The sequence below is a fragment of the Xenopus laevis genome, chromosome 3S (assembly GCF_017654675.1).
Source record: "Xenopus laevis strain J_2021 chromosome 3S, Xenopus_laevis_v10.1, whole genome shotgun sequence".
NCBI lineage: Eukaryota > Metazoa > Chordata > Amphibia > Anura > Pipidae > Xenopus > Xenopus laevis.
In genome coordinates this window covers 29,602,881-29,674,969 of record NC_054376.1, presented here as the reverse complement: position 1 = coordinate 29,674,969, position 72,089 = coordinate 29,602,881, and positions in this window count along the sequence as shown.

Sequence of the window (72,089 nt, the reverse complement as noted above, 5' to 3'; positions counted from 1 at the left end):
ATAGCTGCCTGTCTTGACGTTGGCCTGTTTGACTACTTTTCTGGACCATTTCTTGGTGCTCCTGCCTATTTACACACCACCTCCCCTCTTCACACTCCAAGGGTTGGCATTGTGAAATCTGAAGGTGCTGCCCTGTCATCTAATTGGATTTCCAACCTGAAGGTACATGTTAGAGCGGTGACCAAATTTCAAGTGCATAAACTGAAAAAGCCCAGAAGGGGCTACTCTAAATGCCAAATAGAGTAAAATCGAATTACTTATTTGCATGCTTGAAAATATAGATGAGACACTACTGTCACCATGGATACGTGGCTTTATAAGGGGATAAATGGGATCAACCACATGCTGGGTTGGGGAATTCTAAAAGTCTTCTGATGAGTGCTTCAACCTGCACTTCTCTGCATTCTCATTTTGTAAATAGCAGGAGGGACAAAGAGATATGCTGCATGGAGTGTGTTGATTTTTTTTTTACCACAACCATTTTTGTGGCCACACCCCCCTAATTACCATGCACAAATTACCATTTTACAAACATTTGGCATTTTATGAAAGTTTGAACACATTTCTATATTTTTTTTTGTGTTATTACAGTTTTGCTAATGAAGGTGAATTTCCCTTTAAGCTGCACGTCCCAGTTTCCCCAAGAGACCTGCTTATCTTAAATAGATACCATTGCATCTTTGCTTATCTTAAATAGTTACAATTGTTTGTTTGCTTTACTTAAATTGTTACAAAAGTATCTAAGTGTTCCTGCCACATATTCTGCCAAACCCCATTTGAGTTTTAGAAACTTTGTATCTTTTTCTGGCAGTTTAGTGCAGGAGATCAAAGAGAAAGTCGGGGAATTTCATTAACAATCTGGGACTGCAGGTTGAGCTGTCGAAATCGGGACTGTCCCACGAAAAACGGGACAGTTGGGAGGTATGCATTTCTGTTTTAAAGTGCTCAGCTGCAGGTGCTGCATTCCACCTGTGTTTGGTGCTTACATGCGCCTATGTCAGTATGGACCTATTTAAAAGAGTTGACTACATTCCTCCTGCTTTAAAACAGAACGCAGGGAAGCACAGGTTTGCTTGCTCATCAGTACAAGCCCTTAGTATAAAAAGACTTGTGCCATAAAGCATGAATTATGTACCCTTACACCTGTGGGGCACACACTGTGCAAGGCACAAAGCACAAGCTGGACTTGTTATGGTTAGTTGAAGTATCGGATGAAATAAGGAGATGAATATCTATTCACTGTCTTCTTGGTGCTTTTTAGGATTTAAGACAAATCATATTATTCCAAAGAGGGGTGTAGCAATGCACGTATATATGTAAGTAAACCAGGACAACTGCAACTGAGTTTATTTGTGCTGGTCAGCAAGCGTAGTTGAGGAAGGACGAAGTCAGCTTAAAGAAGGATAGCAGAAGGGTTGTTCCATGTTCTGTATATAGCAATACAATACAATAAGAGTTATTCTTTATCCTTGGCTTTTGTACTGCCACATATGCAAGGAGCAAACCATAACAACAAAGAGGTGCTGAATGGTGCCAGGGATCTTTACTTGATGTACTGTATGTAGTACAATGAACACCTTAGCATAAGCACATGGTTTCTTTTGTTGCATTTATACTGTTCTGCCCAAAGGTTATCAATAAAACCGGAAATTCTGCCTTAAAATATTATACAAGTCCTCTATTTGCTGCCTTGCCCTCTGCTGCCATCCTTACACCTCATAAATTATCGCTTTGTGCAGTTTATTTATCTGTTGAAAAGAGAAAAGCACCAAAGCTGGAGCAATAATAGCTTTGTTATTTAATATCTCTACCACCACAATGTTACTGCAGGGAGGCAAGACTCCTGCTCCTGCCGTGAACACTATCGCTCGGCAATGCTGCATCTGCTTCCAGACCAATAAAAACACAGATAATTAGGTGTCATATCCAGATATAAACAGCTGAGCGGCACAGTGTGGGGAAGGTGTCCTGCCGCTCATAATTCAGCAGAGAATTCTGACACACGTTTCCTTTCTTAGACTGGTCCAACTGTTTCTGTCTATGTCTAATGTTATTTTGTGGAGCAGAGAAGCGCGGCCTATGCTCTGTAGCGTCTTTATAGACTTAACAGGCATATTGCTCAAGTGAAGGTCACACAAAGTGATTTATTAATTTACTTAGTGATTGGATTCTGCCATTCGTTGAATTGTTTTGGGACTTGAGACTCAGTAGAGAAAAACATATCCATTAATGACATATAAAGCTGTTAAGATTTTATTCCATTTTGTTACTGGGCATTATTTGCCCTTAACTTTGAGACCTGTCAGATAGGAACAAACTCTGTTGCAAAGGAATGGAATTGCTTGCATGTTATTCTCTAAGGGGAACATCTGAGACTTACAGTATCTACTTAGGGATGGGGTGCACCCAATGATATGGCTGCTAGAGCTACGATACACATTGGGGCTCAGTTAGTAACATCAAAAAAATATATTGCAGTGCAGTTACCCAATGTAACAAATTCACAATTAGCTTTAATCTTTTTTTTATGCTGGGAAAGTAATAAAGGTAAATAGCTGGTCACTAAGAGTTACTGAATTGGGGGCCCAACATAAGTAAGTGTTTTTTTTTTCAACTTAAAGGGGTTGTTCACCTTTATCTTGTTTGTTTGTTGTAGAGACTGATAATCTGAGACAATTTGTAACTGGTTTTCTTTTTTTATTATTTATAGTTTTTGAAATACGGTGATAACATTGTAGGCACAGCAAATTCACAAAAATAGCATAACTACATCAAAGTTAGCCACACCTTCTTTTAGCAGAATTTCTTTCAAACTGTTAGGCTGGATAGGACTCCATATAATTTGCCTGTGAATTTGTAGGCCTAATAATTCAACATTTTCATGACATTTGCAAATTACACCCTAAGAGAAACTCTCAGCAGAAAAATAGTTTCTGATAAAAAAGACTATCCCCTGCCTTTTCTTCTGGGCAAGTACAGAATTATCATCTATCTAGCTGTCTATCATCTATCTATCTATCTATCTATCTATCTATCTATCTATCTATCTATTATCTATCTATCTATCTATCATCTATCTATCATCTATCTATCTATCTATCTATCTATCATCTATCATTGATTTATCTACTGTATCTAACTATCTATCTATCTGTCATCTATCTATCTATCATCTATCTATCTATCTATCTATCTATCTATCTATCTATCTATCATCTATCATTGATTTATCTACTGTATCTATCTATCTATCTATCTATCTATCTATCTATCTATCTATCTATCTATCTATCTATCTATCTATCTATCTGTCATCTATCTATCTGTCATCTATCTATCTATCATCTATCTTTCATCTATTTGTCTGCTGTATCTATCTATCTGTCATCTATCTATCTATCTATCTATCTGTCTGTCTATCTATTATGTATCTATCTATCATCTATCAATTATTCTATCGATCTGTCTGTCTGTCTGTCTATATATCATCTCTATACGTCCCCTATCTATCTATCTATCTATCTATCTATCATCTATCTATCTATCTATCTATCTATCTATCTATCTATCAATCAATCATAATAATGCTTGGTAGATTGATAGATGATAGATGATGATGATAGACAGACAGACAGACAGACAGACAGATAGATAAATCTTCCATTGCTAAGCCACAATAGCTGCACATAGTAAACTCTTTCCCTTTGGTCATATTTCCATATGGTGCCACCTCCCGCTCTGTCACCTGTTTTGAGTGTGTCTTATGATCAATGCATTGTTCCTACAGAATCCATATATTGTATAGATAAATATTGTGCATGCAATAGGAAGCAAGCAACATTTAAATGTCCAATATTTTGTTTAAAGCCTATGGTGGACCATTATACTTAACTTAACGTTTTAATTGGATTCATATTATTTTTCAACTTCTTAGATCATCTTGCTCATCTCTAACTAGGCAGGGGCTATATTAATAACCTACTTTCTTTCTTCTATACACCTTTATTATCTGGGCATTGCTTGCTTTAAGTGAAGTTACAACATGCAGAATACCTAAACCATCTTTCTTCAAGAACCTACTTAGATCTTGCCCCTCCGGATATTTCCTTTTAATATCAAGCACAAACTTGCAGGAAGTTACTTCTTTGAGGGTGTGAGAGTGATAGAACGGGAACACTGCAATTATGTTATAGAATCTGTACATTAGTGCCACAGTGGATGATACACCACAGATACACATGCAAGAATGAAATCTCATTAAAAGTGCTACATATAGACATTTTACCTGAACTGACAGGAATATAATGTTGCATTCACAAGCTAAGTGCCATTCCTTTGCTTCTTACATAAATTAACATTCCTATTTACACTAGCCTTGAGCAGACTAGAATGGAACTTGGCAATTTCACAGAAGATCACACAGAGGTCTAGGAAATGGCCTGACAGCTGGAACAGGGAAAACAGCCTAGTTGGCATTTTTACAGACAATGCAATGTGCAAATGTACCTAGGTAGTCTTTGAAAGGCACATTGGAGGCCAAGAGACCTGACAGTATCAGCCTGGTATACCAGGGGTCCACCTGCAGTTTTAGGGCTCTTACCCATGGGCATTTTCACCCTGCTCTTAGATTTAATGCGTTCAGCCACAGGGGAGCACACACACTCATATAACAGCATTTACTGAATGCAGTGGACAAAAATGTCCATGAGTAAGAGCCCTTACACTGTAGTCGCAGGAGCTGCAAACTCAATCATTTGCATGATAAAATCCCATTCATTAACGGTACTTACGTCAACATGTGCTCCTTGGACTTCTTTATAGTTGTGTTTGGAGCTTTCAAGAATTAAATGCAGCTGTACCATTTGACGCAAGCCACGGTGGGAATCCTGAAACTGGAAACCTTGAAACCACAGACATCTCTAGGGTTCCCAAAGGAAACGGCATCAATTACTTCAGCGCAGATGTGCCAAAAGAATTGGGAGTGCTCCTCACGTTTACACCGACTGTTGGAAAAGATGCCAACTGGACCCCTTGTGACTTTCCCAGTTTTATTATAAACTGTACATTATGCACTGGGATAATCCATAACCTTCTCAATTTGTGGTAAACTGGTGGGTGAGTTGTTATTTACTCTTGTGGGTTTGGACAACCAATATTAAATTTATTCAAAGGAAAAACTGTTTGCATTGTCATCGCTGGGGGTGATATTGGGGTGCTGGGGTGATATTGCTGCCTTGCAGTGCCCTTAATATTCTCTGAGAGTGGGAGAATGTGATTGGGACTTAGATTAGAAGTTCACTGGGGACATGAGTTTTCTATTCAAACTTTTATTAGTCAGTTCATCAGATTCCCCTTGCCCCAAGCGCCTAATTCAAGAATAACCAAACCAGTGTCAACTAAGTTCCACCCCTTTTTGCAGGTGAGTAGTAGGCAGGTATGCACAGACCACCAAAATGACAGTGATGGGCAAATTTGTCTGGTTTCGATTCACCTGAACCGACATTACTGGGCTGTGTCAACCTTTCTCAAGCCCCCCCCCTGCTAAAACCATCCTATAGAGAATATTACAAGTCACAGGTTTTATTAAAAATGCTACTGAACCTTACATTTAATTGAAATGTAGCAGATATAAACAACTATACAACCCAACATGGAATGCTTGCCATCATAAATCACCATACGGGAGCAAGCAACCAGGATACAATGGCACACTTGTGCTTGTGCCTACAACTGGGGCATAGGCCCCACCCATTTCTCCCCTAGTCCTGTTCAACAAACCTAATGTCCCCAATAGAAATCACACCCAGTCGATGATCTAGAAACAAAGAAGATGGGTGGGATGTTGGTTGTCTCCTTCTCACCACCGGCTGTTACTTTCTTTCCCCACTATCTTTATACCCTGCCAGGGTCAGACTGGACCAGCGGGACACTAGGAAAAAACAGGTAGGCCTTCATGGGCTCCGCTGACCCAGGACCACTCCCCCACCTGGGCCATTGCATCATAGTAGAGGGCGAGTTCATTCGTTAGCAAGTGGGTTGTGTGGGATGTGCAAACGTCAGTAGGACGGCCCTTGAACTCGCAGCCCTTGTGCTCCACTAGTCCCCCAGTCCTATGCTGTACGCTACTGTCCCCTCCTTCTAGCTATAGTTTCCCCTCATCTTGGGATGCAAAGAAACCACTTTTTTGGATTCGGCCGAACCCCCGAATCCTTTGTGAAAGATTCGGCCGAATACCGAACCGAATCTGGTTCGGTGGGAAGGGGAAAGCATTTTTTACTTCCTTGTTTTGTGACAAAAAGTCACGCAATTTCCCTCCCGTCCCTAATTTGCATATGCAAATTAGGATTCGGATTCGGTTGGGCAGGGCAGAAGGATTCGGCCGAATCTGAATCCTGTTGAAAAAGGCCGTATCCTGGTGAATCCCGAACCGAATCCTGGATTCGGTGCATCCCTACCTTCATCTATGAACCCTTTGCTGACCAAACCTTTCCTCTTTCCCAGCCTACCCTTACTGATCAAGGCTCATCCCTTTATTAACATAGTCAGTGGCCCAGTATATTAAATTCCTCTCTTTAATTTTGTCATTTTAATAGCTCCTTGCTAAAGATTTTCTTCTAGAATAGGGTCCAAAAATTATATTGTGTTTTTGACAAAGAGTACATGGGCCTCCCCACCTAATTATTGGAATTGACAATTTAAGCCGAAGCCATCATTGCTGAAACAGGTGCCACTAAAAAAAATTTTCCTGGGTCCCCTGGGCTGCGCCCACCACAAGCCCCGCCCCACAGGTCCACCCACCACCACACACTAACACACTAAAAAAAACCCATTGGTGGCTATGGTTCCCAAATGTTAATAAAAAAATATTGGTGGTCAGGGCCCCCCATTGAAAAAAACATTTGTGGTCAGGGCCCTCCCATTAAAAAATATCGGAGGCTAGTACCCCACATGGAGAAAAAAAATTGGTGGCCAGGGCCCTCCCCCCCCACGTTATAAGAAAATTGGTGTCCAGGGCCCCCCTTAAACGTCCATGTAAAAAAACTTGCCCCCCCCAGAAGTTTAAAAAAACTTGGTGCCCAGGGCCCCACCACACAACAGGGACCACAAACGGTTACCTTTAGGGGGGCCCTGCCATGTTACACTTCATTAGTGTGGCCCACCTGCTGTCAGTGAGATGCCAACTACAGAAGGGAGGAGGGGAGCACAGGTGGCTGCATCTTCTTCCAATGACAGCATTTTCTTCCCCAATACGGGGAAGTAATGGACAGAAGATTCCTCCCCTTGTGCTCCCGCCCTGCCTTCCCGAAGTCAGCAGCTCTCAGAAAGCAGGGGGGGCCCGGCTAATCAAGAAAGTGTAACCCTCGGGCCCCCTACAACTCTCCCCCCTGTCCTCCCCTGTCAGGTGTCCAAATGCTCTGGCTCTGCACTGTAAAAAGATTCCTGAGTCTGTAGGGACTTGTGACAGTGTCCCAAGATTTGTTAGGTTATTCTTCATTGTAATATTGCTTTGTTAGGGGTCACATGCCATGTATCCAGGGCACAGTCACAACTGTTGCTATACCTATAGGTCTTCCCCTGAATGAAAACTCGTGAGTATTCATTTTAAAAGGGGTGACTATAAATAGCAGCTAAAAATAAAAGTACAAGGGGATCTTATATGTGTCTCTGATAATAGAAATCCCTGCAACTCTCTGGAGAACCTTTCCTTAGTTTAGCACCAGCGCTCAATGTAGTTTTATGTAAATTTTCACAATAATGAATCATATATCAGCACCACACTATATAGGGCTGTGCCGGGAGATAACGTGAATTTTAGAAGTGTACTGATACTTTCATTAAGATGAGACCAGAATAAATCTCTGGATTTACTCAATGCAAGGAATCTGTATAGAGTTAAAGAGGATGGATAGAAACGTGCACAAAGACTTGTCGAAAGAGCCTTCATCCTCTGTATATATAGACCAGATGTATAAGGACAATGGGAAATATTAATTTGCAGATGGTTGGATGGCTTTCTAGCGAGCGAGGGAATACAGGTTTATGGGAGATAGCTCATAGTACAAGTTTATTCCAGGGACTGGTATGATTGCCATTTTGGAGTCAGGAATTTTTTCCCCTTCTGAGGCAAATTGGAGAGGCTTAAGGTGGGTTTTTTTGCCTTCCTCTGGATCAACTAGCAGTTAGTCAGATTAAAAAAATCGATCGATAGGAGAACACATGAATTGTAATGGAAGCTTTTTAACTTTTCCCACGTATTTCACCAACATTTAATATTATATTTTTGCAGAGTTGTGAGGAATCATAATCAAATCGTTAGGTCTCCTTCTTTCCTTCTCGGTTTATGGCAGAGATTCCATCTCTTTTTATATGAGAGCGTTAAGCCCACCATGGTCATTGGACGTGAAAATCCATTATTTACATCCCTCCAGGATTATAAAGATGTTAATAGGATTAATTAACAGAGTGACTTTGAGAAAACAAAAGCTTACAGGAACACTTTAAAAAAGGGATGATGATATCTCTTTAACTGAATAAAGACCTAATATTTATACAGGTATGGGACCTGTTATCCAGAATGCTTGGGACCTGGGGTTTTCCGGATACCAGATATTTCCTTAATTTGAATCTTAATACCTTAAGTCTACTAGAAAATCCTGTAAGCATTAAATAAACCCAATAGGCTTGTTCTGCTCCCACTAAAGATTAATTATATCTTAGTTTGGATCAAGTACAAGGTACTGGTTTATTATTACAGAGAAAAGGGAAATCATTTTTAAAGATTTGGATTATTTGGATAAAATGGAGTCTCTGTGGGAGACAGTCTTTCTGTAATGCAGAGTTTTCTGGATAACGGGTTTCTGCATAATGGATCCCATACCTGTACCATTAAAAAAAATCATGCTTGAACTATTTTTGCCCTCTAGTGCAGAAACTGTGCCATACATTGCTTCTCTCCCATTCTGTTTTTTATGTTGTTGGACAGCAGAGGAGATAATAAGAGCGGGAGACACCAGGAGGACACCCGTGCATTGTCATACACAGCTCTATCTTTCCATTGCTATATTCTGCCTTCATGCTGTTCGATATGTATCTGACCATTCAAAAGAGCACCCAGATCATTGCTTTGTGCACCAGTGCATTTCTGTAGATAAACACTCGCTGAATAGTCTCAGCCGTACTCTGTGTGCCCCTCCAGCTTCAAACAACATTAACCATTTCACGTCCCACTGTCTTGCTACAACAATGTTTTACAAAGAATGCATTTGTTCTCCGGCAAAGAAAAAAAAATGCACAAAGCGGAGGGATTAAAAGAAAAATTGATCCACGATGCATGTGGGTGCATCTGTCTGCTAAATAAAAAAAGATGAGGAGGGGGTGGAAACTAGGATGCTGAGTGAAGAGACAATGAAAGAAGTAGGACACGCACTGAGCTAAGGAGAAAATCTCAATTAATTTGGATAATGCTCCTGTATTAGCAGTTAGTACAGGGAGAACGGGGCTTGAAATGAATGTTTTAAAGGGAGATCCGTTTGAAGCTTAAAAGGATTTGATCTGACTCTGAAAAGGACTGAGAGCGGGATTTGGGAGCCACTTATGTAACGTTCCTAAATTCCATTAACCCATCACACAATGGGAATGACTTGGGTGCCTTTAACCATTTCAGAACTAAATTGGCATGCAATAGTGACACGTCGGTGAGTTTTACTACCAGCAGAAAATGAATTAGAAATCTAAAGTGCTGTGGAAATTATCATCAGATAATCTGTCCAAGGATGTGCAATCAGACTGGCACACCACATGGGGCACTAGGGTTTATTCACCATGTAGGGCAGTGGTTTTCTTTTTTGTTTAAAAGGGTGGTTCACCTTTAAATTAACTTTTATTATGTTATAGAATGGCTAATTCTAAGCAACTTTTCAACTGGTCTTCATTATTTTCATTATTTATAGCTGACATAAGTTATATTCTCTCTGTATTTTCTCTTTGGTTTCAACATTGGGTATTTGTCTACAACATGTAGGCGGCCTATTGAATAGTATACATTTATTGATTGGATACCTGGGGATGGTTTTACAGTACTAAATAGGAAATCAATAGCTAGCCATTATCCAACACCAATGTCTCTGTGATGGCTAAATCAATTTATTTGCAAATGTATTCACACATTTTAGCTATAACACTGATTGATGGGACAGACTTAGTAGACCCAAGGTCTTTATATGGAGTACTGACCTGTCTGGTAGTGAAAAGGGTCAAGCCATTTACTGAAGGCCTCTCATTAGCCAGTGACAGTCTGAATGCACCATGGCTTTGAAGTCCCAATAAGAACATTTATGAAAAAGGTTACATTGATTCTTAATATGAATGCCTAGAAATTTCCTCAAGTGACTTTACACTGAACAAGGGTTATCTTAATAAATTCTCCACATCAAAATTAGGTTATTGATTGCTCTACTGGGAGTCTGTTTGTCACTTATCATTCCATCTATAAAGCAGCTCTTCTTTAACCTGCTTCATAAGCCTGTAGACCCCTATCATCAATTAATAAACCCTTAATAATCATGTTGTAATAATGAGTGAGAGCTTTCAGTAGAGATTGACTGTTTTAGACCATATATTATTGTTTCACATCTTGAATCTATCTCCTCCAAATACTGTATGTCTGTGTGACACACATTCCTTTTTACACATTAGTTCCCTGAGTAAATTAGTGTGACTGGAACATTTGGGTTGCAAACCTTTGTTTTTGGGGTACTTGCTGAAACAGTAGCTTTTAGCTTCAGGGTCACTTTCGAAACATTGTAGGCCAAACAGCACTTTTCCAGAGCTGGAGACGGCTCCAAGTCTGGTTTATATGATAACTCTTTCTGATAGTGCCCCCTTGAGATTTTCAGATCCCATATTTTCTTTTTAGAAGCCCTGAAATTTCTGATGCAGGAACTAGTAATGAAACTATGCACCAAGAAGAGGGTTGCTTAATTAAACATTTTGCATAATTGTTTCGTTCATTTCAGTTGAATAATCTTTAGGTTTATTTCAATTTCCTGAATCCATAATTAGCAATTCAATCACCTATTCATAATTGTCTCTCCTTTAAGATCAATTTTTGTGTGATTTGATGAATCAAATTATCATGAGGTTAGTGGGCACTGAACGATTGTGCATCTAACGATTTGTCATCCCACATTGGTCAGAAAATCAATCGGTCAGGTTAGAAAATTTTCATCAGTGAAATGTATCCATTGTCCACTTGTTTGCAGGGCCAAGCAGGCAGCTACCGACAGTTTTTCTGGCTTCAACTAGACAATATCACTTGAAATGGTCTTTTTAAGCTGATGGTCAAATCGTACATTTAAACAATAGTTTCAGGATAATCTTGGTCTTATTATTATTATTAACATGTATTTATATAGCGCCAACATATTGCGTAGCATTGTATGATAACAAAAAGATATTTTACAAATTTTAAAATCTTAACATCGATGGCCACCTTTAGGGGTAAATTTATCAAAGAGTGAAGTTCCGCCACTAGAGTGAAATTCCGCAGCTCTCAATTCATTTCTATGGGATTTTGAAAGGCGTATTTATCAATGGGTGAAAGGGAAAGTTCACCTTTTGATAAATACGCCTATAAAAATCCCGTAGAAATGAATGGAGAGTGGCGGGATTTCAGTCTAGTGGCTCAACTTCACTCTTTGATAAATATACCCCATTGGGTATGATCAAAATCATGGAAAGGTCCTTTATCAAGAAAATCCCAGGCCCCAAGCATTCTGGATAACCTGTTTATTTACTATTATAACAAAAGAATGCTTATAAAATTTTCTCTATAAAGAAGAAAAATCTGTAGTAGATATATATTTTTAAAGGGATAATGTCATGGGAATAAAAAAATTTACAAAATGAATCAGTTAATAGTGCTGCTCCAGCAGAATTCTGCACTGTAATCCATTTCTCAAAAGAGCAAACAGATTTTATTATATTCAATTTTGAAATCTGACATGGGGCTAGACATTTTGTCAATTTCCCAGCTGCCACATGTCATGTGACTTGTGCTCTGATAAACTTCAATCACTCTTTACTGCTGTACTGCAAGTTGGAGTGATTATCACCCCCTCCCTTTTTCCCCCCAGCAGCCTCACAAAAGAACAATGGGAAGGTAACCAGATAGCAGCTCCCTAACACAAGATAACAGCTGCCTGGTAGATCTAAGAACAACACTCAATAGTAAAAACCCATGTCTCACTGAGACACATTCAGTTACATTGAGAAGGAAAAACAGCAGCCTGCCAGAAAGCATTTCTCTTCTGAAGTGCAGGCACAAGTCACATGACATGGGGCAGCTGGGAAATTGACAAAATGTCTAGCCCCATGTCAGATTTCAAAATTGAATATAAAAAAATCTGTTTGCTCTTTTGAGAAATGTATTTCAGTGCAGAATTCTGCTGGAGCAGCACTATTAACTGATTCATTTTGAAAAAATTTTTTTTCCCATGACAGTATCCCTTTAAGTATTAAATGGACAAGTGTTATAAAGACAATTAGCATATCTTTATATATATATCTATCTTTGGGTCACTGACCCTAGCAGCCAGTGATGGATGAATAGGTCATGGGCTTGAAAAGAAAGATAAGATATAAAATAATACCACTAATAAAATATATATAATCAGATGTTATTGGCTTCTGTTGTTTATGAAAAAGTTAAGGCAAAACTGGAAGACAAACAACTTAAAAAAATAAAAATAAAGTTGTTTTTGGTAAATTTAGCAAATTTGTGGAAATGTGGAAAAAGGGAGTCAGATCTTCGTCAGCCACCATTTATTTCTGCATATTGCGTGTGTATCTGTTATACTGTGATACTGTATACTATATAAATACTGTGTGCTATAATACATTTACTGTACATGTTTCAAGTGATGTGTCGGAATTCAGCGCATATGTGATTTTTGACAAGCTTCCAAGAAATAAGGCAAGCAAAGGAAAAAGGCATATTTTTCTGCACAGAATGCTAAGTGACGATCGGTGCCTATAAAGGCGTGCTCCGATTTATTCAATGATTCCGTAGTGCAGTATTTTCAGTGCATCTATTAATGCCATTTTGGAAATTTCATTCCAAGGAAGAAACCATATGGAGGCTGACGATGGCTATAAATTGTCTTGTGCTTTACAATCACAGCTCTGCGGGTATTGTTAATCCCCTTAGCAGCAGAGAGAGAGAGGCCTGCAACGCAATGAAGAATTTATTTATATGCAAGTTTTACTTGTTTTTTTATTTTAATGTTAAAAAAATAACTGGGACCGCGAGGAACGGAGACAATGGGCACCTTTATTTGATCATTGTCTTTTCTTTGCCGTTGCTCAGTTGCATACACATGATATTAAGAAGACATTCTTTGGAGAAAGAAAATGTTATCATGGTTTGAAACAGATCAAAATTATACACATTGAATTTGTAAGTATTCTATACCTAGTGTTAAAATAGTGGAGCAAACTTCACTTTTCAAGCTACAGATGGAGCAGGTTTCATTGTAGAGTTTATCACCAACGAATATGCATTTGTGCACTCATAATTTGGTATTATTAATTTGAACATGTGGATGTTGTATACCAGAGCCTGAGCATGCCTTAAGTGACTGTTGCAAATGGCATGATAGCACATCAATAATGTAGGTAGGTAGTAGATTGGTTGCAAGTGGTTTGAAAGCAGACATCTTAACATGGGTAGGACTGGGGTTGGTGAAGCCACTCTGATACTCTCTTCATTTACCATCTCTTCTTTCTTGTCTCCTATCCAGTCTCTCTACTTTCTTACTTCTAATCCCTTCCCTTTGTTATCTTCTTTCATTTCAACTCCTTTCTATTTAGTCTCCTATGTTCTTTTTTCCATCTGGTTGTAACAATGGGCTCCTGTATGTTGTATCACGTATTAAGGCCAACTCTTGCAGGGCTACAAAACCCCCACCATGGGGTCCAAAGCCAAACTCGGGTGGCGCATAGACAAGGTTTGGGGGTACCCGTGCCGGTACCTACTGCAGTAGAGGTGGACGAGCTGCCGGGTGGCACACATCAGAGTAGGGCAAAATGCATTATAGACCATGGTTTTGTCCAAACGTATCATGAGAATTAACATGGCCACTTTGCCAAGTATTGTGTCAACTTGGGGGAGTGCACAGAATTGGGGCAAAATTCCAGGTGGCACCTCCCCTTGCCATTTGTCCCAATCCACATAACTGCGAATCAAAAAACCGTGTGCACAGCCCTGAAGCTATTGCATAGAGTGCCTCGACCAACTCCCTAACAACATTCGGAGTCTCTTACATGTGTCCTTAACCAGTGTGTCAAAACTAAACATAGGTGTGGGTCAAACAAGAATACATTGAACATATGAGCAGCATAAGATGCGTGGGAGGTACAATTCAGTAGCTGTAGGTACATGAGTCCAGATTAGCTCTTTAGAGTCGATATCTTTGGAGTCCAGCAGTTACAGGGTTGAGCTATATTAATGTCTATGAAGTCGTCACAAAGCATGCGGTGTAGCCCACCGGTAAATGTCAGATTATTCTAAATAAAACAACCCAATGACAATGACTCACTGAGGCCCCTGGGTGCCAAAGTATCCAACTTGAAGATCCAGCGCAATTCTCTCCCTGCAAGAGTTGCACTTAATACGTGATACAACATACAGAAGCCTATTGTTACAACCAGATGGGTTGCTTTTATTCTCACAGGTGTTTTTAACTACTATGATGTCATCTATGTGGATGGGCTCTCTAAGCACTTAGCCTCTCTTTGTCTATATATTTTGATCTTCTGCAATGCACTGTTTCCTTGATAAAGGTTCCTGTGTGGGTCTGAAACGTCTACTAATAAACCTTTTTTGTTTTTTTGACAATTTTTGTCTGTTGTTTAAATCCTGTGAGTGCCATCAATCTACACATTGTGTATATATATATATATATATATATATATATATATATATATATATATATATATATATATATATATATATATATATATATATATATATATATATATATATATATATATATGATGTACCAAAAGTTTACTCTTGTACTGTATGTCATCAAAGTAAAACAGAGAAACATACAGATCTAGTCATCGCTGTTAAAAATAGAGCAGTATTTTATTTAGATCAGCCTAATTTGTGCTTTCAGCAACAGTATCACATTGACATTTTAATAACAACACAGAGTACAATTACATAAAGACAAATATATTTATATCACGGCTCTACAGTCATATGTGAAATTGCTTATCACTCATCAACCATGGCTCTGTCAAGAGGGGGGAGAAGCTTGGTAAGAGATTTCACTTGCACATTGCTGGTTGGATTACTATATATCACTCTTTTGGCTAAATGAGTGTGATGTAATGGAGAAATCATACCTAATGCCATTTATTATGGTGTTTGGATACAAACACACTTTCACATGGATGTCAATGTGTTCACCCTGCCTCTGTCGATGAATGGGGTACAACTACACTTAATAAAGCTGGGGAACCCTGGAACTTCCGCTACCCTGGACTTGGCAGTGACACCAGGGTTCCCACAGTGGGTTGAGTTAATAGGCACTCCAGACTTACGCACCATGAATCAGATGAAAACACCATTTTGAACACATGTTCTGATACAACTCCTACTCTGAAATGACTAGATACAACATGCAACAGATATGCGTCACGATGCAACAATTTTGATTCATCAGGCAGTATTGAATGCAACTTAGTGTATGGCCACCATTACAGGGGAATTGTGGGGTAGAATGCTGCATTAGGCCAAAAAACATTGTGACTTGCATCCAAAATGTGATTCTGCACACCGGCTAATAGCACACATGGGGGGCTACGTAATAAAAGGCACTAGGTTTGAACATGACAATGTAGTTCCTTCAAGCAGAGTTATATTACAGTGTAACATTGAGGATGAGGATGAGAATGTAGCTTAACTTTATAAACAACATTCAATGATTGCACGTCTTACACTATAGCAAGGTAAATATTTTGGTTTTTACAATTAAACGAAAAAAAAGGGAAAATAATAGGTAGTTCTAAATAGTGAGTTTGCATGCAGTTGCTGTAAGATACGGAATAAATACATTTTCCCAATATCAACTGTATTTGTTATTGTGATTTTTTGAGAGCAAGCGGCAGCTTAATCCAGAGGTAAGGTGGTCATGCATCATAACATTTCACACTGAGAAGGTGATAGAGAAGAGTAGGATTAGACTTGGGTTTAAGTAGCCAAGTCTGTCCAGGGTGACCAAACTTTTAAAAATTTGTTTGAACAACGTCTTCTGGTGTATACTAGTTTGTATAGGGCTTGATCCACTAGTTTCTTCCAATGGGATCTATCTGGGGGATTTGGAGCTTTCCATTAGAAAGTGATACATTTCTTAGTGTATGCCAGCAGTAGTTCATGGAGAAGAGTAGGATTAGACTTGGGTTTAGGTAGCCAAGTCTGTCCAGGGTGACCAAACTTTTTAAAAATGTGTCTGAACAACCTCTTCTGGTGATCTATTTGGGGGATTTGGAGCTTTCCATTTGAAAGTGATACATTTCTTAGCATATGCTAGCAGTATGGATATTTATGCTCTCCACTCTAGTTGGGGTCAGATCATGTACCTGTTTAAGCAAGGCCCATGCTGGCTTCTATTAGCCTCAATGGGAACCACCTTACACTTCACTTCTGGTACAAGAATTTCTCAGCCTTATACTTCAACAGGCCAGGAAGCAATTCCCATTTAAATGAATGGTAGAGAAAACCCTCCATGTTCCATTAGTCTTACAGAACAAGTAGATAAAAATGGTAGGCATAAGCAGACAATCATGTCTGTTATTGCAGGCCTCTATGCCTTCTATCTTTGGGATTTATATAACAGAACAGTAGCTTTAACAATGCCGTGATTTGCAGAGTAAGCCAGCTATAAACTTATATATTTTAACCTGACAGCTTATTATGCACCTTCTTCTGTCAATGGGTTTGACGAAAGGAGTCATTCTTTTTGCAGCAATTCCTTTACGTGGCTTTTTTTTTTTTACCTTGTCGAGAACAGTTTTTGTTCTTCTCACAATAAGTCTTGGCATCTTGATTGCACACGGAGCTGTTTTGTTTTTGAGAAAATCAGCCATCTAAAAGAAACAGACAGTAAATCTATGTCAGATATTGGCAATGCTGAGACGCACGGCAGAAAGCCACAGATTAGGTCAGTCATCTTTCTCACCTTAAGCCAAAGTGGGATTTTCTGCTTCTCTAAAAAAAAAAACAGTGACGTGAGGAAGTGATATGACATCCATTGCTGGGCAGATAATCGCTGCTGCCATTTTACCTTCAAATATTTGGAGATGAAAAGAAAAAACACCTGCTGTTATTTAGAACTGGAAACAATTGTTTGTGGATTAAGACCCAAAAGTTAAACAAGAGAGAAATGTGAAGTACACCTTAATATTTACTTATTGTATGATGTAGACAGTCTGCAACTAGGCTTCATGTTTCTAGGTGTTCCTTTTTTTCTACAGATGCAAAACGGACTCAGGAAAAAACTATATTTCCCAGTATTAAGCAGGGCTGAGGAAACTGCTGGTGCTTTAATACTATCAGTCATTAAAAGAAGTGAAAAGTTCTGAGAAAGGATCATCATAAACAGAGAGAAGTGGGACAAAGAGGGGTTCCTCTTATTTGCTGCCACCAGAAGAGACCAGCAGAGATTCTCATCTAGGAGAGATAAAGGCAAACTGAGCCTGATTTATAGTAAGTCCATGGTATCAGTGCTAGCCTTAAAGACACCCTCAAATATTTTCTCCCACCAAAGGTGTGGGCTAATAAAGCCCACATTTCGGGTTGGGGGGTAACAGTTTTTATTTTAAAATTGCCTCCTGACAGTGCTATGACACCCACACCAGGGTGGAGCTCCCAGTTCGATCGGCCATGTTGGGGCACACGCATGCACATATTGAGCGAATGTGATGTGAGAACAGGGAGCTCCCTCCTGGTGCAAGTGTTCTAGCACTGGCGAGGTCAATTTAAAAAAAGAACAAAAAACTTCTGTTACTTGCAAAAACTGCAATAATAAAATATTTTGAGGAGAGCACTCAGAAGCAGGTCTGCTGTGATCAAGCTTTATTCCAAGACTACAAAAACTGCTTAGCTGTTGGCAGAAGGGTCCCAGCTGGTGAAGAAACAGAACAGGACCAGAGATGTCCACCCCCTTGTTCTGCCCACACCATTTTTCGACTTGCTCTCCTGCCTTAATCATGAAAATATATATAAATACGAATGACTTCCAGACAGGTCTGTGCTCCATTTCAGTTAAGATCAACAGCACAGAGTGATCCAGCTCTTTCTGAGCCTAGACTTAGAGAGTGGTCAGTATTCTTTGGAGCTGTGTAGCCACTAGTCTAATGGAGATACCCCTGCTGTGTCTAAACTATACATCATTTGAAAATCTGTTCTTTATCTAGAGGGTTGGAAATAACCTTGCCAAATTGTCGGCCTTATACTGCTGACTGTGCTACTTAAACAGACATCACAAATTGCAACTCATTTAGAGCAACCAAATAAGGACTTTCTCCAGCAACAGATTTGCAGGAGAGCAAAATGGCAGGAAAGAGGAGGACAATAGCAAGCCCTAAGGTTTTTGCAGGCATAAAACATTCAGAAGTCCATATACATTCAAAAAAAGTTGAGCTTGGTCAACCTTGGTGCCAAAGGAGGGAGCAGAATGTTGGTTCTGAGGCCATGTTCATGTGAACAATTACACATGAACATGGCCTCAAGATCTTAGGGGTGCAAGATGAGTTTGATTTGTTTTCATAAGGAGTAGATGATTTTCTATGTTTTCTTTTCTAATTTGTTTGGGTTTTTTTGCCTCTTCTGGATCTGATCCATGGGTTCTGGGATTATAAAATCTTGTTTTGTTTGTTTCAACTTTATAATCTGGCAAATATAAACTTGTGGCATGGGTTTACAGAGGACAATTTAAACAAAATGAAAAGAAGTCAAACAAATAGATAGTAGAAGCAATTCCCTTTATACAGTAATTCCATGTAATTATTCCAATTATCACATGATTTTGAAGAGAATCGGCTCTTTAAAGGAACAATGAGGCAGCTGAATAAAGGCACCAGCATCCTGCTGGCTGGATGTGGCCTTTCAATAGATTTTTTTTTAAAGTCCTTTCCTCTATTGACTACCCTAATGAATACTGTAGGGTAGAACACAAAGCACAGTTGGTCAATATGTTAATAGAGGCTGCAATTTCACACACAATTTACTGTGTTTTTATCAGAAACATTTTAGTTTTTTTATCTTAACTCACAACAGATCTTTTCTAATGATCAATAAAAGTAAAAAGATCAATACCTCTACTAGTTATGGTGTAGAAGATACCTAGATAAATATCTTATTTATAAGTATTTATTCTGCCACAATGAGCAGCCTCCTTAAACTTAGGAAGGTGAGTCTACTCAACAGGCTCCAGCCAGTGATGTAATGCATCATTGATTATTCAACAGGCAACTTCTAATCAGTGCAGTTGTTGCTAGTCTTTTTTGGCTCAAGCTGCCCTTGAAAGTCTAATATGGCTCCTTTAGTCAACAATAATGTTAGAGGTGTAGAAGAACATTTCTATTTAAGCCTTTCATCCTGATTCTCACCATAAATGACCTTCAAGTTGGGGTTTCAGGTGAATCTAGAAGAGCAAGTTCACTTTCTCTCCAAATATCAACCAAATTATCCTTTAGCCTGAGCAACCTCTGCCATGGCTCATTGACTTTCCAAGTCACACAGTCTGAAAGCACTGTACTAGCAGGTCAACAGTTATCACAAAACATAGGCACCAACTGTTGCTCTGTGTGTATAGTAGCAGTTGATTGAGACGTAATACCTATTTCCCTTAAAATACTTATCATGGGATATGGTGGAAGAACAAAAATCAAAGCTGCATACCTTACCATACCATATGCTAACATGACTTATTAGAAAGATACAGTAGTTTGGATATTGTGTAGATTTGGTAATAGTTTGGATAATCTATAACATCATCATATTGGCTTTATATTGTTGTTGACATACCTATACACTTAGGGATAAATGAAGGAAAGGGGCACCAACCATAACAACAGAAATGCAAATTATGTCTGATCAATGCAAATATGTTCACCTATTTTTCCTTGCCTTTATTAGAGCAAAAAAACTGATCAACAAGCACTGTCCAACCACACACATGGCTACTTTGATGAATTGTCCTCTCTGTATACAGTATGTGGCACACAGTTTGCTTAGCCGGCACCTATCTAAAAATAGAAGCTACAAGCATAAAGGTGTTCACAAAATTAGAGAAAGAAAAAGACCTAAAAACCTGGAAAAGAGAAAAGTACATTTAAAAATGCTCATTTGTTGTGGAAACCTTACATACGGTACCTTTTTTTGTTTCCCTTTCTGGGTTTCCCTTGAAAAAACTGGTATCTTATTAAGGTGTCCTAGATTCTTTGCAGAGCTACACTTGATAAAGGGAAAATGGTAATATTTATATTTTATTCACAATTATCAGAGAGGGCCTGGTATCTTTCCTTCTGGAGCAGACAAGAACCAATGCACTAATTCCTTCACCTAAATACAAATAAAGAAGCACTCTCTTGCATGGACACAATTTACACTGTTGAAGCTGGCCATAAATGCAAAGATCCGATCGTTCGAATCCTGGAACGATTGGACTTTCCCATCTCCTGACCTACCACTAACCATTCAGATCAAATAAAGTACAAAAAGAACAGATCAGCCGATGTTCTGCCCCTGACAGCAATCGTACGAAAGTTATGTCCGACAAAGCTGGTGACGCTGAAAACCCCACTGAATATCGTCCGATCGCCAATACATGCAGAGAAATTATCAGCAGCTGACCAAACGACCGATCTCCGCGGGACGAAAAATGTCAGGAAGATCAGATCTTTGCATCTATAGCCAGCTTTAGGCTCCGACACCCGGTAATCAGTCTCTGTACAAGCAGCAGTTGGCAATTTTTAAAAGACAGTTTGCTCCAATACATTAGGGCTTATTTATGAGTAGGAAGGCAGGGTGCAAAGGGCAAGAAACGCAAAGGGCAAGAAACAGATAATTTTTTGCATTTTGCAACCCTTACTGCTCTATTGGGGGGGATGTAATATGTTTTGTTAGCACAAAAAACCTTCACAAAGACCATTGGGAATGTTAGCGACCAAGTGTGCGTCCTTTTTGACCAATTACAGACCTCAACTGCTTTCTTACAAAGTTTGCAACCAAACTTACAGGTTATTGTGGCTTATGGATTCTGGAGCATTATGTGTATTAGCAGGGCAAAGTTACTGGCCCTTCCCTTCAATGGACAAGTATCTTGCTACCAATCTCCATTTTTAGTCTGAGCAGCCACAAACTTCAGTAGACTGCTATGGGGTAGAAGATTATATTCTTTATTGGCTCCACCAATTGTTTCCTGAGAAAATGAAGTGAGGCTTTTGGGATATATATGAACTGTGCCGGCAGTTTCCCAGGGAGAAAAAAAACAGTAGGTCCTAACCCCTTCTGAAATCTTGTGCATTGCCCCCTAACCACCCACCCAGCCTTGAGAAAAGGAAAAAGGCATGTGCCAGGGGTGGGGCAGAGGGTGGTTGGGAATGGACTGAGGGCCATAGGGGTTGTGGCTGCAGTGAGGGGCCCAAGTGCTGCAACTATGGCGGGGGGCCAGGGGTGTGGGGGAAAGGCCTAAAGTAGCAGCCCTTTGGACCCCCCAGTCTGACGCTGATATTTTTAATGACTTAGAAACACATTGAGTTATGGGTGAAGCAGCAGTCCAATGGTATGACAGGGTTAAATATGTTTGCCAAAAGTTCATCACAGGTTCCATGAGGTTTGAAGGCTACCGCATTTGAATATACTGTACTTGTACCTAATATACTGTAGGTTTGGTCACATCTTGAAATATCCATACACATCAAGGACAGGTAGAATATTCATAGGAGTTGCAGGTTGCATTGATTCATTACATTGGGAGCTAGATCAACATGCATCCTGAAAGTTTGTTTTGTTTCAATGACTGGCTTGTTTCCATAATAGATAATATATTTATGCATACACAGATGATGCTCCATATAAAGAATGCTTATTTTTAGATGGATGACAGTCTTTTGTATCCTGATATACAACTTCACAAATCTATAACCCTTCCAGGTTGCACACTGTAGCTGCCTGTTTGCAATGTGGGGTTTGAGAATCACAATACCTTAACAAGGTTCATGCAAGATTTATGTCATATTAAGAGAACACTAGCGGATGCATTTCTCCAGAGCACCTGCCAGATCTCAGCAAACAGTTTTTAGGTACCTCAAATACCACTATTAATAATTCAGGTTCAGCAGTGTTAACAGGTCAGACGCAGACAGATGACACAGATAAATTAGGAAGACTTTGCGCTATGCTCTGCACAATCATTATGGAAAAGGGACCTCTCTAGAGAAGTCATTTTGTATTATAGATAAGGATTGAATGGGATTCAATGCAGCTGTTTGCCAGACATTATTATGAAGATGTATTTTTTCCTTCAGTTTATCTTAGACTTTCCCTTGATGGCAATTACACAATTGGATCTCAACTAGCCTTGCATCCCATACCCTAGTCAGTGATAGGACAAGAAACTATAGACATAACGTGAACTACATGAAGAAGAAGGTTGAAAGCAAGGTGAGATCAGATGGGCTTCTAAAGCCTCCAACATTTGACTGCCCCCCCCTCAGCTAATAACAAGGTGTATTAATTAGAATAAGTTCCATATTGTTTTCCCCTATATAATATATCTTCTCACTGAGATGTTATTTAGTATTTATATTTCCGATACTTAGCTATTTTCTTCTTGTATGTTACATAGTTACATAGTTAAATCGGGTTGAAAAAACACCAATGTCCATCAAGTTCAACCCCTCCAATGAAACCCAGCATCCATACATACACAATGAACCCTCCATACACTCATATAAACTATATACTCATACACTAACTAAAGATTTTAGTATCACAATAGCCTTTGATTTTGTGTCTGTCGAAGAAATCATCCAAGCCCCTCGTAAAGTCATTAACTGAATCAGTCATCACAACATCATCCGGCAGTACATTCCACAACCTCACTGTCCTCACTGTGAAAAACCACCTACACTGTTTCAAATAAAGTTCTTTTCCTCTAGTCTGAAGGGGTGGCCTCTGGTACGATGATCCTCTTTATGGGTAAAAAGCTTGCCTGCTATTTCTCTATATTGTCCTCTAAAGTGTAATCATGTCCCCTCTAAAGAGTCTTTTTTTCCAGGGAAAACAACCTCAACCTTGACAGTCTACCCTCATAATTTAGGTCTTCCATCCCTCTAACAAGTTTAGTTGCACGTTTCTGCACTCTCTCCAGCTCATTTGTGCCAAAGTCTTCTCTTTATGACATGCTACATGACGATCATTTTTAAAGGTCTACTACTTCCTATACAAACTTTTCCAAAGTAATGGCTTATATAGCCATTGATTATAGGTTTGGTTGACTGAAATGCAGGCTGGTTGATTTTAAAGAAGAGCCAATTCTCAGGCAAGAAAGTCAAATATAGAAACTGTTCCTTAATGTGCAGGGCAGTTGACAACTGTGGAGCAATTGACTCAGGTTAAACCTTCAACTCAGTCACGATTCTAGCAATCAGAAGGTTAAACAGGTCCTCTTTGTTCAATGGATAAGAAACACTGACTGCTCACAGAGAGTGAATCCACTGACTGCTGGTGAGGAAGGGATTTGGCGGGAGCTTAATAAATTATCAAATGCGTGGAAAGATTTCAAATTAAGCTGTTCATCCAGCAGGACGGAGTCTCATTTTCACTAACAATAGCTTCTAATCCCACACACAAGATGAGATATTTCAAAGAGCAATTACAACTGAAAATTAAAAAATATGTCTAATTGTGCGAGCTAACACTTTATCTCTCAGTGTGTAACAAAAGATTCATGCACCTATCAATGGGAAACATTTATGATACTGAATATAATGACGTCCTGCTCCTGAACTCTCATTGTATTCAGATGATTCTTATGCTGGCACATAGCAAATGACACACTGGTAAATACTCCCCTTTGTGCCGTGATACTGTAGGGCTTCAGTTTTCCTTGAGATAGGTACCAAGCACCTATTCCTTGTAGGATGGCAAACTTATATAGTGTGAAAGGACCAAGGAGAGAGTTCTGAGCAGGCTAGGCAACTGAACGTATGCAGAAATAGTGGGGGGAGCAGTCAGGGAGGCATGAACAGGCAGGGTCAATACCAGACAATGCGGTACAAAATCAGATAACAGAAGCAAGGTCAGGGTCAGGGTCACATGCCAAGGTCAAACCAAACAGCAACTCTGTACAAATTGGAAACCAAGGAATAGTCAAATACAGGCTGAGGTCAGTACAGGCAACAGAATGGCAAGGTCAGGAACAGGCAAGGGACAGGAACACAAATCCGCTCCACTAGACCACCAGGTACTCTTACACCCACATCTTCTCGTGCCTCTGGTTAAAAGACAGATAATCTTTGGCAGCAGAGGAGGAGTGTACTTCTCCTAGTCTGATCCCCAACCAACCCTAAATCCTAATAGCTGTTCACATTTCAACCCAACAATCCCGTGGATCACTATGGGTTTTGGATTATGATGGTACCTCATGGCCTAACACAGTCTTAGGCTGAGGCCAGATAGGAGACAGCAGATGAGTAGAGTCAACTGAGACACTCACGGGATGTGACAGTCCTTTATCAATGAGAGAAAAATTATGTTTATTTCAATAGTTGGGCTATGGCCAAGAGTGAAGCTATCTCTGAATAGTTTTTAGAGCTCAGGGTTATCTGTTTGGAGACCCTGTGGCCAAACATAGTGTTGATGGTCAGATGGGAGATAACAGATAAGGCAGGTCAATTGATGAAACTCAGGTTAAATTAACCTAAAAGTATAAGGTCAAGATCATCAGAGACCAAGGTTTAAATATGTAAAACATGTACCCCATGGCCATGATCATGCCTAAAGGTGACAAACTGTAAAATCAGGGATTGGATCCACTCATTCGGTGACCTTGCCAAATGAGTGGATCCTTTCCCTGATTTGCCCACCAAAGGTGGACAATATTGGGATAATCTGTTCATTTGGCTCTAGGGCCAAACAGTCAAAGTACAATGACTGGAACAGGGGCTTTCGGACCGAGGACCGCATCAACAAGGGACACCATACATGATCCAATGACAAAATCAAACCTACTCGATCAACATTTGGATGATTCTTGGCCAGATATTGGTCAGATAGCCCAGTCGGAGGCCCCCAAATAAACTGGCAACTTGGTCTAAAGGCCATTTAAATCTCTTGTATGGATACCTTTAGTTGTATTTAAGAGTAGGTGTTTATCCATGACTTGCTGAAGGAAGTGGTGGAAATTAACTTATTAGTGATTAACGCTAAATACTTAAAATCTGATTATTGACAGTCCACATCAAACCTTTCTCAGATCAGCAAAGCATTTAACTCCTATTGGGATAGTGTTAGGGAGTAATTCTTATACAGATTTTTTGCAAAATACCAATAACCCCATTCTCTGACAGACATTAATTTGTATCAGCATAAATAATGTTTTCTGTCATATAGACCTGTAGAGCTTAACAAGTCTACTAGTAGAGCTTTAGCATCAGCTCATATCAACTGATTTTGCTTGGTCAGAAATTTGTAGTTCAGCCGCCATCCACCATGATCAGTTACATCTACTGCTGCCTGTTTGTTCAGATTCACTTGCATTATGTTCATGGAGAGACCTACTAAACAAGAGCGTATATGTTATACATGTTTATGGGGTTGTATATTACTTATTTTTGCATTTTCTGTGCAAGTGCAGGTGGAGTTCTGCCGTGGAAAACTGGATGTGACTATACAACTGTACCGATTCAGTTACATGCTATGTTGTATATAACTATTCTGGAGAAACTGTTGAATTGTCTGTTGGTTTTATAAGGTATCCATTAATGTAAAAAAAACCCCTCAGATATAGGGGAATATTTGAACAAGGACACATTTACTCCAATAATAAGGGTCAATACATGTTCTGTAATTCAACACAAAAAACACAGGTTGCATCTACAGTACATCAGTGGTCATTGGTCATTGGAAAGCACCAGGGTTCCTTTGCACCTTGCTGAACTGCATCCGCCTCCTGTACAAGAAATAGGTTCATCGCACTTGGTGTTGTATAGGCTGAACATTTGCAGGGACCCAACCTAATGTTTATTTGCTGTATCATTCATTTAGCCTAGATCATGGACATGATCAGAATCTGGATCGTCAGTGGCTAAAGTGTCAGCAAGCACATTATACCTTCTCCAGACTGTGCTTATCCCACCAGCCCAATCCTAATGATATCCAACAGGAATCAGAGCATGACATCCGCTCGCAAGAGCAGCAAAGACCACAGGCAGATGGTATAATTACTCCACGTTTCCTCAGCTTGATTTCTCTAAGGATTTGTAGTGTTTCAATTAATTGTATCCCAGACTTAACCCTTTTGCTGGAGTGCTTTGGCACACTTAACTTCCTCAGACATGCAGAGTTCAATTAGGTCAGATTGCTTCTGGGGTTTACATGCAGAAACACTGAATTTGTACTTAGATGAGAATGCTTGATGTTCCCAGTCTTCTCCTGGCTAACCTAATACGCCCTTCTTAAGTATATCTGACTTCAAGTAAAAAAAAATTATAGGATATGGATAAACAATGTCTGTCATTTATTTTAAATTTTAAAACTTCACACGGCAGAAGAGAAGGAAGTATATGACAGACCCAAGCACAAAGAAGGCAGGGGTACCTGCTTATATTCATATCCAGTCCACGTTCTTGCTGTGGAAAGCCTATATTCACCATTAGGGTCATAGCCCACCAGTATTAGCCCAAGCCTATGTTCAGAGTCAACCGCTCATGACCTAATTTCAAAAGGGTTGTTTTCTATGACTTATTGAGCTTAGGAAGCCGAGACAACCCCACTCCAAATAGGGAAAATTGCTAGCAAGCTGCTGGTTATCTGAGGACATACAGTAGAAGAGTCCTACATTGTTTGAACTCTTGGGGTTAAGTATTAATTATTATTATTTTTTTAATATTTCCACCTGACAGTTGACTTGAATGAATTATGATTGGCTGAAAAGGAAGTTATTCTTGGACACATGGCAAAACCATTTTAGGGCTACACAAAATGCCAGAAGACCTCAATTTCCCCTATTGTTCTGAACCTGCTATAAATGGTATTATTTTTACTGAATCTGGGATGGGTATCAAGGTATCAAGTCATATCACTGTGCATTTTTTTTCTAGTAGATGTTAGGGTTAAAACATCCATCATATCTTCTGATCCATACAATGCAGCCACCCATATTGCACACTGATACAGCCAAAACTGTACACTATTCAACTGGATGACACATTTCTCTTTTAGGTTATTCCTTCTAAATGAGTTAACATGGACGTAGGCCTACAAATCATTTTATGTTTGTCACCAAGCAAGCTGAACACATACACACAGCTACCAAGATAGAGATTTGAGCTAAATTGAGTGCTTAATCAGGCTGTTTTGCCTACTACACATCTTATTTTAGTGTGTTATTCAATACTAAAAATATTGCTAAAATCATGCAAATAGGGTAATATGCGCCGGGAGATCTCCACAGCTTCTTACCTCCCGGTCACAGTTTGATGGTGCGCGCACTTCCGGATTCTTCTAGAAGTGGCGTTGGCATTCAGCACTGATCGTCTTGACGCCTGTGTCAAGTCACAGGCATCATGACGTCATCAGGATGCGTCAAATTTGAATGTTTGTTGCCAAAGACTGCTTAAAAAAAAAGACCGCCCCCCAAAAGGGCGTCGGTGAACACCAGAACCCACAGGGTACTCCTGTGCATCTGCAAGGTATAGTCACCGACCAAGGTTCCTGACAACGTGGTCGTATGCAGTGGAAGGAACACCCCAGTTCTAGATTCTACTCCATAGTGGCTTCGCTAAAAAGCCACTTACATCTTCACAAAGCCACCACTACAGCCACCAGTTAGGGTTTCCACTTGGCTGGTATTTTACCGGCCTGTCCGGTAAAAATGATGGCTGATCCCAATGTTATTAAAAGGGAAAAAAGATAAATATATATGAAGGCCGGTATTTTTTTTCCATAAAAGGTGGAAACCCTACAGCCAGTAGCTCAGGATATTGCTCTATTTGTCATGTTGCTTTGTGTTACTAATTAATACTGTATGTAATTCATTACAATATCATTCTTTGTTTTAACTATATCTCATTTTATTTGTTACAGTTTCGCCTCTTCCTAATATTCCAGTAAAATCTACAGACTTCACTATCAGTCTCTTTATTGGAGCATAGGGAGGTGTTTAGCTGCATGTCAAACTACACTCTGCTTCGGGGCTATACGTAGTGAGGGCAAAACACAAAGTAACACAGAAAACTTGAGGGAAAAGTATGACTTTCTAATAAAGCTACAGTTTGATAGATTTCCTTAAATTTAATTTCCATTTGGTCAGCCAAATCCCAGTGATATCGGACTATGCATCCTGGTCTACGAGATATCACTTCTCTTTGGCTAATTGGATTGTACACAGTGTTGGATTGGCCTGCCAGAGAATCAGAGGACCTCCTGGTGAGCCCCAGTCTGAGAAAAGTAGCCCTTTCTTAGTTCCAACATGAGTCTATATAACCTCTATATCATTTGGCAATACAGGTATGGGACCTGTTATCCAGAATTCTCTGGGCCTGGAGTTTTCTGGGTGAACAGATCTTTCCATAATTTTGCTCTTCATACCTTAAGTCTACTAGAAAATCAGGCAATTTGGTGGCTGTGTTTTTGGAATAGAAGGAGGGTCAGAAGTTAAAGGCAACAAAATACAGATACTTTTAGAGGCGGGCCTTGCCGGTCAGGCGCCCTAGGCAGCCCAGGTGGTCAGCTGGCCCCCCCATCTCAGTTTCTCAAGCATGCGCGTCAGCAGTGTTCTTGTGCACTTGCGTGTCTGCAGCATTCTTGTGGGCATGTGCGTCAGCACCATTCACCGCCGCAAGTCCAGTTACCACCATGGATGTCATGTAAGCTCTCAAGCACTAGGGCCACACTCTCGATGGCTTTGGCGGCTAAATCTGCTCCTCTCCCTCCCCCGGCTACTGATCCACTCGTACCCAAAAGCTCTCAAGAACTGTTGTTGCTTGTGTGCATGCATGCAGCAGCATTCCTGTGGGCATGTGCGCCAGCAACATTCACCAACACAAGTCTAGGGGTAGGTAGAAGAGGTAGCTGCCCAGCGCCCCCCCCCCCAATCATTGCGCCCTAGGCAGCTGCCTCTTATGCCTACCTCTAGTTCCGGCCCTGCATACTTTGTACAAACTTTGTAACTAAAAGTGTCTTTTTTTAAGAAAGTTACAGTTCAGTTGTGTAAGAATATTTTTTCAGGGGGTTATATATGCCTTGACGGGGCGCGTCAGCTTATGCATACTTTGTACAAACTTTGTATTTAGATCTAGGATTTACATGACTTTCATTTGCTTGCAATGGTTATTTATCACAGCATAATTTTACCTATGATATCCAGCAGACCTTGGGCCTCTTTTTTACTTTGCCTGGCAGGTATCAATGTTGGCCACCAAAAAGTACATATATGGGTACTTCAGTACAGTTGCACAGGTATCAGACCTGTTATACAGAATAATCAGGACCTGGGGTTTTCTGGAAAAAAAAAGGTCTTTTGGTAATTTGGATCTCCATACCTTAAGTCTACTAAAAAATCATGTAAACATTAATTAACCTCAACAGGCTGATTTTGCCAACAATAAGGATTATTTTTTACCTTAGTTGGGATCAAGTACAAGATACTGTTTTATTATTACATAGAAAAATAAAATAAATGTTTAAAAAAAATGAATTATTTGATTGAAATGGAGTCTACGGGAGATGGCTTTCCAATAATTTGAGCTTTCTGGATAATGGATTCCAGATAATGATACCCCATACTAGTTATATAGCACTAGCACTACTGGAATACACATTGGGATTGTACAATTTAATAATATCGAATATTACACACAGGGAGAACAAACATTTTAATAAATAAATGTTGATGAGTTAAACTGGCATGTTTTACTTTGCCGAAAAAATTCACAAGAATTTAGCAAAACAGCGAAAGCTTACAAAATACAGTAGAGTCAATGGAACAGCATCTATTATTATACCGTGTTTTTCATTAAGCAATACAATGTACCTTGTTAGAGAAGCACTAATATAACTGTTCTTCATAGGAATGGAAAGCTCCCATGCTCCCAAACACTGTGGGACATTCACTAAGATGAGTAGTTGCGCCATCGTCCGCTTCGCCGCACTTCGCCAGGCGTATTTTCGCCAGCGCTACGCAAATTCACTAAAATCCAAAGTTGCGCTCAGGGGAAGCGTCAGGTTGTGAAGTTGCGCTGGCGTTAATTCGCCAAGCAAAGCGAAGCTACGCTAGCGATGCTTAATTTGCATACAGCGCCAAATTGAAGTTACAATGGAGGTATATGTAGCAGCACTACACAAGCCTGGGAAACCTTCAAAACAGCAAATACATTTTTTATTTTGCCCTACACATGTGCCCACTGTATAGTTAAGGTGCCATGAGTTAGGAAATGTAGGGGGGAAGGAGGGTAGACCCAAAAAATTTTTTGATCTTTTTCAGCCTATCACCCATAAAAAAAGAAAAAACTGTAGCGTTTTTTGGGACTTAGAAAATGTTTTAACTTTTTTGGAAGCAATCCCTATCTACTCTATTGCACTTCGCCTGGTCTGAGGTGGCGAAGGAAGTCTGGTGTAAAAGGTAGCGTTCAGAAAAATGCGCACTTTGGTGAATTTGCGTAGTTACGTCCGTTGCGCAAATTCGCCAGGCGTAAGGGTGAGAAGTAACACTAGTGAATTTACGCCAGCGTCCGTTAGTGAATCGGCAAATTAACGAAAATGCGCTACACTAGCGAATAAACGCTAGCGTTAGGCCAAAACTTCTTTTTGAAGAGATTGAAAGAGTGTTCCCTATGGAGGAATTCAGGTTGGAATGAGGAAAGAAGCAGTGAGATAGAAAGGTCTCAGATGAGAATTGGCAGTGGATGTGGAAGATGGTGACTTTGAGAGGAATGAAGGAGACACAACATACAGAGATAGAATTGAGACAATATATTGAGGAGCAAAGGAATGAAGAGTGTTGGATATCAGCAGAAGAATTTTGTTTGTAATCCTAAAAGGCAGCCATGATAAAGATGGTTTTCTCCTAAGAGGGATCCTGTTCATCCCAGTTAATGTATCTTATGATGTTTTACCTTATATATATAATATATACCTTGCATGTGTCTCCTTATAGATTAAGCTAGCTAAAAAGTATTCCTATCTTTCATCCCTTCACTAAATATTTTCCTCGTCCTTGAGCTTCACTTTAAAGTTTAGAAGGACACGGAGGTAAACATAAGAGCTTGTGAATGTAAACTCATCCATTTCCCAGGACGGCAAAATATAACTGTCCCATCAAAAGAAACTACAATAAGAACACAGTTATTAAAAGGCTAAAATAGAGCAAGTCTAATATTCACGTAGCTGGAAAAAATGGAGGAGCTGTAGTAAGTCTTGATCTTCTAAGACACCAACGAGCAATTCTAAACTCGAAAGGACATTAAAATGATAAAGAGCTCTGAGGCTAATGTCTTAGCTCAGAATTCCAGAAGACTAACATCTTTCTTTGTAATATGTCTCGCTGCTCAATGTGTCACTAGGTATGTCTGGGGTGACCTTGTGGGCACATAATTGTCTTACATGGATCATTTCAATTGAAGCACATTAACATAGGAAACTTGGGAGATATGTGCAAAGAAGGATTACCTGGGTCAGGGAAAGGTTTAATTTGAAAGCCATATCAACCTTAACCCTTCCACAGAGAGACAGCAAACAATGACATAATCTGACAGCAGATAAAGCCTCCTGCCCTTTCTTCACCTGCTGTTAATTCTGAGACTCTGGCTCATTTCATGAGCAGGCGAGGCATATATTAAGCACAGTTTTTAGCTCAATCAACTTGTTTTCCTTCAGCCTGTCTGCTTTAGGGCTTTTGAGCACCTTTTATGTATGCTCTCAACTCAAAAATGACACCACATTTGCTGCAGAACAAATATTGGTGTCCAGAGATCTGTGATCCAAGGTCATATGTATTAAAATAAAATATTACTCAGCCACCGATGTCTTTGGGCTCCAAAAGTGACAAAGTAAGTTGTGTTTTCATTTAAAAATGTACTCTCTTTAATGACACAGCTTGTGTTAAAGACCTGGTAAATTATATGGTGGCACAGCTGCGGCCGGCCCATGGAGCCATAAATGCTGCTTCTAAAGGTGAGGGAATGGGAGACCTGGCTCTAAATCAGATACTGAATGGACTGAAAGCACTTCCTCAGCTATATTTAAAGTCTGAAAGCTAAGTAAATAGCATTGTGTCATTGTATGGAACAAGGACGCACAGATTAGTTAATAGATCTCCATTACGGCATAGAAATCTTTATAGGGAAGAATGTACAAAATGCAAAAAAAAGCAGGTGCACAGCCACATTTTGTTTGCTTCACAGCTCTTTGCCTCCTCCTAGCTGCACATGGCTATGTTACATACTCCAGGAGTGGAACATGGATGAACTGTAGACATTCCCAGACAGACCCCACCAGAAGTGACATTATACATTACCTAGGCAGGAACACCAGAGGGGTGATATGCTCAGGGCAGGTGTGTTCTCCCTTGAATCTACAGTATCTTGGATTCAAATAATAAGCCAAAAAAAACGAAAAAGCATTTTTAAAATGTACAATTTTGTTTGTTTCAAAGCGTTAAAGGTTACCAGCTAGTGGTCTGCATCCTGTCCAGTAGAAATGGTGGGATTCGCCCATCACTATTGCTTTCCTTCAGTACTGTGGTCCATTTACTTTCGGCCAGTTATGCCTATCAACCCACAAGGCAACTCTTTTCAGCTATCTAGGTATTGCTATCTTATGCCACTAGAAAGTTCTGAGACAAGAATATTCAGTGCAAATTCGTGCCTGGCTATTAAATTCACCCATCACTAGCCACTTGTATAACAGAAAGGGGTCACTGTGAACATTTGATATAATGGGTTGATCAGAAAAGTATATAACAGTATATGTCTTGCGCAAAAATAACACACTGGATGCGCAAAGTACAGAGGGATTCCACCCCTAGAAAAATGTTAAAAATATTAGTTTTGTATGCGCTTCCGTTTACAAATTAAATACACCAACTTTTGCTTATCCCAAATGTCTCAAAAGTCCCTGTTTTGTACAGAGATCCGGAGCCAAAAGGATATGTCCGAATATTATGTTCACAATCCCTGCAGCCAGCGATCGTTTCTTATCTTAAAGACACAAGAGACAAAGGCACACACATTTTGAATATCGTAAAAGCCGGTATCAGGGCCCTGCTTAGTTGGTACTTACAGGATTTCCCGGACACGGCTGCAAGTTAGTGTGGACCCGCAGTGTGGTATAGCTGAAAACTTTCCTTTATGCGCGGTGTTGCCGTTCTCCTTGCGATTCCGCATATGTTGTGCTTGCTCTCCTTGTGATCCTGCTCACGGACGCATTAGTTGCCTCGTGTCCCACAGTCTCTGCGTCTTCTCATTTACTTCCTGGTTCAACCGTGGTGAAGTTCTCTCGGGGTCAGTCAGCGGATAAAAGATACTTCGTACTGGGGAATCATACGAGCAACAAAGAGAACCTCAAATATTTTAATATTTTTAATTGTAAAACATAGTAATCACTTACACTTCAGATTAGAATACTCTGCCTAACGTGTTTCGTGAATAAATCACTTCATCAGAGGCTATAGTTCACTTTACTTGGTCGCTTCTTTATAGTCAGCCTAATTAGCATAATTGGTTGTCTAATCTCAATTAGCAACGAAAAACCATCAAAAATAAAAAGATAAATATTTTCAGTTAATACATTTGAAGTTAATACATTTAAAATATGATTAAAATGGCATAAATACAGAATTCTTAATATAAAATGCACTTAAAGAAACCTTTGCTTTTGCCTAACCAAGTCGGATTATCTATCTCTTTCTTTAGGTAACTGGGGGCTAATGACTGTCGCAATGTGTTTGGGCGAGTGAATATAATCGATGGTTGTTCCCCTATTTCTCCCCGCAATCTTTATCCATTTGTAAGATGTGCCAATGTTTTTTAAAAATATTAGTAAGTTTATATCCTCCCTTGCTAAATTTGGTAATAAAAGGTACACATTTCAAATTATTTTTCTTAGTCTTAATCCCCAATAGCTATGATATATTGATTTCATCAACCAGTTTCTTTGATTCCTCTATAAGTTTTGGGTCATATCCTTTCTCCAAACAATCAATTTTCATAAGTTCACAATTTTGCTGATAGTCGACAGGGTTTGAACAATTTCTTTTGATTCTACCAAATTTCCCCCTAGGAATATTGTTCAGCCATTTCCTATTGTGCCCACTGTCATAGGGTATATACCCATTACAATTCCGTTTCTTTTTTGAACAAACGTGTTTTCAATCCCTCTTCTGTAGTGTAAATATTAAGATCTAAAAAATGAATAGAAGCTTTACTATATTCATAGGTAAATCTTAAATTAAAAGTATTATTATTTATGTCCTGTATGAAAGTTTTTAAGAGTTCCTCACTGCCTTTCCAAATAATTATGCAATCGTCAATATAGCGCCTCCAGGTGATTAAATTATTCTTAGCTTGTAAAATTGGTTCTATCACGATTTTCTCCCAGTATCCCATAAAAAGATTAGCGTAGTTCGAGGCGAACTTACTTCCCATAGCTGTACCTTTACTCTGAAGATAATATTCCCCTTCATACCAAATTAATTATTTTGAAGTATAAAACGAATACCTTCTATAATAAATTCTGTTTGGGGGGGTAGAATAAGGCTATCATTTGATAAAAAATGTGTGACAACTTCTATACCCTGATCATGATTAATACAGGTATACAATGATGAAACATCACAAGTTACAAGAAAATAGTCTTCACACCATGTTTGCTTTTCTTTGAAGCTAATGGTGTCCGTTGTATCTTTAATATAGGACGGTAGGGAACTGACATACTTCTGTAAAAAGTTATCAATATATTTAGACAAATTACTAGTAAGTGACCCAATCCCTGATATAATCGGTCTTCCAGGAGGATTTTGTAAATCTTTGTGAATTTTTGGTAAGATATAAATAACTGGAATTTTTGGATATAGAATTTTTAAAAATTCTTTATTATTGACAATATCCTGAGAATATGCGTTATCTATCAGTGCAAAGAGTCTCTGTTTTATACTTTATCAGAGGGTTTAATCACCAATTAATAACTTGCGATACGGTTAATGTAGTCACTTATTAGAATGTCCCTGCAAAAAACAATATGTTCGGAGAACAACTAGGAAATTAAAATTAAGAATAGCAGAACACATAAGGAACATTAAAACAGGTCTGAAAACACATAGGGTGTCGTTTACCAACACTGGGCAAATTTGCCCATGGGCAGTAATCTGTGGCAACCAATCAGATTGCTGCATTCATTGTTCTACTTGCAGCTGGCTTTAAAAAGCTATTCACTGATTGGTTGCTATAGGTAACTGCCCATGGGCAAATTTGCCCAGTGTTGATAAATGAGCCCCACAGTGTTTCAGAGCATTTTTCTCTAAATCACAACAGTGACCCTAGTGAGTTAAAATTTATGGGGATCGCACACAAAGTAAAAACTTGGAGGGGTGGCAACAATGTCCAAATAATATCTCAAGAAGAAACCCGATGGATAATATCCTTGAAAACGCTACAACCAATGGGTCTGAATATAGATCTGGATATAAATCTGGATATAAATTGTTTCATTTGAATGAACTGCTTTATTAAGATAATACATATATATATATGTATTATCTAATGTATTTTATATTAAGAATTCTTCATTTATGCCATTTTAATCATATTTTAAATGTATTAACTTCAAATGTATTAACTGAAAATATTTATCTTTTTATTTTTGATGGTTTTTCGTTGCTAATTGAGATTAGACAACCAATTATGCTAATTAGGCTGACTATAAAGAAGCGACCAAGTAAAGTGAACTATAGCCTCTGATGAAGTGATTTATTCACGAAACGCGTTAGGCAGAGTATTCTAATCTGAAGTGTTAGTGATAACTATGTTTTACAAGTAAAAATATTCAAATATTTGAGGTTCCCTTTGTTGCTCGTATGATTCCCCAGTACGAAGTATCTTTTATCTGCTGACTGACCCTGAGAGAACTTCACCACGGTTGAACCAGGAAGTAAATGAGAAGACGCAGAGACTGTGGGACACGAGGCAACTAATGCGTCCGTGAGCAGGATCACAAGGTGAGCAAGCACAACATATGCGGAATCGTAAGGAGAACGGCGACACCGCGTATAAAGGAAAGTTTTCAGCTATACCACACTGCGGGTCCACACTAACTTGCAGCCGCGTCCGGGAAATCCTGTAAGTACCAACTAAGCAGGGCCCTGATACCGGCTTTTACGATATTCCACATTTGTGTGCCTTTGTCTCTTGTGTCTTTAAGATAAGAAATGATCGCTGGCTGCAGGGATTGTGAACATAATATTCAGACAGATCCTTTTGGCTCTGGATCTCTGTACAATACAGGGACTTTTGATACATTTGGGGACGCAAAAGTTGGTGTATTTTATTTGTAAACGGAAGCGCATACAAAACTAATATTTTTAACATAATGGATTGATCAGCTTGCATATCTGTCCAGCACCTCAATCATTCAAATTCAATTCAAATTCAAATTGTATTAGTCACATACACAATCATAGACAGTACGACTAGTGATGGGCGAATTTATTCGCCAGGCGCAAATTCGCGGCGAATTTGCGCGATTCGCCACCAGCGAATAAATTCGCGAAACGCCCGTGAAAATTCGCGGCAAAAATTCACCGGCGTAAAAAAAATTCGCCCATCACTAAGTACAACATGCAGTGAAATGTCTGTGTAGGTGCTGTACCCTGTCTACTTGTGCCCTTATCTTGTCTTCGTCTACCCCAAATCAGCACAATTAGCCCTATCTTTAGAATGCTATTGATAACTTTCCAAGCTTTCAAGCACTCCTTAAAGACCCATCTGTTTAAAGAGGCTTATTCGATGTACCTTAATTAATCATTGCTGTATCAAGAATGACAAAGTGTTTTTATAATCCTAATGTCTCAATTGTACCCTAACCTTTAGTTTGTAAACTCTAATCTCTAGGCCCTTCTAACCCCATTGTATTCTGTAATCCTTGTTTGTTATCCACCATTTATTCCCTGTTTGCTATAACTGCAGTAAAGCACTGCGTATCTTGACAGCGCTATATAAATAAATGATGATGATGATGATAAACAATGCAAATAATTCCAGCATAATAGCATACCAATGCATGCAAATAAAGTTTTCTTGTTACTGCACTTTCTGTAAATAATGACATCAGTTCTATGTGAGTGCAATTCATTTTATCAGGTTGAAAGGATCAATTGGTTCAGTGTCCAAGGTGGGAGGTGATAGGAGTCTGTATCAGAGCAAAGCTGTGACCATTCTTGCTCTTAAATGCATAAATTACCCATGTAGAGACTTATTTATTAACAGTTGAATTTTAGTGGTTTTAGAGGTTTTATAAACCACAATTAAACTCTTTTAAATGCACTGCAAATTTAGAATGCTAATAGATAATGTAGGAAGGGGATTATTTATGTTATGTATGTTAATTGGCTGGGGCTTAAAATCTCCCTGCTTTCTCACTAGAGCTCCTGGGTGAAGTTTAAGTGCACAATTGTCTTGTTACTCAGTCATATTGTCTACTGCGGGACTTGATTTTAAATGCACTACAAACTTATAATGCTCAAAGATAGTGTAGGACTCACGTACAATGAGGAGCCTTGACGTGGCACGTGAGCTTACATTTTTTGGCCAAAGTGTGGTACGAACACCTAATTTTTTGTAATAATTCTTTTTAAAGGAAAATCGAGCGCTGCCCATTTTTCTCTTCCTTTTTTGGGCACAATTAAACTCTATTCTTTAAAACTACGAATGCCATGGAATTTATTAAAAGTTCTGATTATAAAAAAAATACAAATGGAAAAAAGCTGAAAGATTCGCTAAACAAATACAAAAAAAATCTAGTTTCTTGGACAAATACTAGCTAGCGAAAAAAATTCCAAAACCTCTAAAAGTCAGAATTGATTTAAAATGGTCTAATAGGATCAGTGCAGCTCCCACTGATTTCTTTAAAACCTTGCCAGCTTTTATGTAGCGCAGTTTTGCATTCGATTTCAACACTGAGTGGGTGTTTTATCAAGGTTCAAATTTGAATTCTTGCCACAATTCATATACAAACCCACAAATTTGAATTATATTTTCAAAAACTCGAATGTCTTAATAATGCTCAAAGATAGTGTAGGACTCATGTACAATGAGGAGCCTTGACGGGGCACGTGAGCTTACATTTTTTGGCCAAAGTGTGGTACTAACACCTAATTTTTTGTAATAATTCTTTTTAAAGGAAAATCGAGCGCTGGCCATTTTTCTCTTCCTTTTTTGTGCACAATTAAACTCTATTCCTTTAAAACTATGAATGCCATGGAATTTATTAAAAGTTCTGATTATAAAAAAATACAATTGGAAAAAAGCTGAAAGATGCGCTAAACAAACACAAAAAAAATCTAGTTTCTTGGACAAATACTAGCTAGTGAAAAAAATTCCAAAACCTCTAAAAGTCAGAATTGATTTAAAATGGTCTAATAGGATCAGTGCAGCTCCCACTGATTTCTTTAAGACCTTGCCAGTTTTTATGTAGCGCAGTTTTGCATTAGATTTCAACACTAAGCGGGTTCAAATTTGAATTCTTGCCACAATTCATACACAAACCCACAAATTTGAATTATATTTTCAAAAACTTGAATGTCAAGCTAAAAAAACTTGAAAACTCGAATGTAAAAAATCGGCATGTAAAAGTTGACAAGGTCATGTAGAAGTCAATGGGAGTTGTCCTAGGCAAAATTCAAGTCATTTTTTTATTCAAGTTTTTGTTTCGAGTTTTTGAGTTTGTAAACTCACAAATTAGAGTTTTTAAGGCTATAAAATTTGAGGTATTCAATTTTTTTTCACGCTTATATTCAATCGAGTTTTTTGCATTCAGATTTCTTCATAAATAAGCAAACATTCCAGCTTTTTTTTAATTGTGAGTTTATTCAAAGTAGAAAAAAACCTCTAAACCGCACAAATTCAATTTCTGATAATTATGCCTCCCCATGAATTTACTGTAAAATGTTTAGCTTTTTAGAGAGATACAACCTTAGGGCAGAGACACGCGCTCAGATTCGGGGTGATTAGTCGCCCAGCGACAAATCTCATCTTCTTCGGGGCGACTATCTCCCCTGAACTGCCTCCTGCCAGCTAGAAGTCACCCGAAGTTGTGGAAACTTGGGGCGACTTCAGAAAACGAAGTGCTCCAAGTGCCATCCAGCCGGCGATTTCGATTCTAGCCGATGGGAGGCAGTTCGGGAAGGTTAGTTGCCCCCAAAGAAGAGCCAATTAATCGCCGGGAGACAAATCTCCCAAAGCTGAGCATGTGTCTTTGCCCTTAGGGGCAGATTTATCAAAGTCGAGGTGAATTTTTGAATGAAAAAAATTTGAATTTTGAGCAATTTTTTGTGTACTTGACTAGGGAATATTCCAAATTCAATTTGAATTTGAAAAAAATTCGAATATCGAAATGTGTACTTTCTCTTTAAAAATTCGACTTCAACCATTCACCATGTAAAACCTGCTGAATTGCTGTTTTAGCCTATGGGGTCCACCTAGAACTTATTTGGAGTCAATTGGTGAAAATAGAAGTTTTTTTTGGGGAAATACTTCGAATCCAGTTCGATCAAATGTGCTATTCCTTTAATTTGAACGAATACGGAACTATTCGATCGAAAACTGACCTATCTGACCAAAAAAAAACTTTGACCTAATTTCGGTTTGTCTTTTTGAATTCGAATTTCGCAGTTTTTTCAATTCGAAATTCGACGCTTGATAAATATGCCCCTTAGTGTCTTTGTTCTAGTTTGAAGATTTTGGATCCACCAATCTCTTTCTCTCCTCCAGACTGAACTGGGCGGGTAATACCGAATGAGAATCAAAGTAGGGTGACAGTACCTACACTTTATTTTCTGTCTATTAAAAAATTAAGCATATGTTATAAACAGTCCCTGTGTTAGCCAGTAGCGAAGGGCACAGTTTTTAATTTAGAAAGTGCTAAGCATCAGCAATACAACTCAAAATAATGGTACAGATTCTAACAAGGATCACACGCCGCTACTGTTTTTGCCATGATAAATTAAGGCCCGGGTTAGTTACAGAAGTGCATGGAAGGTAGCAGTAATGATTACAAGGGAAAGTGGGTATGACAGAGACTATTACATACATTAAATGATTCAATAAAGGGAATAATATTTCAGAGAGACAAAAAAAGAACCTGATTAAAACCGTCAGGGCAACTATCACAAGACGCTGCTGCTGCTTTTTTTCTTCTTTTAAAGAACAGGTGGTGGTTTACAAATGTTACAGAATAAACCCCAAACACACAATAAGAAAATGTTCTAGTTATAATATAAAATTAGAACAAGTGTGCAATTGGGAATAGAGCTTTAAAGCCAGAAAGGAATTTGAGTTTTGAGCCCCTCTGTATATATAACAGTACAATCCAAAATTTTAGGCTTCGTGCTTAATGTAGATGGACTCTGTGGCACCGAACTGATACTGTGGTCTGCACTCATTGCATATAAAGTTATTTATTAATGTACGCAAATTACGCAGTTATTACGCAAATAACTTTTTTTTTAAAATCACAAACATTTGCCTCTTTCAAGCAACAGCTAAGAGCTCATCCATGCCCTCATCCCATACCACTTAGACTACTTCAACTTGCTACTAACCAGACTGCCGATCTCAAATCTGTCCCTATTAGACTCTGTCTTAAATTCAGCTGCTAGCATTATGGTGTGTATAATGCAGTGTTACAGCTTGGAGGCCTGTTTATTAATGGTTGCATTTTAGTTGTTTTAAAAACCATGATTAAACTCTATTTCTCTAAAACCACTATTGCCATGAAAGTTATAAAATATCCAAATTTAAAAAGTAGGAACAGAAAAAAATGCTACAAAATACAAAAACCTCTAAAACCTCAAAAAATAAAAAAAATAGTTTTTTTCCGGTAATTACTAGTGGGGAAAAAATCAGAAAACCACTAAAAGTCCAAATTGATTAAAAATGGTCCCATAGGATCAGTGCAGCTCCCTTTGATTAAAAAATACAGAAACCCCACATTTCTTAGATTTTTGAAGAAATTTTAGAACCCACCACTTAGATTGTGAGCTTTATGGGGCAGGAACCTCCTTCTTTATATTTATCAAAATCTGAAAATTTCTTTCTATTTTCTTAGAGACTCAATAATATCCTGAAACAATCCGATCATTTGATTTTTTTAGCATTTGTCGTTGAAAACTGCAACTTTTTCAGATTTGATGCCCGAAACCACAAAATCTAATTATTGAACAAAACCCAGCACAGTTCAGGATATTTTCAAAATGTCAACGGGGCATCTGCCATTGACTTCTACATGAACTCGGCAGGTCTGAGTTGGAGTACTTTTATTTATATATATATATATATATATATATATATATATATATATATATATATACTTCCAAATGACAAAGGGAGGAGTGCATGGTAATTTTGTATACACCAATTATTTTCAGACCAGCACTCCCTGTTATAAAACTCAATTATTTATTGTTACATAGTATCAATGCAACAATGGGCATTGATACTATGCAACAATTAATAATTGTGTTTTATAACAGGGAGTGCTGGTCTGAAAATAAATAAATACGTTGAACCAAATTCATGCTTTGTCTGTTAACACCGGTGGCTTCAATCTCAAACCACTCTTGACATTTATTCCCCCGACAGAGAAGCTATTCCATTGTAAATTAGCTATGATCCGATTTCACGAATGTGGAAAGATTTAGATTTTGCTGCTGAGCAGTTCACAAAAGTGGCGATTGTTGACACATAGAAATGGTTAATGGTACACTGAATTTCATGTATAGTAGAAGTTGCCCTTTGCTAGAGCCTCAGTAATAAATGCTTTCATGTTGGTGTGTGCAGAGATAGAGGTTTACATGGTGCCTCTGTCACAGTGAGATATTTACAAGGATATTTCACAGTCAAAGGGCAGGTCCCATACATATCTGTCCATGTGACACTTGCTCTGGATCTGGACACATACTCGATGGCCCCTGCTGCCACAGGGAAGATGTCAGGACCACCAATTATCTGCCAGTAATTTCCCTTGTTTCCTTCCAGAGGAGCCGATGATGTGCCCTTGCTCTCTTCCAAAATGTGTCTCTGCTGACAGAGCGGTGATTGTTTCAGGTTACCCAGCTCATGGACATGAAAAATACTCTAGGAAGAATTGAGGGTAATTCTGGCATGATGGGCTACATTAGTTTAATAATGTGAAACAAATGAAATCAAACCGAATTTCATTATTTGGGTGGTATTTAGGACATTGAGATTGGCATACTAACAAGAGGGCAAAGCCCTAGGCCAATATCATTTGCCCACTGATTTCTGCACAGCAATGGCATGCATTTATGTAGGTCAGAAGTGATGACATCCCTGACAAGTGTAGAGTGTCTCAGTGCTGAATAATGTAGGTGGGGGTCAGTGCTGAAAGAACACAGAAAAATACTGTAGGACATTAGGTGGAAGGCATTACGCTGCTTCTTCAAAAGAAACTCCATCTATAGATTTCAGTTGCCTCCATTGACTAAATGATCATTTAAAATATGAAAAGTTATTAGTAATGAATAAGTTATATTGTAAGTATTAATCAAACAATTACATTCTTGCCTAATGGCCAAGTAACCCCAAAACCACTCAATACATAGTAAGCCTGCAGGATCCACAACAAACACTTTTTTCACTTTAAAGCAGTTTAATCAGACACAGGGGTGACTATTTCAGCAGAAAACATAAATCATAAACATAAATCCTGCCCCCTGGGCACTAACTTCACACATTTGAAGAATTACCTCACTAAACTGAGCCCTGTGTGGACTACCAGTAAGAAACACTTCTATTTATTTTTTGGGGAGATTGCTCCGCCTCAGTGTCTCACAATGGTTCCAGATTCCCTTTTGATCTTGGACTTGTTAACTGGTAACACACAATGCAGCAAGATCAAAGACCCTGACATTGACATTTGATGGCCTCAGTGGGGGAATATCTTATCTCCTCTATACCTAAAGCTGGCCATACACTGACTAATAAAACCTGCTGATTTGGTTCCTTCAGACCAGCAGCTTATTGGTAGAGATGTCGCGAACTGTTCGCCGGCGAACTTGTTCGCGCGAACATCGGGTGTTCGCGCGCGACGTTCGCCATTTTGGGTTCGCCATTGTTGGCGCTTTTTTTTGCCCTCTCACCCCAGACCAGCAGGTACATGGCAGCCAATCAGGAAGCTCTCCCCTGGACCACTCCCCTTCCCTATAAAAACCGAAGCCCTGCAGCGTTTTTTCACTCTGCCTGTGTGTGCTGAAGAGATAGTGTAGGGAGAGAGCTGCTGCCTGTTAGTGATTTCAGGGACAGTTGAAAGTTTGCTGGCTAGTAATCGTTTTGATACTGCTCTGTTATTGGAGGGACAGAAGTCTGCAGGGGTTTGAGGGACATTTAAGCTTAGGTAGCTTTGCTGGCTAGTAATCTACCTTCTACTGCAGTGCTCTGTATGTAGCTGCAGTGGGCAGCTGTCCTGCTTCTGATCTCATCTGCTGACTGCTGCAATAACAGTAGTCCTTGTAAGGACTGCTTTTATTTATTTTTTTGTTGTTTTACTACTACTACTACTACTACTACTATAAGAGCCCAGTGCTATTAGTCTAGCAGTGTTGGGGAGTGGGACTGGTGTGCTAATCTGCTGCTCCTAGTAGTTCAGCAGCACCAACTTTAATTTTTTTTTTTTAATATTCATTTTTTTTTTATTTTACTTTTTTTTATTTTACTACCGCTGTAGTAGTGTATAAGTTGACCTTTTAGGCATTATTTGCCCTGTAGGCATTATTTGCACACTGTTTTCTTCAACCCGCCATCGAGCTGTGTGACCTTGTTCACATTCTGTCTAAATATCCATAATATTACCGTCTCCAGAAAAAACACCGGAGTCACTTTTTTCAAGCAGCCATAATATATTTTACGTAATCCGTATCCACCGCTGTAGTAGTGTATACGTTGGCCTTGTAGGCATTATTTGCACACTGTTTTCTTCAACCCGCCATCGAGCTGTGTGACCTTGTTCCCATTCTGTCTAAATATCCATAATATTACCGTCTCCAGAAAAAACACCGGAGTCACTTTTTTCAAGCAGCATTCATATATTTTACGTAATCCGTATCCACCGCTGTAGTAGTGTATACGTTGGCCTTGTAGGCATTATTTGCACACTGTTTTCTTCAACCCGCCATCGAGCTGTGTGACCTTGTTCCCATTCTGTCTAAATATCCATAATATTACCGTCTCCAGAAAAAACACCGGAGTCACTTTTTCAAGCAGCATTCATATATTTTACGTAATCCGTATCCACCGCTGTAGTAGTGTATACGTTGGCCTTGTAGGCATTATTTGCACACTGTTTTCTTCAACCCGCCATCGAGCTGTGTGACCTTGTTCCCATTCTGTCTAAATATCCATAATATTACCGTCTCCAGAAAAAACACCGGAGTCACTTTTTTCAAGCAGCATTCATATATTTTACGTAATCCGTATCCACCGCTGTAGTAGTGTATACGTTGGCCTTGTAGGCATTATTTGCACAGTGTTTTCTTCAACCCGCCATCGAGCTGTGTGAGCTTGTTCACATTTTGTCTAAATATTGATAATATTATCGTCTCTAGAAAAACCACTTGAGTTACTTTTTTTCAAGCAGCATTCATATATTTTACGTAATCCGTATCCACCGCTGTAGTAGTGTATACGTTGACCTTGTAGGCATTATTTGCACACTGTTTTCTTCAACCCGCCATCGAGCTGTGTGAGCTTGTTCACATTTTGTCTAAATATTGATAATATTATCGTCTCTAGAAAAACCACTTGAGTTACTTTTTTTCAAGCAGCATTCATATATTTTACGTAATCCGTATCCACCGCTGTAGTAGTGTATACGTTGACCTTGTAGGCATTATTTGCACACTGTTTTCTTCAACCCGCCATCGAGCTGTGTGAGCTTGTTCACATTTTGTCTAAATATTGATAATATTATCGTCTCTAGAAAAACCACTTGAGTTACTTTTTTTCAAGCAGCATTCATATATTTTACGTAATCCGTATCCACCGCTGTAGTAGTGTATACGTTGACCTTGTAGGCATTATTTGCACAGTGTTTTCTTCAACCCGCCATCGAGCTGTGTGAGCTTGTTCACATTTTGTCTAAATATTGATAATATTATCGTCTCTAGAAAAACCACTTGAGTTACTTTTTTTCAAGCAGCATTCATATATTTTACGTAATCCGTATCCACCGCTGTAGTAGTGTATACGTTGACCTTGTAGGCATTATTTGCACACTGTTTTCTTCAACCCGCCATCGAGCTGTGTGAGCTTGTTCACATTTTGTCTAAATATTGATAATATTATCGTCTCTAGAAAAACCACTTGAGTTACTTTTTTTCAAGCAGCATTCATATATTTTACGTAATCCGTATCCACCGCTGTAGTAGTGTATACGTTGACCTTGTAGGCATTATTTGCACAGTGTTTTCTTCAACCCGCCATCGAGCTGTGTGAGCTTGTTCACATTTTGTCTAAATATTGATAATATTATCGTCTCTAGAAAAACCACTTGAGTTACTTTTTTTCAAGCAGCATTCATATATTTTACGTAATCCGTATCCACCGCTGTAGTAGTGTATACGTTGACCTTGTAGGCATTATTTGCACACTGTTTTCTTCAACCCGCCATCTAGCTGTGTGTATTATCGTTTCCAGAAAAACCAACTGAGTTTTTGTTGTTGTTGTTGTTTTTTTAAAAATAATGCCAGGCAAAGGCAGGCCGCCACGCAGAGGCCGTGCTAGGGGCCGTGCTGCTATGCAATCCTGTGGCCCTAGCAAATTTCCCAGTTTTAAAAAGCCAATGACCCTGAACTCCCAAAATGCTGAAGAGGTAGTTGACTGGCTTACACAGCACACCCCATCCTCTACCGTTTCTAACTTTACCACAACATCCTCCTCATCCTCCACTGCTATGGCCACCCCACGTAACACTTCCTCCACCACCGGTGCCCCTTCTTCACTGGGGTCAGAGGAGTTATTTTCCAATGAGTTTCTTGAACTGAGTAATGCGCAACCATTATTGCCAGAAGAAGATGAAGGAGATGAGGACCTTACACCAGATTTAATTCTGGCAAGAGAACACGATAGAGATGGACATAATGAGTGATGAGGAGGAGGTCCCCGCTGCTGCTTCCTTCTGTGATGTGTCAGAAGAAATTGATGCATCTGAGGAGAATGATGATGAGGAGATTGATGTTTTGTGGGTGCCTAGTAGAAGAGAGCAAGAGGAGGGTAGTTCAGATGGAGAGACGGAGAGTCAGAGAGGCAGTAGGAGAATAAGACTTAGAAGAAGCAGGGAGGACAGCCCGCAGGGATCAGCAGGGCAACAACATGTATCGGCACCTGTGTTCAGCCGGCCAACGCACCCGCCATTGCCGCCAATACCGCCAACTCCGCCAACTTCTACTGTTACCGCCAGATCGCACACTTCCAAAAAGTCAGCAGTGTGGGATTTTTTTAATGTGTGTGCCTCTGACAAAAGCATTGTAATTTGCAATGAGTGCAGTCAGAAACTGAGCCTTGGTAAGCCCAACAGCCACATAGGTACAACTTCTATGCGAAGGCACATGAGCGGCAAGCACAAAGCACTTTGGGAGCAACACCTCAAAGGCAACAGGCAAACTAAAAGCCACACTCCTTCTGGTCCAGCATCTTACTGCTCTACCTCTGCTCTCCTTGACCCGTCTGAACCACCCTCCACTCCGCCTTCCACCTTGACCACCTGTTCCCATTCCCAGTCATCTGCCACCAGCCAAGTTTCTGTGAAGGCCATGTTTGAGCGTAAGAAGCCAATGTCTGACTGTCACCCCCTTGCCCGGCGTCTGACAGCTGGCTTGTCTGCACTCTTAGCCCGCCAGCTTTTACCATACCAGCTGGTGGACTCTGAGGCCTTCCGCAAATTTGTAGCAATTGGGACACCGCAGTGGAAGGTACCCAGCCGCAATTTTTTTTCTAAAAAGGGAATACCACACCTGTACCAACATGTGCAGAGCCAAGTTACCGCATCTCTGTCACTTAGTGTTGGGCCAAAGGTCCATATGACTACTGACGCATGGTCCTCCAAGCATGGTCAGGGCAGGTATGTCACCTACACTGCCCACTGGGTGAACTTGGTAATGGCTGGGAAGCAGGGAATGGGTAGCTCAACAACAACAGTGGAGTTGGTGTCACCGCCACGGATTGCACGCGGTTCTGCCACCACCTCTACTCCTCCATCGCTCTCTACCTCGTCTTCTTCTTCTTCTTACTCTGCTGCTGGGTCCTCCTTCTCCTCCTCCACACCTGTGCACCCCCAGCTCCCCCTAGGCTATTCGACGTGCCAGGTACGCCGTTGTCACGCTGTCTTGGGGATGACGTGCCTGGAAAGCAAAAACCATACCGGATCTGTACTCCTGTCATCTCTGCAGTCACAGGCCGATCGGTGGCTGACCCCACACCAACTGCAGATCGGAAAAGTGGTGTGTGACAATGGAAGCAATCTGTTGGCAGCGTTGAGACTAGGCAATTTAACACATGTGCCCTGCATGGCACATGTGTTAAATTTAATAGTCCAACGTTTTGTCTCCAAGTACCCAGGATTCCAGGACGTTCTCACCCAGTCCAGAAAGGTGTCGGCCCATTTCAGACGTTCCTACACAGCCATGGCACGCCTTGCTGACATTCAGCAGCGCTACAACATGCCAGTCAGGCGTTTGATTTCTGACAGCCAGACTCGCTGGAATTCAACGCTCCTTATGTTGGAACGTCTGCTGCAACAACAAAGGGCCGTCAACGAGTACCTTTTTGAACTGGGTGGTAGGACTGGATCTGCACAGCTGGGGATTTTTTTCCCCCGTTACTGGGTGCTTATGCGCGATGCCTGCAGGCTCATGCGACCTTTTGAAGAGGTGACAAATATGGTCAGTCGCACCGAAGGCACCATCAGCGACCTAATACCCTTCGCTTTCTTCCTGGAGCGTGCCGTGCGACGAGTGACAGATGAGGCTGTAGACCAGCGTGACGAGGAGCTGGAAGCGCACGATTTCTGGTCGGAATCACCAGAACGAACCCAGGCACCTGCTGCAACGCAGGGAGAGGTGCCAGAAGTGGAGTCAGAGGAGGAAGGTGGCTTTGTGGAGGAGGAGGAGGAGGACCAACAGGAGCAGGCTTCCCAGGGGGCTAGTGGTGACCTTTTGGGGACCCCTGGTCTTGTACGTGGCTGGGGGGAGGAGACCGTGGATGATGCAGTCCTTGATAATGAGGAAGCGGAGATGGATAGCTCTGCATCCAACCTTGTGAGAATGGGGTCTTTCATGCTGTCATGCCTGTTGAAGGACCCCCGTATCAAGAGGCTTAAGGAGAAGGACCTGTACTGGGTCGCAACGCTACTAGACCCTCGGTACAAGCATAAAGTGTCAGAAATGTTACCAACATACCACAAGTCCGAAAAGATGCGGCATTTACAAACCAGCCTGCAAAACATGTTGTACAATGCTTTTAAGGGTGATGTCACTTCAGGAACTCATCAACATTCCAGGGGCAGAGGTGCCAGTAATCCTGCCACGAGCACACCTGCAAGGACAAAGCCCTTTGGCCAGTCTGTAACGTCAGACATGCAAATGTTTTTCTGTCCAAGGCAGCGCCACAACCCTTCTGGATCCACCCTCAAAGAACGCCTCGACCGGCAGGTAGCGGACTACCTGGCATTAACTGCAGATATCGACACTCTGAGGAGCGATGAACCCCTGGACTACTGGGTGCGCAGGCTTGATCTGTGGCCAGAGCTGTCACAATTTGCCATGAACCTCTTGTCTTGCCCAGCCTCAAGTGTGCTCTCAGAAAGGACCTTCAGTGCAGCAGGAGGGATTGTAACTGAGAAGAGAACTCGCCTAGGTCACAAAAGTGTCGATTACCTGACCTTTATTTAAAATGAATGAGGGTGGATCTCGGAGGGTTACTGCACGCCGGAAGACTTGTTCTGACTTCTATGCAGCTGTCCTTCTCTTCAAGCCTCATGACTCCACACACAGCTGTCCTTTAGCGTCCTCCTCCTCCCTCCGCCACCGTTACAAACTAGGGTGCAAACCCTACTGGTTTAATTTTTTCTGGCCTCTGTGCTTCAGTGGCTGCAACCAAAAAAACTGGGCAAACAATGTCTACAAGGTCAACGTATGGCAAAAAATGACTATTTTCAGCATTTATATGGCATATTTTTTCTGGCAACTGTGCTTCAGTGGCTGCGTCCAAAAAAATGCATATTTTCTGCATTTATATGGCATAATTTTTCTGGCAACTGTGCTTCAGTGGCTGCGACCAAAAAAATGCATATTTTCTGCATTTATATGGCATAATTTTTCTGGCCTCTGTGCTTCAGTGGCTGCAACCAAAAAAATTTATATTTTCAGCATTTATATGGCATAATTTTTCTGGCCTCTGTGCTTCAGTGGCTGCAACCAAAAAAATTTATATTTTCAGCATTTATATGGCATAATTTTTCTGGCAACTGTGCTTCAGTGGCTGCGACCAAAAAAATTACTATTTTCAGCATTTATATGGCATATTTTTTCTGGCCTCTGTGCTTCAGTGGCTGCGGCCAAAAAAACTGGGCAAACAATACCTACAAGGTCAACGACGTTGACCTTGTAGGCATTGTTTGCCCAGTTTTTTTGGCCGCAGCCACTGAAGCACAGAGGCCAGAAAAAATATGCCATATAAATGCTGAAAATAGTAATTTTTTGCCATACGTTGACTCAACGTATATGGCAAAAAAATGACTATTTTCAGCATTTATATGGCATATTTTTTCTGGCAACTGTGCTTCAGTGGCTGCGACCAAAAAAATGCATATTTTCTGCATTTATATGGCATAATTTTTCTGGCCTCTGTGCTTCAGTGGCTGCAACCAAAAAAATTTATATTTTCAGCATTTATATGGCATAATTTTTCTGGCAACTGTGCTTCAGTGGCTGCGACCAAAAAAATGCATATTTTCTGCATTTATATGGCATAATTTTTCTGGCCTCTGTGCTTCAGTGGCTGCAACCAAAAAAATTTATATTTTCAGCATTTATATGGCATAATTTTTCTGGCAACTGTGCTTCAGTGGCTGCGTCCAAAAAAACTGGGCAAACAATGTCTACAAGGTCAACGTATGGCGAAAAATTACTATTTTCAGCATTTATATGGCATATTTTTTCTGGCAACTGTGCTTCAGTGGCTGCGTCCAAAAAAACTGGGCAAACAATGCCTACAAGGTCAACGTATGGCAGTTGTTTAAAGAGAACAGTAGATTACTAGCCAGCAAAGCTACCTAAGCTAAAATGTCCCTCAAATCCCTGCAGACTTCTGTCCCTCCAATACAGAGCAGTATCAAGCAGATTACTAGCCAGCAAGCTTACTATCATCTGTCCCTGAAATCACTAACAGCTCTCCCCCTACACTATCTCTTCCAAGCACACACAGGCAGATTTTTCAGATACATTTTTGCCCTTGATCCCCCTCTGGCATGCCACTGTCCAGGTCGTTGCACCCTTTAAACAACTTTAAAATCATTTTTCTGGCCAGAAATGTCTTTTCTAGATGTTAAAGTTCGCCTTCCCATTGAAGTCTATGGGGTTCGCGAACCGTTCGCGAACCGCTCGCATTTTTGCGCAAGTTCGCGAATATGTTCGCGAACTTTTTTTCCGACGTTCGCTACATCCCTACTTATTGGGCCATGCATGGGGCCCACCGATTGTCCTGCCCAACTGATATCTGGGAGGTTTGAAAATCCTGCTGAGTGAGGACCTTATCACCTGTGTCCTTGTTGGAAAAGTGTTCAACAAACCTGCACCTTAATCAAAAGCCTTTAGCTTTCATTTGTCAGAATGTGGTCAACTGCTTTGGAGAAGCCATGCTCATCTATGCCATGGATTGTTAGAATTCAATGGGAGCACAGAGCTCTAACAGCCAACCAAATTGTTTCTCATAAAACTTTAGAAGTCCTATTAGAACTTGGATGGCAGTCCCCTATGGCTACATTACATCTTATTTATTTTACAGGTATGGGGTCCGTTATCCAGAAATCCAATATCCAGAAAGCTCCAATTTACAGAATGTTTGTCTCCCATAGACTCCATTTTATCCAAATAATCTACATTATTAAAAACAATGTTCTTTTTTTTTTCTGTGCTAATAAAGCAGTACCTTGTATATGATCCAACTAAGATACAATTAATCTATTGGGTTTATTAAATGTTTACATGATTTTCTAGTAGACAATGTATGAAGATCCAAATTACGGAAAGATCTGTTATCCGGGAAAACCCGAGCATTCTTGATAACATGTCCCATACCTGTATTAACTATTTTAGAGCTTCTTAAACAAACACATCATCTTTACTTGTGCAAGGTTATGTTCAGACTGGGCTGGTGGGAAACCGGGAAAAAACCGTGTGGGCCCAAGCCCTTGTGGGTCCCGTCGGCCCGGACCCACTCATACCACACAGCTGACAGCCTTCTTCTTTCCTGCACTCCTGATCTCCAACCCTGCACGATCACAATAAGAAATTATGTGCACAAATATGCACTGGTGGGGGTTTGGGGAGGGTTATTTGTGGCTGAACAAAGGGGGCCCAGGGAGGTCCCTGATGTGGCAGCCCCAGTGGCCCTCCCCCCCCAGTTCAACATTGTGCAGACTAACAACACACTGATTTAAATGTAAAAACCTTTTAATTTTATGGTGTCACTCACCCTTTAATGCAACTGTCATTGTGATAAAAAACGACTGTAGTACTTAGTGATGGGCGAATTTGCGCCGTTTAGCTTCGCCGAAAAATTTGCGAATCTCCCGCAAAACGCAGAGAAATTCGTGAAACGGCGCCGGCATCTGGTTTTTGACAAAATACGGGCGTTTCGCGTATTTATTCGCCGGCCGCGAATCGCGCAAATTCACTGCAAATTCGCGCCAGCCAAATAAATTCGCCTATCACTAGTAGTAGTTGATTAATAAGCTGTTTTTCCAGATCATCCTGCCCACTGGGCGCTACCTTCACATGTTTGCTGAGTTCCCTCTCTAAACTGGGCCCCTTGAGTCTTTGTTTATTGCTACAGGCAACTTTCTCATGCTGCGAACCTCCGACTGAGGGTGTCATTGTTATGTTCGGGAGCACTTGTCACTTAGTGATTTCCCTGGCTGAGATGATCAACATTAATTCTATCCAAATGTACTGTATTATCCTAAATTATTTAAAATAACAATGTAAGTGAAATCAATTTATCAAAACATTACTGTATATATTTTAAAAGCAATATATGTTTTTTATAGTTGTTTTTGACCAAGGCACAAAGAACGCCAGTTTTCGCCTAGATAGAACAATTTAAAGTGGATATTGTTTTGTTAAAAATGAAACTGTGGATCAGGCTGTCACTGATATTCAACCTAAAGAGAATGCTAGCCATGTGCAGTCATACAACACAACACTGGAGGTGTATATTTTGCTTTATTGATCTGCACTATGCTATAAAGACGGATCTTAACACAAGTGCCCCGTGTGCCAGTTTTTATTTTAACTTGCAGTTAGGAATTAGCTGTAAGTGCAATCATGGTTAGCTAAATCTGACTTGAATTGAGAATTGTTTGAGAATTTACAGTTTTAGCCACTAATGCACTTTCAATCAAAGCTCTTATTGTAGACCCTCGCTCTTTGCAGGTTATCAAATCCCACAGAAAAGCCACACAATGGGCTCTTCGAAGGAAGTGCAGAACAGTCGATCCATGGGGCTTTTTGTTCAGTCTCCTGCTTGATTTTGAGAATTATTTTATGGCTGGTTTTATAAAGGGCTGTTTGTGAAGGTCCACAATGGTGCAATTTTCTAGCACAATGAAAATATATATTTTTTTTTTTATCAATATTTTTCCTAACATTATACTCACTTCAGAGTTCTGCAGAGAAAAGGATGAAGAAGAAAAAAAAGAAAAAGATGTGATCGAGCAGTAAGTTTGATTTTTTTTTATAAATAGAATCTTTATTCCTTATCTAAGACAGTAACTAGGGAACATTTTTATTTTTTTTTTCTATTCTGTCAGGATATTGAGTATGGACTTTTGCCTTCATCTAAAAGAATTTGGACATCATTCCATCATTATTCCATCAGACATTTCTATATTATACAACACTAGTGGATGGATTTGTGCAATTGTACACTTTTCTGTTTGTTTCACTTGAGAAAGGTCACAGTTAGTAACCAAAACTGGCTTTGAATAAAAGTTTATCAGGGGAATGTAATAAAAGTCGATAACGGAAAAACTATTTGCAATGTGAAAAATTATGCTTTGAGCAAATTTAATATAGCTTTTGCGAACCCAGAAACTGTTTAGCAGCCACTGACTGTTTGCGAATTTTATAGTTTGCGCCAATGCGCAGTCAATGTAATAAAACTTCTTAATGAAAAAGTCGTTGTGTTTGCTCCAAAAGATTACGACACCTTCAAGCACTTCTTAAGAGTGCACAATTAAAATTTGCAATGCAATAACAGTATAAGGAACAATATTACATTGCGAGATGTGGATCTTTAGTCTTATTGGTGCGAATTGTTTTGCTCTTTGCGACTTTAATTACATTCCCCTGCATGTTTTTTTCCAAGACCAGATGAGTGCTATACTTCAATTACCTTGATATAAATTTATATATATATCTTTATACCTTAACGATACAAAACAAAAATCATTAAACATTAAATAAACCCAATAGGCTGGTTTTGATTCCAATAAGGATTAATTATATCTTAGTTTCTATCAAGTACAAGGTACTGTTTTATTATTACAGAGTAAATGGAAATCCTTTTTAAAAATCTGGATTATTCCATTATCACGGGTTTCCAGATAATGGACCCCATACCTATATATATATATATATATATATATATATATATATATATATATATATATATATATATATATATATATATTTATAAGAGAAAAAATTAAAGCACTCACTGCACATGTTTGAAAAAAAATTAAATCTTTACTCCATCAAAACATTGCGTTTTAATCTGGGAGGGGGGGATCTGGGGACCATCGTCAGGTCATCTGTTATCAAGAAACCCATTATCCAGAAAGCTCTGAATTATGGAAAGGCCATCTCCCTATAGACTCCATTATGTCCAAACAATCCAAATTTTAAAAAAAATATTTCCTTTTCTCTGTAATAATAAAACAGTACCTTGTACTTGATCCAAAATAATCTAGTTTGAGAATATTCTTGATAATGTATAGGGTTGGCTAATGTTGTTTTGATTTGTTTGTTTTTATACTTTAAAGAATCAAAGAATCATCTGTGTTGTTTGTACATCAGTTCAAGTAAAGTCAATATTAGCAGAGATGTTATAACAACAAACATGGAAACAAGAATGAGAACATGTTGGACAAATATCTAACAGAAAATCCGAAAAATCTTTGGATCAGGCACTCAAAGAAGGCAATATGGCACTGCCACCAGGTAGTATGTTCAAAGTGAAAAGAGTTTATTGTGTCCACAGCCTTACGCGTTTCGTGTCATAAACACTTAATCATAGACTATCTTCACAGAGCCATGCCTCTAATATTCAAACAAAAGTGCAAAATATAGGAGCTAAGTTTAGTCTAACGATTATATCACATAGAGACAGTTTGCTCCAACTTCAGAAGAATGTTTGTTGTACCCTTACAGCTCAGACATTTTATTTTGAATTGTACTTATAGCACTTTATATCCTATTTACATGTTCTATATACAGTATCTATATATATATCTTATATTATTTTTTATAGACTATCTTCACAGAGCCATGCCTCTAATATTCAAATATTCTTTTTTTAAGAAGGAGCTGTAGAAAGGAATTAGGTCTTGGCTTGTAGCATTAATATCCCTTGGCAGTTCTACTATACAATGCGTTTAATATTTGTATACGATGAATGTTTCATAGCTAGAATTCCCTTTTAAACAACTGGATGTTGCAATGTTCTTCTTTAATTCTGGCATTTCAAGCTAAACGCACCATGTCCATTTTTATTTGTGGCAAATGCAGCCATGAGTTCACTGGAAACATCTATGAGCTATTATAGTGTAGAAGACACGGCGCTGTTGCCAACAAAAGATTTTAAATGAATAAGTAAACTGCAAGATTCTACAGTTAGACATAACCTTACAAGCATAAAACCTGACTAAAGAGTACTTTCGGCTTCAGGCTAAATTAACCTTGAAGTTATTATTATCACAATTTCTTAGCACACAGCTGTTTTCCCCTCTCCATTACCTGTCCAGATCCCTAAATGTTACCCCTGCTACAGCCTGCACAGCAGGAATACAGAGTAGTCTGCAATATCTAATAGTTATCAGCATAAGTACACTGTCAGTTAGTATATAAAGCTATTGACAGGTGTCCAGCAGTATCTGTTCTACTGAATATTAGAGCCAGACAATAACTTATTAAAGCTATAGAAGTTGTAAAGCTATAGAATTGTATGGACTTGCTCCTGAAATGTATAAAGACTGAAAAATATTCTTTTGTCTTTGAATTAAAAGCTGTCTGTAGGTTTCTTATTCGGTCTGGGGTCGTAAATGAGGGTCTCTGTGCTCCGTTTTGGAGCACAGAGACTTCTAGCTCCTTTCAATAATACAGACAATAAGAACAGGGCCCTAAGGCTGAGTGGATCCTCCTGACACTGCTTTTAAGACTTGGTGGGTAGTGATGGGCGAATTTGCAGCGTTTTGCTTCGCAGAAAAATTTGCGAAATTCGCAAAATGGCAAAAAATTTGCAAAACGGCGCCAGCGTCTCGTTTTTGACGCCGGCATCCGTTTTTGATGTCGGCGTCCATTTTTTCCGTCGCAGGCAAATTTTCGCCAGTGAATTTTTGCACCCGTTTTGCGAATTTATTCGCTGGGGCGAATCGCGCAAATTTGCCGCAAATTCGCAACTGGCGAATAAATTCGCCCATCACTATTGGTGGGTTTTTAATCTAGTGTTTAATGTAAAAAGCGGCAACCCTAGGGGGTTCAATACTTTGTATTCCTCACGGGGCAAGTAAATGAGGCCTATAGTTTGGTATCTGTATTTAATGGACATTCCAAACCCCTATTATGGATCTCAAAGTATTTATAAGGAGTGCAGAAGTAAAAGGGTGCGTTGATGCAAGAATTTTGCCATGGCCAAGCATCTCTGGTAATGATTTGTTTTGGTGCTTTTTATGATTAAAGGTTAGCCTTGACCAGCCTATAAAATGTGCTAACCTATAGCTGCCCTTTTACACATGATGGATATTTCCTTTATATTAAAGAAATTTGACATTTACAAACGTCCACAGCATCCCAGTGCATGTGACCTTATAGTATATATTTTTCTTATCCTGTCCATTACCCATTTTAAAATTGTTTTTAAACATAAGCCTTGACTTTCTGAAAGTCCCACCTTTTCAAGTATAAAAACAAACTAGAAGAGATAGCTGCTGGAATCCAGCAATTGCTGACTGCAGGTTCATTGGACATGTGCTTCAAATAAATACTGTACATCCAGTCTGTGAGAAATCTGCCTGGTGGTCCAGTGGGGGTACAGCGGAGATGCTCACTGCACCCTCTGCGGGGACGCGCGCTTATTCGTCTAGTTCGGCTCCATGGCGCTGAATGCACATCTCTTCCGGATTCCCGACTTTGACTGTTTCTGGATTTATCCGGAAAGTGCCGTACATGACGTTACAGGTTGTCGCAAAATTCAAATATTTAAAGAGCCGTCTATGGGAAAAATCCTTGCCCAACGTAAAGGTCTTTTCTGAAAATTCTTCTGGTGTTTTCTGTTGTTACTGATCCTGCCTGTGCCTGGTTCTCGTCCTGTCTGTTGCCTGTCCTGATTATTGCCTGGTTTTTGATAACTCTTTCAAATTTTGTACTGCGATTCTGTGTGTTTGACCTGGCCTGCGACCCCCACAATCCCTACATCTCCTGCATCTGTACTGTATTAACTGTCTGTTACCGACCCAGACTGGCTTTTGACTACGTACTTGTTTTCCATTCTACAACACTACGCTCAGTTCCCTTGCTCGCTCAGAACTCTCTCCTCGGTTCTCCCACAATAAGACCTAGAGGCATCTGAGTAGTGGAGGGCTCCACCCGAAGCCAAAGTCGGCTTTTAAAGGCTGAAGAGTGGGCCAAGACCGTAACTTTGGGGGTTGTTCTGGGTATAGGATACCCTGCGTTACACAGTTCCATGGACATCTGCTATGCCTTTAAGGTGCACCAACACTGCCTGTTTGGAACATCATTGGTCTATATTGTGTAAGAGTTACTTTGGTGCACGGTAATGGTGTAACTAGATGTTACTGGGCCCCACAGCAAATTCATTTTTAGGGCCCCCAACATATCCGAAGGTTGTCCTGTTTTACCAATAAATATTGAAATTGCTCATTAATTAGGGACTCATGGGGACCCCTATACCTCCTGGTCCCACCAGCAGCCACAGGGTCTGCTTTCTCTGTAGTCACACCCCTGGTGCATGGAATAAAATGTGTGTGTGAATAATCTACAAACAGTTACTGTATATGCAATATGTAATTTATATGGGGATGAAAAAGACTCAGAATGGAAGATTAGTGTTTTAAAATATTAAAAAATGGAATGGTAAATGCACAAAAATTTATCAGTTAACATATGGATTTTGCATTTACCGTGCGATCACAGACCTGCTGATATTGTTGAAATCTTACAATAGTTGTAGACTTGACATGTGTCACAGATAAAAGATTAAGTGTCTTTTTGCTGTTTCTCCCGCGCCGGCAGTACCTGTAGAACAAACAGTGATTATTTTGGTACTTACCTGCAGCTCAGTTGGCTTCATCCTGTTGCCATGGAAACTCAGCATCGTCTTCAATAAAATGTTTGTGACACAGAAATGAAGGGAACAAATAAATGAGAGGGCACATTTGGAGAGCTTTTGAGAGATCAGGGACAAATGAACATAACTGAGGAAGGCAACAAAATTACATACAGACAGAAGAATATAGTGTACAAGACCGCTGGAGAATTAAATCCAGGAAGGTCTCAGGTCTTAAGAACTGCAGAAGAATGGCTAATAATGGCTTACTGCAATATACAATCAGAGATGAGTGAAATGATTCAGCAAATGGTGAAATTTACCGAACATCTGTGTTTTGGGACTTACGAATTACAAAGTGATCTGAATGTGGAGCTGATTCTGTTTTAGAAAAGGGGGCAGATCAAGGAGGAACATCACATCAACCAAACGTATCATTTCCATGACTGAGAAGAAGGGTTTGTCATTAATGCAAAGGTCATTTGACTGCTGATCTGGTATGGGACCAATGATGCCATTTTTTTGGACCCACAAATGGAAACATTACTGGTTGCAGGGCTTAAAGGGCCTAGAGATTATGGGCCCATTAACAGGAAAGTTTTAAATTTGCAAGAGAGAGTTTTCAAAGAAATGCTTAACATTTTTAAATGCTTTACAACACATATTACATATCAGCTTGCTGTTAAGGTGGTTGGATCTGGCTATCTAGGTCTCCTTTCCCATGGCTCTCTTCAGCCCCACTCCACCACCATCTGTGTGGGCCAAAGAGAAGAAACCCTCTCCTGCACTACTTTCTAACAAGTGGTTACCTGGTCCTGTCTCTTATGTGAGGCTAATTTGAGCACACCCATACAGGAATGACATTATAGTGGGACTACCAGACACCCTTCTACTATCTATTCTCCAGAGAAACTCTTCCAGTAGACAGGGTTCTTAAGCTGGCCATAGATGCAAAGATCCGATCGTACAAATCATCGTACGATCGGACTTTCCCATCTCCCGACCCGCCACTAACCATTCAGATCAAAGTCTTACCAGTCAGATTAGTTAAAGAACAGATCAGCAATGTTCTGCCCCTGACAGCAATCGTACGATATCTATGTCCAACCAAAGCTAGTGACAGTCTCCAAATGAAAATCGTACGATCGGCAATACACGCAGAGATGTTATCGGCAGCCGACAGAAATTTTCTAACCTGTCCGATCGACCAAATGACGGCGGACGAAAAATTACGGGACTCTCCACACACGGTTCAAAAATCGTACGAATCCTCGATTCGTACGATCAGATCTTTGAGTCTATGGCCAGCTTTACTCTCCTAATAAACACACCATGCAAGAGGACACTTTAATTCTACCACATTCAGTCACTCCCTTGCTAGTTACAAGTGATGTATGCAGTTTTGCTTCACCGAAAAATGTTGTTGGAAATAAGCTGTTACTGCAGATTCCTGTTATTGTGTTCTTCTGGGGCACTGTGTGGCCAAATTTTGTTGAAAAGTTAGCGACTGAATGCAGTGGGGGTCCCTAACATATTAGCACTACCCTAGTGTATTAAAATAATGGAGGGTGCTTACATATCGGCACCCCTCTCTGTGTCTTAATTTTCCTTGTCCTTAGACTTTTTAAGAAGCGCTACCACCCATTTTGAAGAAAACTCCAACTCACCCTTTGTGCCTCCCTGTCAGGGAGCCGGGAGCTCCCTCCAGGGAGGTTGTCTGGATCAAGGAGGAAGCCCTCTTGAGGGAACAAGGTCGCGGTATCCAAAGGGTTAAACGGAGAATAGTCAGGATCAGGCAAGAGTTCACAGGCAGGCAGAATACAAACAAAGTCCAAAGTCCAGGCAAAGGGTCAGGATACAAGGCAGGAACAAGATTAGGCAATAAGGCACACAGGAAACCCAGGATATGCTTCAGGAAAGTAATCCTATTCTTGGGCGCCATTCTGGCGTCTAGTTGGCGTTTTTATTTTCAAATTTGGCGCCATTCTGACGTCATTGACGCTCTTGCGCCGACGTCGGCGCGCTGACGTCATCGCCCGGCGCCGCTACCCACGTGGCGGCCATGGGCGCCGCCATTTTGGGAGCGACGCCGGCGAAGATGGACGCGCCGCCCGGAGCTCCTAGGCCTGCTCCGGGCGGCGATCGTTACAGTACCCCCCCCTCACGGGGGGCCTCTGGACCACCAGGACTTGGCTTCTGGGGAAACTTGGAATGGAACTCCCTCACCAGACGAGGAGCGTGAACATCACGGTGTCCTTCCCAGGAGCATTCTTCAGGGCCAAAGCCCTTCCACTGAATGAGGTACTGAAGGGACCCTCTGGAGATTCTGGAGTCTAGGATTTTCTCCACCTCGTACTCGAGTTGACCCTCCACTGAGATGGCAGGAGGAGGAGACTGACCGCCAGAGAACCGGTTGGTGATGGCGGGTTTCACCAGAGACACGTGGAACACGTTGGGGATTCTCATCTCTGGTGGAAGCTGGAGTCTGACAGCCACAGGGTTGATTATCTCCAAGATGGGAAATGGTCCCACGAATTTTGGACCCAACTTGGGAGATGGTATCTTCAACCGGATATTCCTGGAAGAGAGCCAGACATTATCACCCACCTTGTAGAGAGGAGAGGATCTTCGACGACGATCCGCGAAAGTCTTATGAACAAGAGCACTCTTCTCTAGGTTCAACTTGGTCGCAGCCCAAATAGCAGACATATGGGCTGCGGAGTCGTCAGCAGCCGGGACGTCAGATAGCACAAAGTCTTGGGGAAAAGCTTGAGGATGCTGACCATACACCGACATGAACGGAGACCTTCCTGTAGAGGAATGACAAGCATTATTATGAGCAAATTCCGCCCATGGGAGGAGATCAGACCAGTCATCCTGGCAGAGGGATACGTGGTTCCTCAGGAACTGCTCCAGGGCTTGGTTGACACGTTCAGCTGCCCCATTCGTTTGCGGGTGGTATGCAGATGAAAACTGAAGAACAATTCCCAGGTCTTTGCATAAGGAACGCCAGAACTTGGCAGTAAACTGGGTGCCTCTATCGGAGACGATCTCCACCGGGAAACCATGCAGGCGGAAGATGTACTGGATAAATAGCTGGGACAACTCCACCGCAGAGGGCAACTTCTTCAGAGGGATGAAATGGGCCATTTTGGAGAAGCGGTCAATAACAACCCAGATCACAGTATTCCCACCGGAGGGAGGAAGTTCGACAATAAAGTCCATAGAGAGGTGCGTCCATGGACGAGAGGGTACCGGCAAAGGCTGTAACAACCCACTGGGGCGGGAATGGCTAGGCTTAGAAGTGGCGCAGACATTACAAGCAGCCACAAAGTCCTTTACATCCTTGCGGATATCAGGCCACCAGACTAGGCGCCTCAAGAGTTCAAGGGTCTTAGCCGAACCAGGATGTCCAGCTTGCCTGGAGCAGTGGGTTTGTTGCAGGATGGCCAGGCGAAGTTCTGGAGGGACGAAGGCCATGCCAATCGGAGTATCTTGAGGAGCCGAGGACTGCCCAGCCAGAATCTGGTCGGCAAATTGGGGATACAGAGAGGCAATGATCTTGACTGGTGGAATGATTGGTTCCTGTCTCTCAGGGTCACGGTCCACCGGAGTGAAGCTACGAGACAAGGCGTCGGCCTTCAGATTTTTGGAACCTGGGCGATAAGTCAAAACAAAGTTAAATCGGGAAAAGAAAAGGGCCCACCTGGCTTGTCTGGGATTTAGCCTCTTGAGGGACTGTATGAACTCCAGATTCTTGTGATCGGTGAAAATCTGGACAGGAATTTCAGAACCCTCCAGGAGGTGACGCCATTCTTCAAGGGCAAGCTTGACTGCCAAGAGTTCTCGATTCCCGACGTCATAGTTCTGCTCTGCGGATGAGAACTTCTTGGAGAAAAACGCACAGGGGTGCAATTTTCCATCAGAGGAATGTCTCTGAGACAGGATAGCTCCGGCTCCGACTTCAGAAGCATCAACTTCGATGCAGAAGGGTAGTGCAGGATTGGGATGTCGAAGAACAGGAGCGGACGTGAAGGCCTCTTTCAAGGACTGAAAGGCTTCTATAGCAGATGGAGGCCACAGGCTGGGTTTACCCCCTTTTCGGATGAGGGCCAGGATAGGTGCAATGCGGGAAGAGAACCCCCGGATGAACTGTCGATAATAATTAGCAAATCCGATGAATCTCTGGATTGCTTTGGTACTCAGTGGGAGAGGCCACTCCTGGATGGCCGACACTTTCACGGGGTCCATCTCAAATCCCTCTGGAGAGATAATGTATCCTAGGAAGGGGATCTTGGATACCTCGAAAACACACTTCTCCAACTTGGCGAAGAGAGAGTTCTTCCTCAGACGAGAGAGTACCTCTTTCACCTGGGAGCGATGACTTTCAAGGTCCTTGGAAAAGATCAGGATGTCGTCCAAGTATACGACTACGAACCTTCCTAGGAGATCTCGGAACACATCATTCACAAACTCCTGGAAGACGGCAGGGGCATTGCATAGGCCGAAGGGCATAACGAGATATTCATAGTGCCCATCCCGAGTGTTGAATGCCGTCTTCCATTCGTCACCCTCCCGGATGCGAATGAGGTTGTAGGCCCCCCGGAGATCCAACTTGGAGAAAATCTTTGCCCCTTTCAGCTGGTCAAAGAGCTCGGCAATCAGGGGCAGAGGGTATCTGTTTTTCACGGTGATCTTATTCAGACCCCGATAGTCTATACAAGGCCGAAGGCCTCCGTCCTTCTTCTCCACGAAGAAGAACCCAGCCCCTGCAGGAGAGGTAGAAGGGCGGATAAACCCCCGCTGGAGATTTTCTTGGATGTACTCCTTCATAGCGGTAGTCTCTGCAGGAGAGAGAGGGTAGGTGCGCCCTCTGGGGGGCATAGCTCCAGGCAGGAGTTCAACCGGACAGTCGTAGGAGCGATGTGGGGGAAGGAACTCTGCAGACTTTTTACAAAACACATCGGAAAATCCCTTGTAAGTGGAGGGCAAAGTCTTTAATTCCGCAGAGGAGACATTCACCTTCTCGAGGGGTTTTGGCGGAAGGCAATGTTGCAGGCAAAATAAACTCCAACGAGAGATCTGCCCAGTGGACCAGTCTATGGTGGGGTTATGCAGACGTAACCATGGAAGACCCAATATCACTGGAGTAGAAGGACAGGGGATGATGAAGAATGAAAGTTTTTCTTGATGCAGCGCCCCAACTTGTACAGATAGTTCCGCCGTGAACTTTGTGACGAATTCAAACTCCAGGGGTTTGTCATCTATGGCAGTAATTCGCAGGGGAGAAGACAATGGAAGCAGAGGAATCTTCATGCGTTCGGCAAAAAAGGCATCCATGAAATTGCCATCCGCTCCGGAGTCGAGGAAGGCCCTTTCGAAGATAGACTTACTTGCCAGGTGAATCTGCAAAGGAAGGAGAAGCCTGCGTGAATTTTCTTGATACTTCTCCAGAGAACCTCGAGTGATGCCCCCTACATGAGAAACCTGAGACATACCTCGGGGTACAAAACTCTTGGCTTTGGCAGGACAGGCGTTGGCAAAATGGGAATGCCCACCACAGTATAAACAGAGACCTGCCATACGTCTTCGGAGTCTTTCCTGCTCGGAGAGGCGAGTCTTTCCTACTTGCATGGGTTCCTCCAAGGGAGATGTCGACACATGGGTCACAGGAACAGCGGGTGTTTGCAGAATCGGCCTTTGAAAGCGAGGGGCCAACATGGGAGAAAATCGTCTACTGCGCTCTCTCTCCACCTGGTGCTCTCTGAGACGAGTGTCCACCTTAATGGATAGAGCGATCAACCCTTCCAGGGTGTCAGGAGTCTCTCTGGAGACGAGATCATCTTTGATGCGGATGGATAGGCCTTGGTAGTATACAGCCTTGTAAGCGTCATCACACCAGGAAGTCTCCGCCATCAGTGTTCGGAAGTCTATAGCATACTCATTGACACTGCGGCTTCCTTGCCGGAGCTGCAAGAGACGGGCAGGGGCGTTCGTAACCCGACCTGGAGCATCAAAGACTATACGAAAAGCTTGGAGAAAGTCTTTAACATCAAAAGTCAGCGGGGAATTCTTCTCCCAAAGAGACGTTGCCCACTCCAGTGGCTTGCCTTCCAATCGAGACATCACATACCCCACCTTGGAACGCTCGCTTGGAAACTGTGTGGGTTGGAACTCAAATTGAATTTGGCATTGCGTGGCAAATCCCCTGCAAGCTTGTGGGTCCCCACTGAAACGAGGGGGAGGTGGAATGCGAGGCTCACCTGTCGAGTAGCTTGTGTTCGTGGGGGCTGCCGCCATGGGGGGATCCCCAGTAGGTGGAGCAGTAGAGGACGCAGAAGGCACTTGAGCCAGCAGGACATCGAGTGCTTGCCCAATGCGAACCTGCTGGTTTTCGTAGTCCTCCATGCGGGATGCCAGTCCGCGGAGCGCTCGTCCGACATGAGGTGTGGCTTCCTCAGAAGGATCCATGGCCCAAGAATAATGTCAGGGAGCCGGGAGCTCCCTCCAGGGAGGTTGTCTGGATCAAGGAGGAAGCCCTCTTGAGGGAACAAGGTCGCGGTATCCAAAGGGTTAAACGGAGAATAGTCAGGATCAGGCAAGAGTTCACAGGCAGGCAGAATACAAACAAAGTCCAAAGTCCAGGCAAAGGGTCAGGATACAAGGCAGGAACAAGATTAGGCAATAAGGCACACAGGAAACCCAGGATATGCTTCAGGAAAGTAATCCTATTCTTGGGCGCCATTCTGGCGTCTAGTTGGCGTTTTTATTTTCAAATTTGGCGCCATTCTGACGTCATTGACGCTCTTGCGCCGACGTCGGCGCGCTGACGTCATCGCCCGGCGCCGCTACCCACGTGGCGGCCATGGGCGCCGCCATTTTGGGAGCGACGCCGGCGAAGATGGACGCGCCGCCCGGAGCTCCTGGGCCTGCTCCGGGCGGCGATCGTTACACTCCCTATAATTGCACTTAGCACAGGTGCATCTGCCCCTCTTCGTGTTCAGAATCATGCCTGATTTTAATAAAGGTCCCTACATTGATTTAACTTTATAATAGAAAGAAAAATTCCTTCTACTTAAACTGGTGTCATCTGACAGTTAGTAAATAGGCCACATTGTTTCCAATATAATGATGAGATTCTGGGGCATAATCCTAAATAGAGCCTTAGATTTTAACCTGTGAAATCTGTAAACCTAAATAAAGCTTTAGATTTTAAACTGTGAAAATTGTTAGTAAAAACATTTTTTTTTTTAGTAATTAATAAACACTAAGAAGGGGAATTTTTATAAATGGTGTTTTGTGGACAAGCACTAAACTAATTGGTAATTAGAGCCTTAGCTTTATTTATCAGTCAGAGGTGAAGAAAAAAAATATAATTAGGGTTGCATTTTCCCTGGGCATCCTACATCAAAGGGGCCCCACCAGAGATGTTAACCTCCTGAGATCAATTTTCTGGAGCTTTTTGACTATGACTCACCATACTCTGGCCATACCTAGTTATGCCTCAATCATGCCAGTTACATCCCATACAAGGACTTCCTCTTCCCAAGTCAGTATTCAACGAAAATCCAAAAGAGGTCATTGGGACCATGGGGCAAAAAAATTGCAAGAGGCGCAAGAGTCCATCCCTTAGTGCTCATTCTAAGTTACGCTAGCGAAGGCTAATTTGTATATGGCGCCAAATTCAAATTTCAATGGAGGAATACGTATCAGCACTACAAATGCCTAGAAAACCTTCAAAACATCAAATAAAAATTTTATTTTGCCCTACACATGTGCCCACTGTCTAGGTAAGTTGCCATGAGTCAGGAAATGTAGGGGGGAAGGAGGGGAGCCCCAAAAATTTTTTCGATCTTTTTCATCCTATCACCCATAATGTAGAAAACACGCCAGCGTTTTTTGGGACTTAGAAAAAATTTTGAAGCAATCCCTATCTACTCTATTGTGCTTCGCTTGGTCTGAGGTGACGAAGGAAGTCTAACGTAAAAGGTAGCGTTCAGTACACTGCGCGCATTAGTGAATTTGCGTAGTTACATCGCTAGCAAAACTTCGCCAGGCGTAAGGGTGCGAAGTAACACTAGCGAAACTACGCCAGCGTTCGTTAGTGAATTTGCGCAGTAACGAAAATGCCAAACGCTAGCGAAGTAACGCTAGCGTTCGGCGCTTCGGCGCTTAGTGAATTTGCCCCTCCATGAGAGCAAATTGTATGAAAGAAATGAAAGAAATCTAAGACCTTGCCAAAACAAGCCAAATAAATACTGTCAGGCCGGTATATCATCTCAATCAATGGACATTTATTATCCATGGCCCTCTTTAAAATATACCTTGTCATACATTGTTGGTGCCTCTTTTATATTCAGGACAGCTATAATTATGATGAATTCTTTATCTAGACATATGCTTTTTTCATTTGATATATCTGCATTAAAAAGTCACAGCGCTTACGGATTTAAAAAAAAAAATAATTAATTAAAAAAAGCATTTTAGTAGACAAAGATTGATACAGTATTTTCCAATTAAAACCAGCATTTCTTGGCTTGTCAGGCTGATCTTAACTTATGTCCCCATTTTACACACAACAGGCCGAGTGGAGAGAACAGTGTCACCTCTCTGGCTCTTATCTGTGTTGAAGTAAAGCAGAGCTTGGTGCTTGCACTATATTAATCCCTAGTTTTTGCTGTTTAAATAAAGTCACTGAAGCAGCTTGGAATGCACATTAAAGTACAATCTTCTAAAATAGAAAGCAATTCGGTAGCCGCATAACCATTATTATTAGAGTGTTCCATCATGAGAACAATGAGCAATTGTCCGTACTATATAAAGTTAATAATCTATGGTAACCATTTCACCATTTAGAAAAGAAAGGTCTAAAATAATGAATTGGGCAGAATTTAGTGTTTATTTGTTTAAGATTTAAACCAGAGGAGCATTTGAGCAAAGCCCTTCAAAGTGTAGCAAATGAGGGCAAGAAGGGGGCCAGTTTAGGGTCTTGTATGTCCATAATATTTTAGCTTTAGCAATTGGCTCTGTATCAGTAAATGAGCTTTCCGAGTCATATGTGGACACCCTCTCTAATTACTGGAATCTATTTCTGCCATACTAATCCTTGCTAATCCTAGTAATGGGCGAATTTGGGTTGTTTCGCTTCGACTAAAAATTCGCGATACATCGAAAAATTCGTGAAACGGCGCCAGCGTCTCGTTTTTGACGCCAGCGCCCGTTTTTGACACCGGCGTCCGTTTTTCCGAAAAAAATTTTTGACGCCGGTGAATTCGCGCCTGGCGAATAAATTCGCCCATCACTACTTGCACTAATTGGCATGTGTGACCTAACATGTATGTAGCTATCCATTGGTTCTGTAAGCTCCCTATGACTTTAAATCCCTACACATCCTTATTCTCATGTATCCATGTATCCATTTATTAATTTACATATTTCTATTATTGTCCCATAGGCCCATAGCCACTTCCTGACACACTTTATTATAGTGTCTGGTTGGGGTGGTCCTTGCTTTTTGGCCTTCAGTTGCTGACCCAGCTGGGTGTGTTATAGGGAGCCTGGGATCAACAAGGTACTAATAAAGCTGTGCTGCCCTAGAAGGATCCTACTTCTAGTGAAAATCGAGGAGCAGGGACCCTGTGGACAAGTCTTCAGTTAGTGATAGGTTATTGCATTTAAAGGGGAGCAAAGTCTAAAATAGAATAAGGCTAGAAATACTGTATTTTGCATACTAAACATGAACTTACTGCACCACAAGCCTAATCAAACAAATGATTTATGCTTTCAAAGTTGGCCATGGGGGGTCACCATCTTGTAACTTTGTTAAACATCTTTGCAAGACCAAGACTGTGCACATGCTCAGTGTGGTCTGGAATGCTTAGGGGTCATCATAAATGATCAAAACAGCACAAGTCAAATAATATCTGAAAGAAGCCAATACAGCAAGACTGATTAATAATCAGAATATGCAGACTGCTCTGGGTCTTGTGTTGTCATGTAATCTAATGTGGATTTGATCAGGTAAATAAATGTCCCTATGCTATTCTGCAAGATGCATCTATTATAGGGAATCCGATATTAAGGATAAAGCGTGCGTGACTTTATAATTCATAAAGATTTTAAAATGACATTCCCCCCCCCTCAATAAATGTTAGGAATGGCTGTCTTTTCGTTTATATTATATGCATTTTATTTTGCTGTAAATACCAGACCTATAAGTTTTCAAAAACTACACACAAACTAATTTTTACATAATGAATGGCTAATTAGCAATTAGTGAAGATGCATTCTGCAAAGCTGCATAGAAGCAATTTCATCTGCAGCATACTGTACATCTGAATCGCTTGCTAAGTAGCCACTGTGCAGAGTTTTCAAGTCCAATTTTTAAGGGGTGGCCAGGATTGAGTCAATATGTTACTGTAAGTGAAATACGTAGCCTATGTACAATTTCCTGGAACTTTGCAAATACTGTTGCCAGTTCTTACCTTTGGTTTAAACTTTTTTAAAATAAAGACAAAAGGGCTCACATTAAATTCGCAAGTGCAGTTTCCCTCTTGAGCTTTTGCCTACAGTGAGATGAGTATAAAGGTACTTGCATCCGAATGCACTCTTTTCAATTCCATATACAGTTCTGGGACCTGTTATCCAGAATGCTCAGAGACCTGTGGTTTTCCAGAAAAGGGATGTTTCTATAATTTGGATCTCCATTCCTTAAGTCTACTAAAAAAATATTTAAAAGTTAATGAAGCCCTCCAATTGTTTGCCTCTAATAAGGATTTATTATACTGTATCTTAGATGGGATCAAGTACAATGTACTGTTTTATTTTTACAGAGAAAAAGGAAACATTTTTTTTTAAAATGTGAATTATTTCATTAAAAAGGAGTCTTTGGGAGATGGGCCTTCCAATAATATGGAGCTTTCTGGATATTGGTTTTCTGGATAGTAGCTGCACTGTCCTTCCTGTCTTCCATTCCTAATTGGGTGCTACTGCGGTGCTGATGCAGTGGAACCCTGCCACCTCCAGACCAACAGGCTCCACAATTCCTTTTATAATTGCTCTTAAAATTGCACTTTGCTCACTGCACCTAGATAAGTCAAAAAGCCCTAAAACATTCTTCCAAAAATTTGGGATAGGCTGGCACAAACCGGACCACACTCCATTAATAGATTCAGTTTAAAAAGGATTTATTTAAGCAAAAAAATATCTAAAAAAATACACCTTATGCGTTTTGTGCTTATAGGCTAATCAAAATATGTACAAACAGTCATAAATGAAAAAAAGACCAATGAGAAGCACTTCCCAAACAGCCAATCCCAAAGTGGACAATTAAGAAGGACCAATTGGAATTATGTTTAGGATGGCCAATCCAGAACACTAGTTGTTCTGTCAACATAGTTACAAGTAATACAAGCTCCACATTATGTTTAGGATGGCCAATCCAGAACACTAGTTGTTCTGTCAACATAGTTACAAGTAATACAAGCTCCACATTCCTTTAGTGTTAAGCCAGGTAGAATTTGTGGACTGTGTATTTTATATAATGTGATGGGCAAAACGGCGCCGGTGTCTCGTTTTTAGTGCCGGCGTCCGTTTTTTTTAAGCCGGCGTCCTTTTTTTGTCGAAAATGCGCCAGAGTCCAAATTCGCAGCAAATTCACGCCTGCCAAATAAATTCGCCCATCACTAATAAGCTTGGGGACAAAAGGTCCCCTATGATTTTTGATCTTCTAGAGACAAAATGACAATTTGATCCTAGGATTTTGTCTAGCATGGGATCAGTACGAAATATAACTAAATTCTTGTTTATAATGTGTTTGATTTTTTTAAATTGAGGGCTGTGTGTCAAAATGCAAGTTATGACCTCAGAATTATTACTTAGTGGACCTATTAGGAAATATATTACCCATTTGATCAACGTTGGAACTACATTTGTATCTCCTAAATCACACTGTTTTTCACGAAGGGATTTTAAAAAGGCAATTATCAAATTGCTTATATTATAACCCTTCTCTAAGAGCCTATTGCATAATTGACAAGATTGTGTTACAAAGTCATCAAAGGTGGAACATAATTCGATGAAGTTGTAGGAATTCACTATATAGTATACTCTTAATGAGATGAGTCGGATGTGATGACTTGGCATGTAAAATCGTGTTACCTGCACAAACTTTTCTATAAAGTGTTGTCAGAAATGTATTTGTAGAAAAAGCAAATGTGATATCCAGAAAATTCAAAGTATGTGTATTGAATTCAAAAGTGAATTTCAAATTTAATTGATTATAAATAATATAAGAAATAAATTCACAAAAGTGTGACTCAGTGCCTGACCAAACTAGTAAATATCATCTATGTAGTGGCCATAATAGATCATGGATTTTTTATATATATTCAGATCATTAAAAATGACCTGATCCTCCCACCAGCCAAAATTTGCAAAGGAGGGGGCGAATTTTGCACCCATTGTTGTGCCGCAACACTAAAGATAACATTTATGGTCAAAGAGAAAATAGTTGTGTGTGAGCAAAAAAGTGATAGATTTCAGAATAAAAGTAATGGTGTTATTGTCATATAGGCTATAATGATAAAATTTAATGGCAGTAATGCCAAGATTGTGAGGTATGCAAGAATAAAGTGTGGTAAATCAACTGAGGCCCACTTATAGCCAGGTTGCCAATTAAAGTGTTCAAACACTTCAACACGAGTCCACTGTCTCTTAGGTAGCCTCAAAAATAGTTGATCTATTAGTTCACAAAGATTCTCCCCCACAGAGCCAATCCCTGCAATAATAGGTCTACCTAAAGGTGGTCTATCCTGTTTATGTGTTTTAAGTAGGTGAAAAAAATATGGGAATCTTTGGGATTCAACATGCAAATATTCACTGGGGTTTTTTTTTTTATCAATAATGCCATTTAAAAGGGCGTTCTCAAACAGAACATTTATCTCTGATTGGAACTTTTTTGTGGGGTTGAATTTAAGTAATTTATAACAATTTACATCAGAAAGTTGTCTCAATGCTTCGGATATATAATGTTGTTGATTTAGAACAACCACCTGTCCCTCTTTGTCTGCTTTTCTAATGACTATATCTTTTTCACATTTTAGTTCTTAGTGCATTTTGTTCTTTTATGGTTACATTTGAATCTTTCAATATATTTAACTTGGGGACATCTTTTACATTTTTACCTGGCTAAACACTAAAGGAATGTACAAATGTGGAGCTTCCAGATGTATTACTTGTAACTATGTTGACAGAAAAAGGATGTTCTCCTCCTCTATATCTAAAATGACCTATAATATAAGACAATATATTAACTGCAATTCAGAAAATGTAGTGTACCTTATTACATGTAAAAAATGCTTCCAACAGTATGTTGGTCAAACCAGTGATCAGAGAACACATATGTAATATTGGAGATGTAGCAAAATATTTTTCTGAATAATAGTTCTCTTAATTGTTTTTCTGTAATGGGTATTAAGCAAATATCGCCACAAATTAGAGGAGGTAACATACTAGATAAACTTCTCAAACAGGAAGCAAAATGGATTTTCTTTTTGGAAACCAGACAACTACTGGGCATGAACTTTGAGTACAATGTCTCCTGTTTTGTTTATACTTCATCCAAATATCATCCCTATTCATTAAGTCACCCAATATTTATTTCTATACGTTCGGTATATCAACCCATTAGACAAATACTGTAGCAATTAAACCTCTCAAAACATTTTTAA